Source organism: Carettochelys insculpta, chromosome 27 (genome assembly GCF_033958435.1).
Source record: "Carettochelys insculpta isolate YL-2023 chromosome 27, ASM3395843v1, whole genome shotgun sequence".
Taxonomy (NCBI): Eukaryota; Metazoa; Chordata; order Testudines; family Carettochelyidae; genus Carettochelys; species Carettochelys insculpta.
In genome coordinates, this window is record NC_134163.1 from 17,287,710 (window position 1) to 17,339,539 (window position 51,830).

General features: G+C 45.0%; 1 protein-coding gene across 1 annotated transcript; it reads right to left on the reverse strand.

The window, feature by feature from the left end:
- Window positions 1–752: 752 nt before the first annotated feature.
- TPM4 (tropomyosin 4) lies at window positions 753–27,409 on the reverse strand. The gene is made up of 9 exons (XM_074978015.1): window positions 27,099–27,409; window positions 20,196–20,321; window positions 13,635–13,768; window positions 9,732–9,849; window positions 9,191–9,261; window positions 5,766–5,841; window positions 4,207–4,269; window positions 4,048–4,117; window positions 753–1,130 (listed from the first exon to the last, which is right to left on the reverse strand). Exons 1-9 carry the CDS (start codon window positions 27,210–27,212, stop codon window positions 1,048–1,050), a joined length of 855 nt encoding a protein of 284 aa, XP_074834116.1. The 5' UTR covers window positions 27,213–27,409; the 3' UTR covers window positions 753–1,047.
- Between the last annotated feature and the right edge of the window lie 24,421 nt (window positions 27,410–51,830).

Genomic DNA, 51,830 nt, shown 5'->3' on the forward strand with positions numbered 1-51,830 from the left:
ACCCATGTCTGTTTTGAAAGGACACTTTGCTATTTAGTGATCCTCTAGATAGTTTACAGTCCAAGTCACCTTGTTGATCAATGTGCAAGTGTCAATAAAATACCTATAAATGACTAGACACTAGTAAATGAATACCACCCGGTGGGTGTATATTCACATTGTAATTAAGATTTTGATTCAATGTGTCTCAAAGCTGTACTCAGATTCAGATCTGCCTGGACAGAAACAAACTAGCTAAAATCCTACTTTTCAAGGAGTAGCAGATTGATTTAAGATAGTATTTACAATAGCTTTCATCAGTTTGCGTCCCAACTATGGGTGGTTTTATTTTGATGCAGTGCACAAACAGGCATCAACAATACAACAAGTTTATAAATGTAGACTAATAATACAACATGAGGAATTGTAGATCACTATAGAGCAGCCTAACAAGTAGCACGGGTTTGGCCTCACCAATAAAGACAGAAACAGTTGATCTGACAGTAAACATATGAATTTGATTCTTCTGCTTCAAGTTGGGTCTTTGCACATTTCCTGTTTGCTTGCTCATTACAGTCACTGTTGTTCAGGAAATAAGTAATCAAATATCACCTTCCTACCTTCTAAAATAATCTAAAGTGCTACAGTGGGATTTAGATTTTTGTCCTATATGCCACTTTATTTGACCTTTCTTCCAAAATATGTGACCCTTCAGTTATATTTTAACTAACAGCTGATGAGGTTTTTTGACTTTTAACAAAGCAGTCGGTGTGAAATGAAACTAATACTCTTAAAAGTATCCTAGTGACAATTACAGGGATATGCTAAAATCTGACCAAAGATGTTATAAAAGAACAAATTAAAAGAATAACATTAGTTATGTCATTAATTGTGGAAAATGGGGGCGGGGGGGAAGCAGAGCATGTACAGGTATCAAGGTAGCTTGTTTTTATTTGTCAGTTTTACACAAAAAAGACTAAAGGACTGATACTAGGAATTATACAGAAGAGGCTGGTATTGAAGGCAGAATCTTAGTACACCAACACAAAGCCAAAAGTGGAAGTACATTCACAAAGAGGTCATATCATTGAGAGCATGGTCAAGCTCCTCGCTGATAGCTTTGTATTTCAGCTTCTGAGCATACAGCTCATCTACAGGTTGCAGAGCCCAAGGCAAGGAGTTCAACAAGAAATGCAGTAGAACAGTCCACAGCAAGCGATGCATGGTAGAGAATATGGAGAACAGTTGGAGTGCAGCAAATGAGGATTCACAGTGGAAAATAAAGATAAGAACTTGTAAACAAGAGAATATTAAAATATAAGGCAGAAGCTATACATATGTACTAACTGCCCACATTTCCCAAGTTTCAATTTCTTATTAATTTTTTTTTTTTCAGTCAAGCTTTAGAAAAGACTGAGAAGCCAGCTCTTCCTGGTGGTCACAAATGAGTCAGATAGCAAATTGTAAAATAAATTTGAAATTAAACACCCTGGCCCCTTGATTAGATGTATTTGGTATACAAGGATGCAAATAGTCAGCTAAAAGTAGCTTTTAGTTTTCATCACCCTCTTTTTCAGAAGAGGGGCAAGCAGAACTTTGGTAACTAAATGTTAAGCCATCATCCCTCATTTTCTGGACAGCCTTCACTTTTTTTTTTTTTGTGCTGCTTCTGTCCTGCTTCACTGCAGTGTTAATTTTCACCACTCCCAGATGTGGTATGAAGAGTACCAAAGGTGAGGGGAATAGGAAATATGAGCAGTCTTCCTTTCAAATGGGGTTAATATTACAAGTCACATCCTCTCTTAATTCAATGTGACTTTTAAATGTAAATATAGAATTAAACTGAGAACTTTGCTTTCATACTATTCTGCTATGAAATTCTTTGTCATCCACACACAATTACCAGTCAAGGATTTTATTTCTTCTTTCTGAGTTTGATAACTAAATTAGGGTTGCCGATTCTCAGGATCTGATGGACTGGAGCCATTTGCAGCAGTGGTATTCAGTCTGGGCAAGCTGGCATCCGTAAATTACATAATGATATAGACTGACTGAATAACATTAGGAGAATGTGTTTGGTTAAATGAACTGAGAAATGACAAGGATCAAAGCTACTTACCGGGTATACGTGGGTAGGGAAAATGGGTAACTAGATTAGTAATTAAATGATCCTGTTCAGAAATGAGATTCTGTTTTGATATATTTTCACCTATAGTCATGGTTTCCTCTGTTTACAGTGCTTTGCATATGATCCCTGGGAAGAAGTGGTAGCTGTTCCTTTCAGAAAAAGATACTAACTTGCACAGCTTCAAGGACTGATACCCTGTCTTTTTATTTTTAACACCTTCTCTACCATTCTGAAATTTGGGATTTGGTTTGGGACCCAGGCATACGTCTGCAGCCCACCATGTGGCCCTCACACCTCGTATCATAATGATCACCTGTCGTTATTTTCCTACAGAGAACTAAGTCTTGAGGAATGTAGTCAAGCAACTTACAGTAACCAAACACATTCAGGAACAATCTGTCTGCCCATATAATCTCACATGGCTAGCTTTCTGTTTCTGAGACAACCGTTTTAGAACTCCTCTGACAGAATGGATTTAGCCTTATGATAGTGAGTGCCACTAACTTGTTTAATCAGGGCAAAATGCACTTAAGTTCAGCAGGAGACATATTTGCTCCATGTCAAGTGTTTTATGGTATTTAACAAGAGTAGAATGCTGTAATAGTGTTGTATTTTTTTAAATGTTCAGTATAGCATTTCTCCTATTAGGAGTTCTGGCATATTTTTAAGGGTTCATTCCTTAATCAGGACAAGTGGCTATTCACAAATTCAGATGATTCTACACAAAACAGATGGTTGGTTGTTTGTTTTTTTTTTGTTTTTTGAGACAATACTGAGAAAAAAGGAAATACTATAGCAGAACTCTGTTTAATGATCTAGCTACAGGTTATTATAGTACAGGTTTAACCTCTTTAATCCGGCACCCTTCAGACCTGACTGGTGCCAGACGCAGAAATTTGCCAGGCTACCAGAAGTCAATATTGTCTAGCAGTATTACCAACACTTCCGCTGTTTCTGGTCTCCTAGAAAACATTTATGAATAAATTACAGCTAAATAACAGCACAGAACACCAAGAACCAGGACTGGTGGCTATACACACACTTTCTGGGACCACAGGAAGCTTGGTCACACCCATAACAAGTGGTCATCTGGCTAACTATCATACTTCCCCTATATAAAACTATGGTACGTCCACATCTTGAGTGCTGCGTGCAGATGTGGTCTCCTCACCTCAAAAAAGATATATTGGTGTTCGAAAAGGTTCAGAAAAGGGCAACTAAAATGATTAAGGGTTTGGAAGGGGTCCCATATGAGGAGAGGCTAGAGAGACTGGGACTTTTCAGTCTAGAAAAGAGGAGACTGAGGGGCGATATGATAGAGGTATATAAAATCATGAGTGGTGTGGAGAAAGTGAATACAGAAGTTATTTACTTGTTCCCATAATATAAGAACTAGAGGACACCAGATGAAATTAATGGGTAGCAGGTTCAAAACTAATAGTTTTTCTTCACACGGCGCACAGTCAACCTCTGGAACTCCTTACCAGAGGATGCTGCGAAGGCCAGGACTCTAACAGAGTTTAAAAAAGAGCTCGATAAATATTTGGTGGTTAGGTCCATAGATGGCTATTAGCAAGGGGGTGGGTAAGGTATGGTGCCTAGCCTTTTGTCGAAGGCGGGAGATGGATGGCAGGAGACAAATTGCTTGATCATTGTCTTCGGTTCACCACCTCTGGGGCACCTGGCATTGGCTACTGTCGGCAGACAGGATACTGGGCTAGATGGACCTTTGGTCTGACCCAGTATGGCTGTTCTTAACTAAAATTGTGCCTGATTATGGATGTTGCCAGATGGGAGTTCTGGATTAGAGAGGTTCAACCTATTGTATAAAGATTTTCTTCATAAGCTGCAAAATATGTAGTATTATAATGAACTGTTTCTCAGTTTGAACCTGATGGAACTTTGTAAAAACAGAAAAAAATTGAAAAGTAATTTCATACCTTCCAGATCATCAATAGTCTTTTCTAGTTTAGCAACTGTTCTTTCTGCAAATTCAGCGCGAGTTTCAGCCTGGTAAAATATGTACAGAAAATGTCTTAGATACAGGATAAGAAACAATCTCTGCTAAAATGCAAATTCACTGGAATAGATTGTCTCACCTCCTTCAGTTTATCAGTGAGAAGCTTAATTTCTTCTTCATATTTATCCTCTTTTTCAGAGTACTGTGAAAACATGGGTGAACAACCTATTATGGGAACTGGTAGAAAAACTATTGTATCAGGCAAGTTAAATTTTTGTTAAGCTACTGTTAACAGGTGTAGTAATGAGATGGTTAGGTAGTAGCCTCCAGACCTTCTAAAATGCTTTTCCTTAACTGTCATCATCATCCTGTTTCCCGGATGCAATCATGTTATAGCTTTTCTGTGGGTTTCTGGTTTGCCCGCTATTTGAATAAAATTCAGACTGCTTTATCTTCTGCTTGGAGGCTATGCTCTCTGCCCTGGACTATGACTCCACATGATAATAGTAAAAAAGTGGAGCCATATATTTCCTGTCCCCAAGTAACTCCTGCCCTTGCATTAATTCACTTGATTCCATTCCCTGGGAACTGGTTATTCTTTAACTTATTTTCAAGTCTATCCTCAAATGTCAATTATTTGAACTACAAGTCAATCTTTGGTCTCAGTATCTGCACACATTCTGGTACGCACATTCCTGAATTAAGTTGTCCTAAAATACAAGAAATGGATGTGAGGTTGGTTACTACTCCTCAATTTTGTTCTTGTAAAACACCTTGCCAGCTGTATTCTCTGCTTTTCCTCCACATTTCATCCATCGTCTGAGTTCTTAAGGGCAGGGCATGCGAATTTCAAGAAAGCTCTGCTTATAACTACCCTGCTATATAAGGAACCTTCTAAAGGACTCAGTAATGAGCAAGATTCCTACCTTATTAGTTTTTTCTGTGCCAGAGAAATTTTGAAAGTCATTCCAGGAAACAGATCCAAAAGCAAAAAGTGTAGATAACGTGGAATTAAATGTGTAGTTGCACAAGAGCGTTCAATACATTTGTGCCTTCCCTGAACTCTCTTCATTCCCCAAAACTCGAGTATTGAAAAATCCAGAAATACAAAGTTCATTCCAAAAGCCCTTACAAGGGTGTTAACAGTTAATAAATAAATACATCTCCCCTCGCACCTAAAGACACAACCTCTCCACCTCCTGAAAAAAAGAACCTTTTTCCACCTACAAGCAGTAGAAAATGGGCAATAAATAGGAATGTTGGAACTTTCTATTCAACACCATGCTTTATTTCCTCTTCAGCTGCTTGACTCCTGCTTCCCAAGACTGAATGATTTCACGGTCTGTTGACACAGCCTCACAATGGCCGTTTCTACACATGCTACTTTCTCTGAAAGTGGCATGCTAATAGGCGGCCCAAAATAGGCTAATGAGGTGTGGATGTAAATTCCCGGAGCCTCAGTAGCATAAGGTCACATGATTTGGAGTCCAGAAGAAGCTCTTCCGGACTCCAAAACAGTGTGTCATCAAATTCACCTTACCAACATTCTTCCAATAATTCACTGGTTCTTCAATACAAAAAGCATTGCAAACTTTCAAATTCCTCTTTTTTTGTGATTGCTGTAAACTTTATCAGGGAGAACTTCATTCTTCTTGCTGACCCTTAAGCATACTGTGTTCTTAACCAGACAGAACCAACCTTCTCAGATTGAGCCTCTAGGGACTTCAAGTTGTTAGTGACGTTTTTTAGTTCCTCTTCAAGATCACTGCATTTTCTGCACAGAGACAAAGGTGATCAGATCACTTCTTCTCCACATATTATGCTGTTTGGCTTCCAAATAAGCTAAACAAGTAAAATGTGAAGCCAACTTGACAGATATATACAGCTGCTAAGTGCCCTGAGTCTGGCATTTGTACTTTTCCAAAATATACTATGCAGACTATATTTAATAGCTTTTGTAGCAAAATATAACTTGTTAGGAATTCACGACAGCACAAATAAGCCTTTATGAATCTTAGAGTTCCATACTTTCCTCAGTGAACAGGTATCCTCAGTTAATTCTAGCAGGAATTTAATTAGAGTTTTAAGAATGGCCATACTGGATCAAAACAATAGTCCACCTAGCCCCAGTCCTGTCTTTCAGCTGTGCCCAGTGCCAGATCTTTAAAGGGAGTGAATGGAACAGAGCACTCTATCCAGTGATTTGTTCCCTGTCATCCAATCTCATTTGGCAGTCAGGAGCTTAAAGACACCCAGAGCATGGGGTAGCATCCTAGAGCATCTTGACCATGGGTGGGGAAAAATACAGCCTGTGAGTCGGATTTGGCCTGCCAAACATTTGAATCCAGTCCCCCACAGACCAGCGGAACCCGCAGGCAGGCTCCCTGTCTGCCATGGCCCCACATGCTACTCATAGCCGCCAGCTGCTGCAGCCAGTGTGTGTGTCTCTGTGCAGCATGGGGTGGAGACAGTGCATAGAAACCACCCTATCATGATCCTCACTGCTCACTTTGGTTGTGAACTGGACAAATGGAATTGCAGAGGCAGTGCTTATAGGCATGTGTAATACATGGAGACTGCTGTGCCCCTCCCTTCACACAGAGACACACACTAGTCCCAGCAGCTAGCTGTTTGGAGCAGCATGTGGGGCTGCAGCGGCCAGGGAGTATCCCTGAGGGTCTTGATGGGCCACCGGCCAGGACCCACCTATAATAAACACTTCCCAGCAAGAACCTGCACCTGGTACCCCATCGTAACTTCCTGCCTGCCCCTGCTCACAGTCCCAAACTGTTCTCAAACCCTCTGTATCCCTTCCTGCAGCTAAACTTCTTCCCAGACTCTATACCCCCTTCTACATTTTTGCTCCAGGTCAGAATCCTTTCCAGTACCTCCTCACCCCCAGACCATGCGCCCTCTCTTGGACCCCAGTCACTTGTTCTGTTGTTGGATTTTAAGTTGAACATGTTGCAACCACTGTCCTAGGTTTGCACCAAATTGTGTTAAGTGGACTAAGTGAGGTGTCTATTGAAAGCTGGTGATTTGCTGAATCTGTTTATACTGCTCATATGTCTATATAACTTTTATAAGTGGAGTTAAAGGTATTGGATCTGTTCTTGTATTTGAAACTTTAGTTTCTGGGAGACCACAATAGGAGGTATGGCAACTTATTGTGAAAGGGCTCCTAGTCAAGTAAAGCAGTACTTGAAGAGAGAGGGCCATATTGGATTCCAATCAACGTTTTAGGAATTTGTTCAGTTACATGGTCACAGCCAGAGAAGCAATGGCCGATTACTTAAAAAGGACATGAACAGGTGACCTGCTCATGTGACAGGCTCCATCTCGTATGTGCTTTTACACAGGGAGGGACAGTTGAATTCTCACCACCTGGGGCAAGGGCCCTGAAGTTCCCCCATCTTTGTCTTCAATCCAGCTCATCGCTTCAGGAGTAACACTGCTATGAACTGAGCCCGGAAGGATTGCTGACCCACCCTAACAAAGGAGGTACTCCAGAAATACTCAAGATAGCAGCCTATCACATCTCTGTTGGAAGTCTGCATCAAGAATTTTGTGATTGGTGTATGTAACTTGATTACTTTAACAATTTTACTCTCAACTTATTTGTTCTTTTTATTAAGCTTTAGATTCTTGCTCTGCGGGTAAGATCTGAGGTATATATTGACCTAGGAATGTGTTTGGTTCTTTGGGACTGGAAGAACCTGTGTGAAGGTTTGGTTTTCATAGCCTCTTATCTGGTGTAAGGAGAGATACTGGTTTTGGCACAAGGGAAGCTGGAGTGTGCAAGGGGTTTGCTTGTGTGACTTCTTGCTGACCAATTTGGCAATGGAAGTGCTCTTTGTGAATGGTTTGGTGTGCCTTATAGTCGAGGACCTGCAGTCTTAGGCAGCAAGTAGCTCTGGTTTAAGCAATTTGCCCTGGTTTGGTCTCCTCAGCTGTGCCCGGAAAAATCTCCAATATTTCATCTGTTCCAAGTCACCTTGCTTTCTTTACCCACCCTCCCATCCAGATCCCACTCCCTCTTCTACACCCCAAATCTCTCCCCGGATCTTTCTTCTGTGCACAACCTCCATCCTAGATCCCACCTCCATTCCATTAGTGTCATAACAAATATTGTCCCAGGACCGCCTACCAAATTCTTGGAATGGTACCCCTCAAAAATTACTGCCTATCCCTGATCTTGACTAATAGCCACTGGTACTTATCCTCCACAAACTGATCTAATTTTTTTGAACTATTTATAATGTTGGGCTTCAAAACATCTGTGACAATGAGTCCATAGGTTGACTGTGCATTGTGTAAAGAAGTATTTCCTCATATTTTAAACCTGCTGTCTATTCATTTTATAGGGTAATCCCTGGTTCTTGTATTACTGGAATGGATAAATTATGCTTTCTTATTCACTTTCTCCATACCATTTGTGAGTGTGTCAGGTCTCTGGCCTAACAGGCTTCCCATCAGGTATTTTTTGAAATATGTTTTTTTGCTGAGATTCCTGAATGACAAGGGACTAAAGCTTTTTAAAAATATTCTGTAGAAAATTCCATCTCTGACCTGCTCTAAATATTGGCAGCCTTTATGTTAATGAGATACAATGTGTGGATCCTGCAGTGACATAACTATGAAAACTGTGGGATAGAGCTCTGTATACTGTGCAGGCGCAGACTACAGATGTGATCCTGTGGAGATCCCTTCCCCTTACACCCAGCATTCAAGGAACAAATAGGGCCTAAAGGGGAGCCTGACAGACTTGCTGGGCTGCTTGATAAGGTGTGTGGATCCCTGTTCAATGCTCTTGGAAGGGGTGGGGATTTGGGTTGAATGGGGGGTGGAGGGGAGGGGGTGTGCTAGCTCCCGCCATGAGCCCTTCAGTGCTGTCTGGCACTCTGGCAACAATTTAAAGGGCCCAGGGCTCCAGCCATTGCTGCTGTCACAGTAGTGGCAGCCACGAACCCTAGGGCCTTTTGAGTCATTGGGCCCCGGGTAAACTGTCCCCTCAGTCCTCTACCTTTGTCGGTGGGCCTGTGGATGTAATAAAGTCTTTCCATTTCTAGTTTGATATTTCAAAATTATTTATGTGTGTAGAACCATTTTGAATAGCCACTCACAGTTCTGACACCTCAGCACGTTCCTCAGCTCTTTCCAGTTCCCCCTCCAAAATGACCAGTTTACGAGCAACCTGGAGAATGAGAGAGAGAGAGAGAGAGAGAGAGAGAATTATTTTTCCCCCGTTTGTTTTCCACAAAGCCCCACAACCCTGCAGGTTTCCTTCTCAGAGAAATGCTGGAAGCAGTACCCTCTGGAGCTATGCAGCATATTGATTACAGTGATGTGGCCTATGCTCTCTTGACAGTAATCAGCTGCTAGGGAGTGGTGAGCTTAATTGAGGATCCCTTCCCTAGAAGCAGAGGCTTTCCAATGTTCCTAGCATTAGTATACAGATGTGTAAATCTCATTTCATGGTAAGTCTCAATCTGTTTGGAATTGCATATTTGTGGCCTGGCTGTGCCCAAAAATATATTCCAAACTTGAACTACCGCTTGATGGGAAGTGTACAAACAAATAGTACTGAAGTTCTTCTAGGTGCTGTTTTGGTGAGAGCATGTGTAAAGAAACAGCATCTCCTACTTCCTTTTAGCTCTCTTTTACCTCTTCATATTTACGGTCGGCCTCCTCAGCAATATGCTTAGCCTCTTTCAGCTGCATCTCTTGAATTTCCATTTTTTCTTCATCCTTCATTGCTCTGTTTTCAATAACCTTCATACCTCTACATAAGGAAACAAAGTGGATTGTTTCAGACAAAACAGGGTTACTACAAGCTAGTGAGCACATTTAGCCTAACAGGTCTTGAGGTGAACTTCTTAACATCTGACTACTGTGAATTGAACCCAAACCAATCTATCGTGGTTTTTAATGGTTAACAAAGTTGCCATTAAAACTAAAGGACATGAATCTCTACTTGTTGGACTGACAAGTTTAACAGTTCTTGTACCTATTGAATGACACCAATGGGAATTTTTCTTTTAAAACCTTTTTCAATTTTATAGTCCTTAGAACAGTGATTCTTAACCTGGGGTAAACTCATCCCCTGCGGGTGTGTGATACCCTTTCTGGGAGTGTGAGACGTTTCAGATTTTTTAGAAGGTAAATCATTGAAAGTGCAAATTAAGCACAGGCACCTAAGTACAGCTGCTTTGTTTTATCAAACCTATGTATGAATTCAGTTAGCCACTAAGTGTTAGCATGTTGGTTACAGTTTACTTCCACAGCAAAACTTTGCAACATCTCTGGGTAGTACTTGCATATTTTGCATGCCTGTTGTACTACTTGTGGTGAGTAATAACATAAAACTATTTTACATATATTTAATGTTCCTTTAAAAGTGTACAGGCCCCTCCATATACATTTTTGATAAGGGGTATGAGAACGTGTGATTTTCTTATAAGGGGTACAAGAACATACTTTGAGAACCAAAGGGGTGCAGGCTGCAGTAAAGGTTAAGGACCACTGCCTTAGAATAATTAGGTAAAGAGGAAAGAGCTAGAAACAAAATAGCTAAATACTTTTCTCTGTGGCTTTACTCAAATCTGTTGGAGCCAACATTTCCCCTCCCAACTCACAGCAACTAATTAAGTTTCTGGAGTCTTGCCTGCTGTGCTGTGGAGACAGGACGCAGGGATGCTGGAATTATAGGTGCTGAGGGTTATGACAGTGCCACCTAGCTTGAAGTGATTTCCACCATCTAAAGGATTTAGTTTTGTTCAGTGTCTTTCAGCAGCCCCACCATAAAAATGGCTAGCTACCATCAAGACTCGTAAGCACATAGAATCCAGAGCACAATCCTTGGTCCTAGAAACTGCGTTACAGATAGCAGATCCATCAGGAGGCACCAGGTTGAAGTACGCCTTTTTTCTACAATAAATGCTCTGGTCTCAAACTCCTGTATTCACTGTTTGAGATATTTGGGTAAAGGATCAACCTCTGCCATAAATTAACCATCCAGGCCCTTAGAGATTAGACATTTCTTCTATGGCCTATTGATAGGAGAGGGCTTTAGCATCAAGGATACATGTGGATTCACAACACGATAGGTCCTTCTTCACAGCCCAGATGTTGTAATGTCCACACTACATACAGCTACGAGAGGGGCATATGTAACATTCTCTGCCAAGGATATATGCAACTAAGTGCTAGACAGCAGCATATTCTTATATTCTATTTCTATAGGAGAAAAATAATGGTTTGTCAGTTAGAACGAGGGACAGAGGACTCTTATAAGGTGGTATTCCACTTGAGTGGATAGGCAAAAGTATGTTACAAGTATTTGTTCAAAGAACATAGTCAAACTCTTGGATCCTGCAAATTCACTATAAAGTGCATTATGGCTAAGTGCATGAAAATTGGGTTCTCCTAGTAAAGCTGCCAGTAGTGACCTGGTATAACATCACATATCTTTGGTTACCCCTTCTGCAAAAGAGGGTGGTCAGTATGTATCTAGTTCAAAAGGTAGGTGTATGAGGAGTTGCCTATTAATAAATGGCTGTAAGTACATGGAAGCATTATTGATCAATGAAAAGGTGAGACTATAATGTGGTCTCTTGCTGCACAATTCAGTGCCCTTCTGCTTAGATCAACCTGTGGGTTGCAGGAGGCCCACCGAGGTTCTATGTGTGGCCCACAAGATATTTTCTTTACCATAGACTACACACACAGTTGCCAAATAACACTGTTTTCCATCTGTGCAGTTTTTTTTTTCCAACCAGTATTACTCAAGGGCATGTGAAGCAAGTTGCAGCTGTTTGCACACAAAATTGATTGAGAGCTGTATGCGCATTCTGTGTCCTGCTACGTTTTAATCTGCATGCACTGTGAATTCTAGGTATGCAAGCACAGTGAGCTAAATTACACTATCCCAGGAGACTGCCTCGGTTATGGCCAACTGAGATGGAGGAGAGCCACTCGTAGCCCACTCACTAGCCTAGATTGCCCATCACTGAGTTAGATCAAAGAGTATTTTAAGGGGTGAAGCAGAGCTCCAAACAGAAGCCATCTTTATTGCTGTGCATGTTGTATACCTATTATACAGAAAGTTCAGTGAGCTTTGGGAGCCTGTGAAGTGCAGTTGTATTGTTCAGAATATTAAGAGCAAGCCTTTAACAAATTATATTATATATATGCAAATTATGATTTTTTTCTGTATTTGTAACTGCCAACAGCTTGACTGTGTTGCCGTGGACACAACAAAACTGCCTTCTCTATTTCAGGACTATTCTGCTGCCAATTTAAAGGCTCTACCCCAAATTTTAGAGACATGACTGGTAAAATTATCCAAGATGTTATTTAATATGACTAGTTCTCACTGTCCTCCTTCTTTGAACAAAAATGACTCAATGGCTGTGTCTGCACGTGCCGCTTCTTCTGAAAGCAACATGGTAATGAGCTATCTGGAAGATGCTAATGAGGCATGGATGCAAATTTTCCGCACCTCATTAGTATATTAGCATGTGGCTTGAATTCTGGAAGAATGTGTCCAGCTTTCAATGTAAGGCAAGGACCAACCTGAAAGCTTTCTGTTCAAATCATAAGCAATTGTCCAAGTTATAGAAAACTGAAAACAGTTCTAATAGAAAGTTTTATGCAGTTTAGACGTTGAATAAGCATATATTATAGGTCAAGTAGTAACAAAGAGTATTAAAGAGGAAAAGGGCTCATTCTCCCACTGAAGTCAGTCATTGATTTCAATGGAAGGTGGATCCAGCTATAAAATAAATTGGGGCTGACAACTGAGAGTTCTGTGTTTTTAATTATTTGACTGCATGAAGTGAATGTTAAAAGCTGCACCAGTAGTCTTATAACAGCTTTAACTTTATTTCCTTAGAGGGGTAGCCGTTTTAGTCTTTAGTTTCACAAAATACAAGCGGTCCTGTAGCACCTTTAAAGACTAACAAATTTATTTATTACGTAATGAGCTTTTGTGGGTAAGACCCACTTCACATGTCCTTGTGACTTGTGATGTGTTCAGTGGTATATATTCTCTTGAACTGCATTCAGCAAACTTTGCTGTAAATTCATGCACTTTTATGTTTAATGGTTATTATAATGGGAGTTCATGGTGCACAAGAGATAAATAAAGATATAGTTTTGCAAAGTGGAGATAACAACAGATTTGATTAAAGCAAAATAGGACACACATTGCAACAGATCATGGTGGCAAAGAAGCAGGATAGGTAGCTGTAGAGGAACAGGATAAAGGAGAATACAGCCTTTGGGAAGTCTGCCTTCCCCAGACTGGGCAGTTGGGATGTATATGATATATTGCAAGTTTTCTGATGGGAAACATCTAGACAATGGGAACAACTTAGTAACTAGTTAGTTAGTATGGTTGTGGCCCTTCATTTCTCACAGTACTAAGAGCAACATCTGAAAATGTGAGTGGGAAATGGAACTAAAGCATACCAAGTCTTTAAAGCCTACAAAGACAGTTAACATAGCCTACTGGTGGGATCTTCTGATGGAAATCACTTATCTGCATTGTTCTTTTTGGATGCATACCTCTCACTTTCATCTGCTGCCTTCTCTGCCTCCTCCAGTTTCTGCAGGGCTGTGGCAAGACGCTCTTGGGCACGATCCAGTTCTTCTTCCACCAGCTGGATACGCCGATTCAGAGCTGCCACTTCACCTTCGGCCTGTGTAAAATAATCATATAACACTGGTTACATAAAACCCAACTAGTTAGCAGTAGTCCAAAATAATCACCTCTAATTACTTCACTTTCCTTGTTTATATGCATGAAACTCTAGGAAGACATGCTTTTTAAGTTTTTAGCTATATAACTATAAGAATTTCATAATACAGAATGTTTTGATTAGAAATATACCACAGCTTTTCAACCTCATCACACAGAATTACCCATTAAAAGTCTAACAAGAAAATCTTTTTCAGCTAAGTATACTGTTGATGTGGAAGATTGTACATGTAGAAATCTATGTGGAACTCTTTTGTTAATCTTCTAACTCCCAGATGCCTCTGTCGAGAAATTCCACATTTTGTTTATTTTGTTGGTCTTGTCAAAGATCCTAATTCTAACTTTGGAGGGCTTGCTAATGGAATTTCGTTCAAGCAGCTTCTGTGTACAATTGGGGCTCCCCTGGCTGTACATCTCACATAGCTCATAAATGGGGATTGGCCAGAGATGGTCTGGGAGCCACTGGGGGGGAAGTTATCAGTTCGTGTTGAGTGCATGTGGCATAGCAAGGAACTTTCCAGTAATAATTCCACTTTGTTTTTTGTCACTTCCATGTAGCCCTCCGACACTGGGTGGAGTGGGGAGTTGGGGGAACAGGAGGCAGGGAAACAATATGAGACCCATGGTGGAAAGCATGGAATTTGGTCTGATGAGCTCCTCATGTTGTCAGGATTCCTGTCATTATGCAGTTCGTCCATTTAAAAAAACAAAATGGAATTCCCATCACAATGAACAAGCGTAGTAGGTATCCTGAAGTAATGACTTAGTTATATTACTATCTAAGAGAACCCATTCCTGCAAGAATGTGCAAAGGGACATATTACTAATCTAGAGCACTCATATCTCCCAGATACCTCTTGTGACTTTCCAGAATCTGTTGGAAAGTTTTTCCAATGTGTTTTGAAAGTAAATTGAGAGACTGTGGTGCTTTTGGAAGCGCTCATCCAATCCCTCTTTTGGGGGAGGAAAAAAAAGTGTGTAGATGTTCCGTGGGCTGCTCTTTTAAAAGAGAAGACCTTCCTGGCACCAGCCAGCTGGCACTCGGAGACATACGGGCCAGCATGAGCAGAGCTCTATGCGCTGCCTGTCCAGTTGCATTTAAAGATGCAGGGACCCAGAAACCCTGTGGCAGGAAGCTGGGAGCATGCTGGCAGCAAAGGCACAAGCCTCCTGTTGCAGGCCCTCATGGCAGCCCTCCTGCACCCAAGACAATCACCATGGCCGCCAGCCAGCCCCCCCATGAGTCCCATGGCACGCCCCAAGCCTTCACAGGGTTTGCTGGAACCTGCCCGGCTGCCCAAAAGTGGACCTCGTTATGGGCAGAGCCAGAGTTCTGGGAACTTCTTGGCTGGTGGAGGGATGACGAGGCCCTCTTGAAGGTGGCTGGGAAGTGGTGGAATGCAGCTGCCTTTGCCTGTGTTGCCACAGCCTGGCTGCGTGGGGACACCCAGCCCACACGTAAGACTAAGTGCAGTCAAAAGTAAAGGAGCTCCAGGAGGGGTATGCCTGGGCGTGGGACACAGCCAGCTGGTTGGGGCAGGACCCGCCACCTGCCCTTATTATGGGGAGCTCCCAAAGCCTCGTTGGGCCCTGGGACACCTCCCCACCAGCTGCAATCCTGGACGCTGCAGGGGACAAGTTACACCCTGAGGCAGAGGTGGTGGCGGCAGAGCTGGGACCATACAGCCGCAGAACCTTGCTGGGCACAAAGTGGGAGCCACCTTCTGAGGAGTCCAGAGACAATGGGGACCTTGTCTTCGATGTGCTATCATGGTCATCCAGCTGGGTGACAGCCAGCAGGGCATCACCAGACCTCAGCAAGGGATCCTCCATTAAGCATCTGGCAGGGTGCACACCCCAGGTTGTGGGGAGATAGTGCCAGCCCCTGCTACAGCTGCCAGTGATCCACCCACGCAGCCAGTGCCCCCAGCCTGGATACAACTGCGATGGCTGTGGCACCTGGCATGCCATAATGACCACTAGTGTGACACTCAGCCCCCTCTCCCATGGACAGCGCTGCAAGCAGCATGTGCAGGGTGGGGGTAGGCAGGGCTGGACCGTGCCAGGGCCTGCCCCACATGGGTGGGGACCCCATCAGTTTTCGTGATTCCCTATGGCTGCCACGCTGTTGGATGGGAGTGGGGGGCCTCTGTCCACAAGGGTTTGGGGGCATGGCCCTCGGGACAGTAACACAGGACTGACATGCTATCTGTCTTTTCCCTGCCATTCATACAGCTGTGCCGTCAGAGGGCTGAGCGAGCCTTGTCCCATCCCTCGTGTTTGTACACCTCACTGGAGGTGGAGGAGAGGGCCGGGGCACCCCTCCCCCTGCCAGCACCAGGGCAGGCCTGTGTCTGGAAGACCCAGAGGTGTATGGCAGATGATGCTGTCTACACTGCTGCCAGATGGAGGTGAGCGAGTGGAGGCTCTGGCTCAAGGAGGCAGACCTGGTCCAGTGGTGGGAGGCCTAGGTGGAACTCATGGGGAATCTGTAGGACATTATGGCTGTTCTACAGGAGCTCCTGGCCCAGCTTCTGCCTCCTTCCACCCCTCTGCTGCCCCTTCTCCTCTTCCCACTCCAAAGTCCTCTCATGACCCTACCTCCCTGTGCTTCCTCCCCCATCCCAGTCCTGCCAGGGACCCCAAACCTGGTGTGGGAGAGGATCCCAGGGTCAACTGAGCTCATCACCCTCCACTCCTACCCTGGACTAATGCCCCCTTTACCCGACCAGGTTGAAGTAACCTCTCTTCCCCAGCCCGCAATGTATATAGTTAGCCCCTGTACCCCAATGTACATAGTTTCTTAGAAATATTGTATTCCAAAAATCATTGTGTTAAACAGTTTATTCCTCCATCATCCCCAAGTCCGTGGTGGGGGGACAATGAGGGGCATATGTGCAGGGAGGCCTGGGGGGGTGCCTGGCGGGAGGGTCACTGGGGCCTGCGAACAAAGCTGTTGCCGAGGGCCTTCCTAATGTGTATCCCATCCCAGCGGGCCTGGTGACTTGGGGCAGTGGCCAATGGCTCATAGCCAACGCTGGACTCAGCAACCCACCCCTGGATGAACACCTTGCCCTTGCTCCACAACATTGCAGAGGGCTCAGTGGGCACTTACCATCTGGGGGACGTTTATTAGGCCAACCTCCAGGCATGTTAGGAGGCACCTAAAATGACCCTTCAGGTGCCCAAATGGGTGCTCCACAACATTCTGGGCCTGATTTGAGCCTTGTCTTAAACAGCTCCTGGGTGGGATCTGGGTGGCTGGGGTAAAGCCACATTAGCCAGGGCTGTAGGGGATAGGCGGCATCCACCACCATGCACAGAGGTGTGGTGATGTCACTGCCTGGGAGCTCCCACTGGGAGATGTAGGTCCCCGCCTCCATATGCCGGCAGAAGCTGGAGTTCCGCAACATGTGCATTGTGTGTCTGTCCTGACCAGCCCATGCATATGTCCATGAACTGTCTTTTGGCATCCACCAGTGCCTGGAGCACTACCAGGAGGTAGCCTTTTCAGTTTTAGTGGCCTGTGCTGTGTTCTGGCATTTGGATGGGAATATGGGTCCCGTCCAGGGTGCTGAAGCAGTTCGGGAATTCGACTGCGGGGAATCCTGCAACAGCTGTGTCCAGATCCCCCGTCCAGCTGACCCTCTGGAGAAGCATGGCATTGATGGCCTGGATGACCTGCATGGGATGGAGGGCATGTGCACACGTGAGGGTGTGACTGGCTGCACCCAGCCCCCTCCCCCCCCATGCCTCTTCTCCCCCACCCCATGTCCCCAGCTGCTGAAGGTCCCCCTTGCCTGGAAGCCCCCTCCCTGTGGTGAGTGTCTGACACAAGCATGAATTACCTTCACGAGGACAGCCTTGATGATGGCCTTGCCCATCCCGAACTGGTGTCCTAGGGAGTGGTAGCTGTCCAGGGTGTTCCACTTCCAGACTGTGATGGCGACCCACTTCTTGAGGAGGAGAGTGGGCCACATCCTGATGTCTGAGGGCAGGGACAAGCCAGTTGCAGAGCCCCAGGAAGGTCTGCTTGCTCATCTTAAAGTTCTGCAGCCATCTGGTGTTGTCCCACTCCCACATCACAAGCTGATCCCACAAGTAGGAGCTGCTGGAATGATGGCTTCAGAGGTGCCAGGGCACCCAGGGGCGGGAGTGCCGGTGGGGGTCCCAGAGAGAAGGGCTTCACAGCCCCGGTGGGGGAGTCTTGCCCACCGGAAGATGTGGAGGGCATCTACGACACCATAGCCAGCAGACTGACCTTGGCATTCACAATGTCCGCTCTCGGTGCTGCTGGAGATCCATGTGGCTGTGGAATGGCCATCTCGTCCCTGCACTGGCTCAGCTCTGCTGTGAACAGCTCAGCAGGCCTCAGCAACCTGTTCAGGGAAGGGGTGTTTTGGAGGGGACCCTGTAAGGGAGGGGCTGGCCAGGCCTCTGGAACGACTTGGCAGCCATGCGACCCCATCCGTGGCATTTCCTGCTCTGCTCTTTTGAACGAGCAGCTGGGGCTGCGTGCTCACTCTCTTTCGAAAGAGCAGATCAAAAGATGATCATCTGGAAGATCATCTTTCAAAAGAGCTCTGTAGTGTGTCTGGCTATAGAGTTTCACTGGTGAAATTCAAGGTAGATTAGCATGTTTTAGCTTTGAATAAGTTGGGATGTGGAAAATATAATTTACCTCGTTTGGCCATTTAATTAATTATTAATTCAAAACTGACATATTGAAATTCCACTTTGTCTATGAATGACAATGCAAATGTTTATTTTAAATGTGACAACAGTTTGAATTACTGTTCTTTAGTCCATGTTCTGCTTTTGTTTTCAGCATACAGATCTTGAAGAAAAACATTGGACAATATAGTGGCCTTGGTGGGGGAAGGGGAAGTTAGCAAAGCTGTTCTATGAAATGAGCTAATTTTTTTGCCATAGTTTAACAGAGCTTTACCAAAAAGTGCATATGCTTCCTGCTGTATGAACAGCTTTTTCTAAAGCAGGTAACTTTAATAATCTAGACAGAGAATAATACTATATTTAATGAAATGTGTGTGGCTTGTTGGTCTAGGACGTTGATCCCCAAGCTTCTTATCTTGCACCTGCCTTTACCACATTTGTGCCATTCCTCTTGGCTGGGATTAGGGCTGTGGATGTGGGAGAGGCAGCACAAATGGGATAAGGTGGTTAATACTGAGGCTGGCAGTGTGGACAGCAGGTAGAGCCAGGAGCAGAGCTGGATGCTGCTCCCAACCTTTGCCCCCCCCAGGGGGCTGGTCCAGGTTCCAGCTGTACCTCCCCCAAACATTTGTGTCCCCCGACCTGGGCACTTTTGGTCTTGCAGATATATCAATAATGTAGCCATCAAAGAGCAGCAGTTCTAGATTTCAGATTTCCCTTTTCTTAGGATGGCAACTGGTCCTGTACTGGAGGCACCTCATAATGTAAAATGGTGTCATAGAAAGATTAATTTAAGTCTGCCAGGAGGTCTCTAGGGGTTCCATGCCAGTCCCAAGCCTATATAAAGGAGGAAGGTTAGTCAGATGAGTGTCAACGCGCTGATCGCAAAACAATACGAATGATTATGAACATCGATAAAACTGAGAATGGTATTTAGAGATGGGGAAATAGGAAGGAAGGTCAGTGTAAAGGGGATCAAACTAGAGAACGTAGAGAAGTTCACGTATTTGGGGAGCAACATGATGTACTGTCTAGATTGTAGGAAGGAAATAGTGATGAATAGTGAAAGCGAGAGTGAGTTTGAAGGTGATGGATAAGATCTGGAAAAGCAAAGCAATTTAGCTTAGGAAAGAAGCTGAGTGTTTTGAAAATGAGTGTATTCAGCAGCATGTACGTATGTGAGATATGGGTAATAATGGAAGATTCAAAGAGAAGGATATTGGTGTTCAAGGGGAGTTGTTCCAGAAATATCCTGAGAATAGGATGGACGCAGAAGGTCACCAATCAGGAATTATACTGGAAGATACAGCTGAAAGAGACCCTACTGCAGAAGGTTATACAACAGAAGCTACAGCTATTTGGGCATATCTCCAGAATGAACGATGAGCGAAAATTCAAGACCCTGATATTTGGCATAGTGGACAGCTTGAGTAAGAGAGGCAGGCCCTACGGAGAACGGGTGGATGATATAATAGATTGGTGTGGTGCTAATCTATAGAAATTAAGCCATTCTGCACTGGACAGGGAAAGATGGAAGGAAATAGTGAGGGAGGCATTGGACACCCACAGGCGCTGAGCCCATGGTTGTAGATGATGATGGAAACTACTGCAATAAATTAACTCTAAATCAATATATGCTAAGAAATATGTTATTCCTGGTTAGTTATACATCTGCATGCTATGCAGATACATACATCTGTTGCTTTCTTCTCAGTCTGTTCCAGTTTTTCCTGAGCATCTTTGAGAGCTTCTGAGTATTTATCCAGTTCATCTTCAGTTCCTTTCAACTTCTTTTGCAGGGCCACCAGCTCATCCTCTACCTTCAAAGAAAGAAAAGTAAGTTGTGAACAGTCTGATACATAAGGATATCCAAAGATATCTCCCTACTGTTTGTTTTTTGTTTTTTTTTTAAATCATATTAAGATATTGTTGAAATGATGCTATGGAGAGAGATCTAATTGTGGATTTTTAACCTCAGTTGTTTAGATGCCAAGTACCACATGCAGTTTTACACTGTTAAGAAGCCTAACATGGCAGCTGAGTGGGTTGTTTGGTGTTCACGTAGGGAATTCTGAAACTGTGCAATATCCATGTTTCTAAATCAATTTAGAAAACTTGACCTATGAGGAAATAAATTTAACATATCCATTTTCAGTCCTGAGAAAAGACTGAATAGTGACCTGATAAGTCTTCAAATGTGTTGAGGGCTGCTCTGAAGCATATGGTAATCTGCTGTTCTATATCCACAAAAAACAAGCAGTCCTGTAACATCTTAAAGACTAACAATTTTATTCATTAGGTAATGAGCTTTCATGGCTAAGACACACTTAATCAGATTTGGGCATATCTGCACCAAATCTGACGAAGTCACTCTTACCACAACAGCTCATTACCTAATAAATAATATTGTTAATTTTTTAAAGGTGCTATAGGACTGTTTGTTTTTTGTGAAGCTACAGACTAACATGGCTACCCTGCTGAGACTGTCCACTAAAAGTAGCACAAGAAATTATGGGCTTAAACTGCAGGAAGGGAAATTTAGGTCATAGTCGTGGACATACTTTCTAATTGTAAGGACAGTGAAGCACTGGAATCAGCGTTCAAGGAAGGTTGTGGAATCCCTGTCACTAGATGCTTTTAAGAAGAGGTAAACAAACATCTGTTGTGGATGGTTTAGGGGTACTAGGGCCTGTTTCAGCACTATTGATTGAACTACATCACTTTTTGAGGTCCTTGTCAGTGCTATGTCTTGTGATTCTCTACCTCAGCTGTTGTAAGTAGTCATAACTTCATTTAAACTAGGCCAATGCACACAAACTAAGAATCTGACCTTGTGTGTCCAGGGATACAGTAAGCTTTTATGCTGCCCTGGCCTAAAATTAAAAAATTATTCTGGCACAGTGTATTCCTTGATGGTTGTAACGTTATTTTCCTAAAGATTCAGAGCTTTAAACCACACATGATTCTCCACTGGCAGGAGGGACACATGGGTCAGCCAAGGTATGTTCTATTTTATCTCATTGTTGCTTGACCATGCCATATAAATCCATACTGTATTCTAAAAAGGTGCTATTTATAACCTGTTAGGTGACAGATGACAAGTTGCCCCCTGCTCCATGGTGAATTTCTATTTTCAGGAGACTTCTTGTTGATAACATAACTGGTGTGCCTGCAGCCTATCTGATCTGTCATTTGAACACATAGTACTACCTTTTTCTGTTCTATCCTGGGAATAGTTGATTCACTGGGGAGAATGATGATTTAACTCAACCCTTGTATAAGTTTAGTCTATTAAAACAGCTAATTTAAAACTACCGTTATGTGTGTATTAATTTTAGTGCAGTTCTTTTACTTAGTTAATTGTAGCCTGTAGGATATTTTCATGATTTTGAATAGCATGTTGTGAATTTGCATTGTTATACATTTCTGTATTTGTGCTCAAAGTAGCCTGATGCTGTGACAAGGAGGGCTAATATGATACTAGGATATATTAATGGGAACAGTGAGCAGGAATATGGTGTAACTACATCTGTATATGGCAATGGTGTGACTACAACTGGAATACTGTCTCAACACTTTTTAAACAGACAGTTGCAAAATTTGAGAGTATTTCAAAGAAGAGCACCAACAAGGATTTGCAATCTGGGGTGCGTCTACACTAGCCGGCTACTTCAAAGTAGCTAGCACAGTGTTGAAATAGCATGTGTCGCGTCTACATGCGCCGTGTGCTATTTCGACGTTGAAATTGACGTTAGGCGGCAAGACATTGAAATCGCTATTCCTATCCAAAGATGGGAGTAGCGCCCTACTTCGACGTTCAATGTCGAAGTAGGGCACGTGTAGACGATCTGTGTCCCACTACATTGAAATAGCGGGGTCCTCCATGGTGGCCGTCAGCTGAGGGGTTGAGAGATGCTCTGCCCAGCCCCTGCGGGGCTCTCTGGTCGCCATGTGCAGCAGCCCTTAGCCCAGGGCTTCTGGCTGCTGCCGCAGCTGGGGGTCCATGCTGCGTGCATGGGGTCTACAACTGGTTGTCAGCTCTGTGGACCTCGTGCTGTGCAGGCCGAGTGTGTCTGGGGGGGCCCTTTAATGGAGCGGCTTGCTGTTGCTCCAGAAGGGCTAGTTCAGCCTATGACCCCATCTGCAGGCTTTGCTGGCCCCTTATTTCAACAGGGAGTGCTTGTGTGTGTGGATGCTCTGCATTTGCTTCCGGGGCGGCTCCTTTTGATGTTCCCCGTTGCTACTTCGATGATGAACATCGACGGCACCAGCCCTGGAGGATGCGTAGATGATACGTGTCAAAGTAGCCTATTAGGATGTTCTTACTTGGAAATAGGCTACTTCGATGTAGTGTGCTAGTGTAGACATAGCCCCGGAAAATAAGCCTTACAATGATAGACTAAGGGCTGTTGTAGCTAGCATGTTTTTTTTTAACTTTTACTGTAAGTGACTCATGACAGTTAATGCCTTTATAAAGACTACTCTGGGGAGTTCACAAATTCTTGTGGCTTACAGTAAGTTGATCGCTAAGGAAGCACAGATAATGAGTTTATTGAAGAACAAGTTTGATGATGATATGATGATGGTGTATAAGCACCGACATAAGTAGAAGACATTTACTACTCTAGGGCTCTTGACTGCTGCAGAAGAAGGTATAGCAAAGTCCAACAGCTGTAAATTGAAGTCAGCAAAGTTCAAGCTATAAATAAGATGCAAATTTTTAGCAGTGAAAGCAATTAACCATTGAAACAGATTGGGGGTAGTAAACTCTCCAGCTATGTCTTATTCCTATAACCAAATAGGAATAAAGGCATTTCGAAGTGTGCAGGGTCCTTTCAAAAAGGACCCTGTGCAGACGAGCCACACACGATCAAAAATGGCACTTTCAAAGTGCTGTGGCCATTATGCTAATGAGGCATTACATATTCATTGCAATACCTCATTAGCATCTTTCAGTTAGGTTCATTATCATTCCCCTTTCAAAGTTCTGGGGCTAGTGTGGACATGGCCTGATAGTCTCTAAGGTACCCATGTTAGTCTGTATCTCTGCAAAACAAAGCAAGCAGTGGGTGCTGCAGGACTGCTTGCTTTGTTATGTGAACATACAGACTAAAACAACTATACGTCTGAGACTATTTACCCAAGCGAAGCATTTAGGCATTTGGAGTAAAAAAATTGCTAGCCTTTAAGGTGCTAGAGGAGTGCTTGCTTTGCTCTCCATGACTGGTAACTTTAAAATTAAACCTGGATGACTTTTTTAAAAGATAGACTGGTTGACTTGAATTGATTTGCAATTGTGAGACTGCTTATTAGCATGGAGCTGCTGGGAGAGCACCTCTGTGTAGACGTGGCCTTCTACTCTATTTTGTACTCTAAATGTTCTTAGGAAATAGTAAAAACTCCATTTTTAACAAAATTCAAACCCCACAGTTTTATCAAACACTCTAATGAAAATAACAAGGCGAAGCAAATAAAAATTCCTTCCACAAACACCATAGTTGCCACCAATGGCATAGTCAGGACAGGGTCTTGACTTTGGGTGGTTGAAAACTGATGGGGGCAGAGGTGGAGGGGCAGAACAGTCAGGGGCTTTCTCTTTCAACACCCTCCAGTATGTCTTGTGGGGCACAATGGGCACTCTGGCCAGGTGACCTACCTGAACCCCAGGTGCACACCAAGGGAGTAAAGTCAGGGAACAGGGGCAACTCCACTTGCCCACCTGGCACTCCAGCTGGGGAGTGAAATTGATGGCTTGCCCTGCTCTGCCTGCCCATGTACACAGAGCTCCAGGAGGGAGTGGGTTTGGGACACTGGGTCCAAGCCACCACACACCTAAACCACCTCCCTGATTGGAATGGCAGGTAGAGTAGGGTAAGCCATCAACCCTGTTCCTGGGATGGAGTGATGGGCAAAGCTGGGGAAGTGCTAGTGCTGATGGAGAGCTGGGGCTGTACTAAGATGCTAAGTGGGTGGGATGTGACCCACCCATGGCTACATCTCTGGTTCCCACATTTAACGTCATTGAAGCTTTTTGTGCCTCATTTCCCCATATGCTGAAGACCACTTAATTAGGCACTCAATATTGTAGTGGTTGGAGGCATATAAATATCCCTAAAAATCATACACAGATTAATACTGCATATAAATGTTTTCCTTTGAAGGTTTCTTCCATTCAGCTATTAGTTTCCTCCCCTTTCAGATCTCCTATGTACTACAAAGGCCCACAACATGGCATCTTTTTTTCTAGCGGGGGCGGGGGGGGAATGGATAGTATTTAATTAGAAGCTTGTCACTGTTGGTCTTTGAGTCTGTTTGATAAGTCACTTTAGAGTGACACAATAGTGATTTGTGTGTGTGTGCTGGGAATACATTTTGCTCTATTAGACTCGCCCATTGTAATTCAAGAGGACCTGCAGCAGTAGAGGGAGTTATTCTGGATTGATATTGGTGTAATTGAGAAGAGATTTTTTTGCTTGTTGCTGGATCATGCATATTCTGGCTACTATAAGAAGAGCACCACAAAAATGCTCATGAGGAAGTTAATAATTTCGTCTTCACTGCAGGATTTGGGTACACTTAATGGTGAAGATAAAATAATGAATAAATTAGCCATTCACCAAGCATGTACATTTTGGGCACTGAATGAAATAGGATTGTGTGGGGGAAAAAATAGTACATGATACAGTCTGATTACTCAATAGTAATGTACATGCATAAGTTTGCCATACAGTATTTAAATATTTTGAGCACTCCTGTTATATCACTAATACTACAAATAATTGGGTTTTTTCTCTCACCTCCTTAAAGTCAGACATCATACCGTTTTTTTTATATTTTAAATTCTGTTCCCACCAAGTCGCTACATACAGTGTACTGTATTGGTTTTAGGTTGGTGAAACATGGACTGAGTGGGTTATTTTTAAAGCAAATAATGTACAGTGAAATATAACTTCAATTAAAATTCAGTTAATTTTTTCCACTTAAATACAGATCTTTTCCTTTTCAAATCAGTTTTTACTTTTTCATTTAGCTGTGTTGTTTCATAAACTATTGAGCCAAGAAAAGGTTCAGAAATGTGAAGGTTTCAGTATCCATTATGTCTGCTTCTTTCCCATATCTCTGATTTTGAGCAACCTTATATGGACAACTGGGTTCTGCAGTCTCTCTTATCATCTTCAGATAAAGTGATTTCCCTCTCATCCATCAGAACTAGTGCAAAACCACTGACTTTGTGCAGAATTTCAGCCACAGTGTTCAACTTTCTGTGTTTATTCAGAATTGTATTGTTTTATGTCTGGTCTTTGGGGTGAAACATGTGGGCCTTTAGTACTACTAACCAGCTGGATTTATCTGTTGTAGAATTTGTCTGCGTTCTGCAGAACATGCTGTATTTAACCTTAATGTAAAGATGAATATAAAAACCTCATTAGTACTAGTGTGGTCCCTGCACTCCAACACCAGTCATTGGTGCATTGGGATACAAATAAAGGTAATGTAATGTAATCCTCCTCCAGGTACATTTAGAAATGATGGTATATTTGTGGAAAATACTTTAGTGTCTAAACCTCTTAGTTTTTGCTGTAAACCACATTTTGCTTAGAGTGTGTTTTGTGTCATGATGATCTCTTTTTGTTTTGAGATACTTAAATCTGTAGATAGGACAGATTTGTAACAAAGGACACCCAAGAGACTCAAAATGTTTTGTGTTAGGTCTAAATCTTGGTGTATAAGACAGTTGTTGTGGTTTGATCTGTGTGCTCTATCAATTTAAAAATCCTAGCTAGAGCTTTAGCAATGCATTTCTGGAGTCCTACATCAGATCAATATACACAAATTACCTCAGTTGCAAGATTCAGTAATTCTGATTATTACCAGTAACAAGCAATCCTACTGTTCTATCTGGAACAAGTGGTCAAGGTCACTTGGTTTTCAAATGAGGGATATCTCATGCTAAGGAATAGTTAGGTCAGGGGTTGGCAGCCAAAATACCAAGAAGAGCCTTTTTTTTTTTTTTTGATTCTGTAAACAACTCAATAATTCAAGAGCCGCAGTGCATGTGACTATGAGTTGGTTCTTAATAAATAACATCAAACCATACTTTTTGTATCCCCTATTTGCAGAACAGCGTGCACACAAGGAGTTGTAATGTGATACACATTTACTGCAGGACATTCACCATTTATTGAGAATATTAATGAGGGTGTTTTTTTTTTTTTAACTTTACAGTTATAGCATCAGGAGCCACAAAGAAGTCCTAGACAAGCCACATGTGGCTCCAGAGCTGCAGGTTGCTGACTCTTGAGTTAGGTGATCGGCATTAATTTTCCCTCAAGCTTGGGTTTAATTCATGATCAGGCATTGCCTAGGAAAAATATCTTAACTGGTCTACCACTGTAAAGTTAACAGATTATTCCATCTGCATGCATGAAATATATTATCAAAATGTGAAATACTTCAAGAAGGTAAACAGAAAACTAGAGGAGACCTAACAATATTATTTTGTTTTTTCATCATCACAAAAATATGCTATTTGCATTCTTAATATACTACAGTTTTCTCCTCAATGTCAATATACAACTGTGCTTATTTCTTCTTACCTGTTTGCACTTATCCTCAGCTGCTTTCTTGTCTGCTTCAGCCTGTTCAGCTCTATCAATTGCATTCTCCTTATCTAGCTTCAGCATCTGCATCTTTTTCTTGATGGCTTCCATTTTTGCTGGAGGGTGGGATTGTCTCTCTCACAGACCAGGGAAGAAAAGCTTTGCATAAACAAACTTTTGGGAAACAGTCTTAAAAGTAGGTGTGGAAAGTAGTAAAGCACTGCTCTAGGTGTACTAGACAGTGAGCCCCTGAGTGGTTGTAGTTAGCTTTAAAGTCTCAAAGACCCTTACTCAATATTTTGGATGCAGCCCAAATCCTTGCCCCACCTCTCCTCTACACCCACTTCCAAAATTTTCTGTAGAGCCTTTCTAAGGAACAAGGTGGAAGCAATTCACTAGGGGAATCTTCAGCACTCAGTCATCTCCTTATTTGGGTCTCTGTTTTCTTAAAGAAAAAACAGCTTCCATTTTTAACTTTCTGACATAAGCAAAAGTGTTGACATATGAACACACAAGCTTGAAACAAAGCTTATCATCAGCTCTGGGTGTTTCTAGGGCAGTTAAGCAGTCCACAAGATTATGGAAAATGGTTTGGCTTCCCATACATAGCAAGCAAACAGAATAACATCTGGAGGAAATTGAAGGATCCTCATGGATTTAGAAACTGAAAAAAAGTTCATGCATAGAAAACTTCAGACAATGACTACACATGCAACAGAAGCTTGTACAAACGTGTATCTTATGAGAAGCAGATATCTTGTGTATGATATGTTGTGAAATGCATAACAAAATGATATAAAAATAAGAAATCCTTGGAGTACCAAATTTTGCTTTGTAAGCCTGATATAGTTCCTATAAACAATCTTGCAATGGAAATGTTATGTTCATAACAGAGGGCAGACTTGGTGCACAAGAGGGAGATGTTCATAGGTTTTCATTTTGAGCTTGGCACCTTTTACTGTCATTTCAGTCTTTGAGAAATCTCCTCCTAAATATTTGGGGGAATAACACATATTTTCTAATTTAATTTGGGAGATGGATATTATACAAGTGAAATTTCACTAGTATTTTGTCAATTAATTTGATTCCTTTAATAAGATATTATCTTTGAATATGATTGAGGGAAAGTTTCCTCTCATTTTTCCATTTGATTTATAGTAATAAAGTGTGCTTTACAGAGGTGCCTTTTTGCTCAGTGGCAACTCTTGTGGCACCATTTAATGTTCAGGAGTTAAAAGCATGTTTGGGTCCTGACAGTAAGGGGTTCTCGGACTCTCTCCCAGGCAGGGATTGCGTCTAAGTAAGTTATCTCATGCATAGTTCTCTTTGCTTTCATAACCACCTGGACGATCACAGAAATGAAGGGCTGGAAGGTCATCAGGTCAAACCCTCTGCCAACTCTGTACCCAGCTACACCAGAACCATCCTGACTGGTATTTGTCCAGCGCAGGGTATTCCATAACCTCCCTTGGAAGCTTGTTCCAGAGCTTAACTACCCTTAAGTTAGAAAGTTTTTTTCCTAATAGCTGACCTATATCTATCTTCTTTCCTGCAAATTTAGCCCATTGCTACTTGTCCTGCTTTTTATAGAATCCTAGGGCTGGAAGGGACCTCAGGAGGTCACTGAATCCAGCCCTCTGCTTAAAGCGGAAGCAACCCTAACTAAATCATGCTGACTTTGTCAAGCTGGAACTTAAAAATGTCTAAGGGTGGAGATTCCACCACTTCTTTAGGTAATGCATTCCAGTGCTTCACCACCCTCCTGGTGAAATAGTTTTTTTCCTAATATCCAACATGCACTTCCCCCTTTGTAACTTAAGACCAGTGCTCCTTGTTCCACCATCTGTATCTACTACTTCTAGTGGACATGGAGAGCAGCAGATCATTTGATAACTGTTAAGATCTGTTAAGGGCAGTTATCAGGTCCCCTCTCAGTCACCTTCTCTCGAAATTAAAAATACCCACTTTTTAAACCTTTCATCATTTTTCATGAACCCCTCTGGACTCTTTCCAATTTGTACACCTCTTTATTAAAGCGCAGCACCTAAAATTGTAAACAGTGCCCCAGCTAAGGCCTCCCAAGGCTGAGTAGAGTGGGACAATTACCTCCCATGCTATAAATAGTCCATTTCCGTTAATATACTCTAGAACAGTATTTCTTAAACTTTTTGAGACCATGGAACACCAAATAATTCTATTCTTTATGCAGAACACCTATGAAAATTCGTTAAAAAAAGACGAAAAAAAAGCAACATGAAGTAATTTAATTAGGTATCATAGCAATGAAGACTCAGAATGATAGCCATGCGCAACTGAAGAAGCGGGTCTTTGCCCACAAAAGCTTATCCTCCAAAAAATCTGTTAGTTTATATGACACTTCTCATTGTTATAGCAATGAAGATGTGATATTTTATCTGGTTTTAATAACAGAAAATATATACCGTTAGTGTATTTTTTCCAAATGCTTGTGGCACACCCACGAGTTGTTTACAGGACATCAGTGTTCTGCGGAACATAGTTTAAGAAACACTGCCCTAGAATACCAGCATTTTTACCAGCAACGAAGGGTCCTGTGGCACCTTATAGACTATTCCAGTGATTTCCAAGACCAGCATTTGATGAAGTGAGTCTGTGCTCACAAAAGCTCATGCTCAAAACTTTTCTGTTCGTCTATAAGGTGCCACAGGACCCTTAGTTGCTGTTTACAGATCCAGACTAACACAGCTACCCCTCCGATACTTGAGCATTTTTACCACTGTATCACATTGTAGATTCATATTCAATTTGTGATCCATCATGACACCCAGACCTTTTTTAGAGGTGCTGCTGCTTAATGAATCTTTAATGTTACATGGCAGCCAGAAACAAGGTGCCTTTATTATGTCGCCAGCCAACGATCACAGGCAGATCTTTTGTGACCAGTTTGGGAATCTTTGTTTAAACCATTTGAGTCACAAAAGTTTGTCCCCTCTACAGTGAGCTCATGTACTTTAAAAATAATTTTCTACTAATTTAGACCAGGGGTCAGCAATCTTCTGGTGGTAGGCTGCGAGACAGTTTGTTTATACTGGGTGTCCACAGGCACTGATTTCCAGTGGCTGGGAATGACTTAGACCTTTCACTGAAATAAATCAACTTTTTATTTTATTTAACTGAATTAAACTGTAATTTGGTAGAGAAATAATCCTCACTAAATAGACAGTTCAATGTTCTGTAGAAAAATTGCTTCTAATTTGATCTTGTGCACTTAGAGAATCATACACTGTACACACACAACATTTTCAAATAATAGTAATATGTTAACCATGATTCATCAGTGTTCCAGAGTGTGGTAAGCTCTGGGTAGGGACTTTGTGACAGACTTACCTGAGTAAAGCACATACTGGATGTATGCAGCGGGTGAGATATGTGAGAAAACTGCCTCCTTTGTGCCACATATTTTCTTAAACAAAGACTGAATTAGTGACAGAGAACTGTATTAGTCTGTATTCTATCAAAACAAAAAAGCAGTCATGTAGCACTTCAAAGACCAACAAAATAATTTATTAGGTGGGGAGTTTTCATGGGACAGATCCACTTCTTCAGATCATATTCTTACCAGAACAGACTCAATATATAAAGCACAGAGGTCCAAAAATTGTTATCAATGTTGACAAATCAGAAGAATTGTTATCAAGGTTGGCAAATCAGCAGAGCAGAGAGTTGGCTGGCTGCCTCCTGTTCATGGTCTGATTTATTCATGATGACAACAGCCTGCCCTTTGTCAGCTCATTTGATTATAAAGTCTGGGTTATTTTTGAGACTCTTGGCAGCATAGTTGAGATTGTGTCATAGTGAGACTGAGGCAGCCAGACAACTCTCCAACACCATATTTTACAGACCTCTCTCCTCTGATCCCACTTTGTAATTCCAGAAGAAACTACACCATCTGCTTAAGGAGCTACCTGCTTCTACTTGGGACCTTATTCATTTGGACACACCATCTGAACCCCGCCCTGGCGTATTCTATTTTTTTCCCCAAAATCCACAAACCTGGAAACTCTGGACACCCTATCATTTCGGGTATTGGCACCCTTACTACTGGACTATCCAGTTATGTAGACTCCCTCCTCAAACCCTATGCCACCAACACTCCCAGCTATCTCCAAGATACCACTGACTTCCTGAGGCAATTACAAAACATCCAAAAACTTCCTGACAACACCATCCTTGCCACCATGCTCTCTACACTAATATTCCACATGAAGCTAGACTACATGCAATCAGGAATATCATCCCTGACATTACCACAGCTCATCTGGTGTCTGACTTCAGTAACTTTGTTCTCACCTGCAATTATTTCTGATTTGGGGACAACTTACGCCTCCAGATTAGTGGCACTACTATGGACACCCACATGGCCCCACAATATGCTAATATATTTATGGCGGACTTGGAACATTGATTCCTCAGCTCTCATCCCCTATTACCCCTCCTTTACTTACTATGCATCGATGACATCTTTATCATTTGGACCCCTGGTAAAGAGACTCTAGAAGAATTCCATAGAGACTTTAACTATCTGCACCCCACCATCAGCTTATGCCTTGACCATGCCACATGAGAGCTACATTTCCTGGACACTATAGTATAAATCACTGATGGCCTGGTCAATACCACTCTCTACTGGAAACCCTCTGACTGTTACACTTACCTACATGCTTCTAGTTTCCATCTTGCATGCGTGACGTGATCCGTCGTTTACAGTCAAGCCCTGAGATACAGTTGCATCTGCTCTGGTCCTATTGACAGAGACTGAAAACTACAAGATCTCTGCCAAACATTCATGAATTACTCACTGGGAGAAGTAAAAAAAACAAATCAACAGGGCCAGACCGATACCCAGAAGCCAGCTGCTCCAAGATAAGCCCAAAAACGCCAATAACAGAGCACTACTTGTTACCTACAGCCCCCAACTCAAACCACTGCAGCGCATCATTAAAGACCTGCAACGTATCCTAAGTCATGATGCCACACTCCAGAAAGCCCTAGGTGACAGGCCTGTTTTTTCCTATAGACAATCTCCCAACCTTATGAGGATTCTCACTAGCAACCACAGGCTATACCACAATAATACTAATCCTGGAACTTTCCCTTACAACAAATCCTGTTGCCAACTTTGTCCACCTATCTATTCTAGAGATACCATCACTGGGCCTAACCACATTAATTACAGAATCACGGGCACATTCTCCTGTTCCTCAACTAACATCATATATGCCATCCTGCCCGCAATGCCCACATACTTGATATATAGGACAGACTGCAAACACACTTTGACAAATATGACTGGACATAGAACAGACATCAAAAAAACTCCAAATACACAAACCCGTCAGCCAGCCCTTTAATGGAATGGGCCATTCTGTTTAAAGATCTGAAAGTTTGTGCTCTACTGAAAAGGGACTTTAACAGCCATCTACAGAGGGAATTCTCAGAACTAACATTTCATGTTCCAATTCGACACATTAACATGTGGTTTGAACAGGAACAGCAATTACCTGACCCATTATAAGGACACTTTTACATACTTTGATGTTTTATCTAACTCTGACTTCCCCACCCAACAATCCTCCACCGTCCCTCTGCTCATCTGATTTGTCAACCTTGATAACAATTTTTGGACCTCTGTACTTTATATATAGAGTCTGTTCTGGTAAGGCTATGATCTGAAGACGTGGGTCTGTCCCATGAAAGGTCATCAACTAGTAAATTATATTGTTAGTCTTTAAAGTGCTACGTGACTGCTTTTTTGTTTTGAAAGACTGAATTAATATAAATAAAAAACGTTTACTGATAACAGTCAAGGGCTATGTATTATGAGTGTTGAACAAGATTGGTAGAAAGTCAGAAATTAGGGAACCAGAACTGGTGTGTGAACAAAATAATGGGAGCTTGGGCTTCTTAGCTCAGTGCTGCCTTTGGCAGTTCTTAAAGAGGCTGGGTGAAAACACCGTGAAATGGTTTCAACCATCACCACAGCTGTGGTGGAAAGATCGTTATCCTGATACCAGACCTTGGTACTTAGGTGGAAAGCTTGATCATCATTGCTGCACCAGGGAGAACCCCAGCCTGATACTTTGTCTTCCCCGCCATTGTACATTTCTCTCTGTATCCCCCATCCTCCTCCTGACCTCCTGTCTTTCAGCTTTTCACTGGATCCTGAAATCAACTATATAGCATAGCACCAGTACAGTGAGATGAGATAGCCCACTGAGTTCTGTCCATCCTGAGAAGGATGAATGAAGGAGAGGGACCTGACTAGATGAGGGGTGAGCCAACTTTTTACATTAGGACTCACATTGCATCCCTTCAATAAGCAGCACGACCTCCAACCTGACTTACGTAATCCAAACTGATAGAAATTTTGGTTACGTTCATATGGAAAAAAACCCCCACCCATTCAGCATTTGTGAGAAAATAAGTATGTTGAATGTGAAAACTTTATTAATATATAAATGTAAATACACATACATAAAAACTAACACATTTCAACATTTTTAATTAGATGGATGAGCCTGAGACCCAGCTGCTGATCATGCTGTGTCCCCCTTTACAAAATTTCACACCCTCCACTTTGACTCTTCTCCCGAGACAGGGACATTATTTGGCTGTCTAGCCCAGAGATACACAATGTCCAGAACAATAGCTTTCATGACCCACCTCTAAAGACCAAAGCATTTGTCCTATGACTGATTAGCAATCCTGTATCCTGAGCAGTATTTTCGCCATCTTTATTATTCTAGCTTGTCTCTTTCCCCATGTCTGTTTTGTTTAATGCGGGAAAGTGAGTATCATTCTAAATTCAGCATTAAATAATAGAAGCAAAGGGCAGTTTGATGGAATAAGGGTATGTCTGCACAGCGTAGTTATTTTGAAATAATTGCTGTTAATTTGAAATAACTATCCTTGTGTGTTCATGACGCGACTGCTATTTGGAAATCATTTTGAAATTGAGGTTGAGTTATTTTGAAATTGGTAACCCTCACTCTATGAGGAATAGCACCTATTTTGAAATAGCTGTTTCGAAATAAGCAGTGTTAGGAAAAGGAATAGCGCCCATTTCAGAATAGGCACTATGCGTGCAGACAAATATTTTGAAATAGCTAAGTGCTATTTTGAAATCCATTTTTGTGTGTAGCAGGGTTGCACTGGAATAGCTATTCTGGAATAGCTTATTTTGGAATAAGGGTGCTGTGTAAGCATACCACAAGAGACATTAACCAATATTCATATCGCTAGAAAGGACTGATTTAGGTTTTCATTATTTGTTTCCTGTAAACAATCAGTTTCAGTTTGAATGTTCTTTATCCCATTTCTCTTCTTTCCTTCTGTATATTTCAAGTGTTTTCTATATTTTTTTTCTAATTTTCTAGGTTTTTGGTCTAGTTTTTATTTGCCAAAGCGTTAAGAAGTCTGATGTCTCTATATCAAACCTAGAGCTTTTTAACATTGTTTAATGTTGCACTGTAACTGGGTTGTGTTGAAACTTTTAGTCCATATGTAACAGAGTGATGAAGGTACACTAAAGAGTAAGCAGTATGTCTTGGTGAAAAAATATATTCACTAGAGGGAGAATGTGGACACATCTGATAGAAAATTGAGCTAATATTATTACAAAATAAACTCCAAAAAGTTCTTGAAGACTCATTGGACACAGCTTTTCTTTTGGGACTGGTTGCATAACTAATTACAAAAATTGATTTTTTTTAATATCTCTGAAGAGACTGTTATAATGTTTGTTATAATTAAAATATCTATTCTGTGCACATTGCATTATATTCTGTTCCTTATACCAGATGCTGACTTGCTGTTACACAGCTCTAATAATTTCAGAGGATGGTGGCTAATTGGATGACATGAAACAGACACAGAGAAACAGCATGAGGCTCAGAGTCAGTTCTTTTCTCTCAGATTGGAAATTAGATCTATCCCACAGGAGCAGGTCAGGCAATATCCTGATCCAAAGCCTTGTAGGGTAAAAACTGGCTGTATGCAGTACCAATATCAAGGGAATTATGTCAGACAGAACTGGATCCCAAATCAAGGACCCTAAAATATAACCATAGGAGCTGGAAGTGCTGATTAACAGCACTTACACTGCATTAAAAAGTAAACCAAGAACAATATGTATTACAGAATCCCTCAATGTTTACAAGTATTGGAGGTAGCCGTGTTAGTCTGTAGCTTCGAGAACACCTCAGTAGTACATCTGGCCATGAATGTCAAGGTTGCAGACCAGCTCCAGCATGGAGCACGTAGGAGATCCACAGCCTTATTTCTGTATGTTGGGGAGTGGGCGGGGGGGAAGGCAGGTGGGGGGAGGGGTGTGAGATGAAGCTGTACTGACAGAACTGCAAAGCAGCAAAAGAGACACAAACACCTATGCCAAGATCTCACAGGGCATGGCGAATCCATGTTGACTACTCTTGATTATTTTCATGTCTTCCAAGTGCTTCAAAATGGACTCCTTGAGGATCACCTTCATAATTTTTCTGGGGACCGGGGTAAGGCTAACTGGCCTGTAGTTCTCTGGACTGTCCTTCTTTCCTTTTTTTTAAAGTGAGCACTACACTTGCCTTTTTCCAATCATTCAATCAGTAGATGACTCCTGGTAGTGTTTTGCTTGTCTTCCTCTCATGTCTTTCAATTTCTCACACACTGCGGCAACTTCTCCCTCACAAACATAGCGTAGCGCCCCCCCCCCCGTGGTATCATGGGAGTTGTAGTGTTTGCCCTCCTCAGTCTCCCAGCAGCCCCTACAGCCCCCTGGCACCATGGGATCTGTAGTGCCCTAGCCTCCATCTCCCAGCAGCCCCTGCAGCCATCTGGTATCATGGTAGCGGGAGCAGAAGTGCCCCCCTGACCTTTCCCAGCTTGGGGAGCCAGGGGACAGACAGCCATGCTGCCACAGTTTCTCCTGGCTTCCCCCAGCTGGTGGAGCCTTGGGACAGACAGCCACAGTGGCATGGCTTCTCCCCAGCTCCCTGATATTGTGGGAGCCAGAAAACTCATCAGCGCACCAGCACTGGTCAGTTTCCAAGCTTCTGCCAGTGGGGGGGTAGCTAGGCTGCAAACTGGTTCCTGGCTCATCACCACTTTGGGAGGCAGGAAACTGACCAGCCCTGGTACACTGGTCAATTTCATGGCTCCCGCAAGTCCTGGTTCCCAGCTTCCCTTGACTGGCACAAAACTTGCACAAAATATGCACTTGCATAACCTCAGGGCCTACTGTATGCCGCCATGTTCCAGCAATGTCCCGCTGCTGTGTATATTGGACAAACTGGACGCTTACTTTGTCAAAGAATGAATGGACACAAGGCAGACGTTAGGAATCTGAACACACACAAACCTTTCAGTGAGCATTTCAATGGACTGTGCCATACTGTTAAAGACCTGAAACTACATGTCTTGCAACAAACAGATTTTAACAGCAGATTACAAAGGGAAATGTGTAAACTGCAGTTTATGGTCAAATTCAGTATGTTGAGGCTTGGCCTTAACAGAGATAGCAATTACCTTGCACATTACAGGGACAGCTTTCCTGCTCTTTGATATTCGTCATGATCTCAGGCAGGACACTTAGTATTTTGCTCCTCTTTTCTCCCCCCCCACCACCTTCAGCTCCCCCCTTCAGTGCTATATAGCTGATTTGACATCTTTTATTTCAAAAATTTTTTAGGATCTCTGTGTTAGTAAATCATCAATGCTCTACTGGAAATGGCGTATCTCCAGATCTGACAAAGTGGGTCTGTCCCATGAAAGCTCATCACCTAATAAATTATTTTGTTAGGCTTTAAGGTGCTACATGACTGCTTGTTCATTTTGTTAGAATACAAACTAACAGGGCTACCTCTCGGTTACTAGCTAATATATCTATTAGTTTATAATGTGGCACGGGTCGTTTTTTTTTTCTTTTCTGTGGATACAGGCTAACATGGCTACTCTTCTGATAGTTTTCACGGTCTAGTGGCTGTTTTCATATGATAGGTGAAAGAGAATTTGGGGTGTGTTTTTCCATCACCTTTATAGTGCAGAGAGGTAGCTGTGCTGGTTTGAAGTGCTTGGCTGCCTCTATCTGCAATCAGCCACCGCATGCCCTGGGGCACCATGGGAAGTGGAATGCAGACTGTCTCCATCTCCCACCAGCCATTGCAAGTACTGGGGTGCCTTAGCCTTCATATCCCATCAGCCATTATGGGCCCCCAGGCACCACGTGAGATGGAGTGCTGTCTGCTTTCATCTGCCAGCAGCCACTGTGAATACCAGGGCACCAAGGGAGATTGTGTGCTGAGTGCCTGCATCTCCCATCAGACACTGCGGGCCATGGTGCTGCAGCCTACATCTGCCGTCAGTTGTTCCATTTGCAGGGCGAGGGCCCCGAGGATCCGGAACCAGCAGTTGTCTTGAAGCAGTGCTGGTGGCTGGAGCCCACTTGTAGGCCGGCTTTCTGTGCTCTGCTGATTGGACATAGAGTGATGCCATAACTGGTGGGGATGCATGCTTGGTGTCAGTAACGCTCTGTTTTGTGACCGGCGTGACTTTTGGGTAGGGTGTGTGAAATTAAGTGACTTATTGTTGCTGACATCTTTAGTTCTAGGGCCGCGATTTAGAGCTGGTGGCTCTTACGACCCTGGGCGCCCACCCACAGCCACGTGTTGCTCCAGCATTGCCATGCGCCCACTCCTCCAGGTAACTCAGCGGGGCGCCGGGTGGGTGGCGAGCTCACAAGTGTTGAGAGGCATGGTGTTGTGGCTTGTGCCCTGCTCTACATCTCCCATCAGGCACTGTGGGGCTAGCTCTGCTAGTGGCTGGTCTGATGCCCAGTGCTCACTGATTGTACGGGGGTGCTTTTAACCTTACAGCTTCCGATTTGCAGAGTGGTCCAGCAATGATAATTGTTGGAGAAAGAAGTGATATCAGTGCTAAGGAGCCAAATCTGGCGCACCAGGGGATTGGTCCAGTTCTGTGCAGGTCCCGCCCCTCCCAAACAACACCACCTGGGAGCTGCAGTTTATATAGCACTGCCTGCTCAGGTGTGTTTTTGGCAGCAGCACATGTCTGGCAATGGCTTGGCACTGCACAGCGCAGCCCAGTCCTGAGGTCCCTCAGCTCCCCCCGCTCCTGTTTTCTCCCCTCCGTAGCTAGCCCCTAACCTGCACTCCCTGTACTCCACATCCAGCTAACTGTGGGATCTCTCTCAACCCCCCTCTTTTCTACCTTCCTTGCTGACCCCCAACCTGCATTCCTTGCCCGTGTGCCTATCCTACGAGCTGTGGGATCCCTCAGCCCCCTTTCTTCCCTTCCCCAACTAGCCCCTAACCTGCACTCCTTCCCCCACCCCCCTTCTGCCCGTGGTGGGATCCCTGAGCTCCACCTTTCCTCCCTTCTCCAACCAGCCCCCAACTTGTACTTCCTGCCCCTCGCCTCTATTAGGCAAGCTGTGGGATCCCTCAGCCCCATCTTTGCTCCCTTCTACAACCAGTTCCCAACCTGCACTCTACCCCTACCTCTATCCAGCTGTAACCCTTCTGCTGGAAGGAGTTGGCAGCAACCAGGGCCGGGTTCAACACCTAGGGGTTCCTTTTCATTCATCTCACACAGAACTAGCTCAAGCCCCCACCCAGTAGCCTGGGTAATTCACACAACCTTGGGCGTCTTGGAGAGGCAATGCTTCTCCACTCGCAAGTACAGAGTCTGAGTGTAGAAAAGAACATTTAATAAAAGAGGCAGAAAGGTCAATTAGTGTAAGCTTGAGAAAACACCACACCCAGAGTTCATAACCAATCCTCAGGTAACTGTCCCAGCTCAAATGCATTGAGCAATGTCCTTGGCCTCTCAGGCTCACCAGTTCAACACTGTAAACAGCCAATGCGCACACCCAACTTTCTCCATACCCCCAATTCAAATGCCCCACTTACACCTTGGTCCAGTCTGTGTGGGCCCTGACATCTCGCGCTGATGCATTCCCTCATGGAACCTGAGACAATACCACCTTTGAACTGGTCCGGCGTTCTGCTTGCTCCTTGCCAGTTGCCACACCGGTTGTCTGTCGATCGTGCCGTCCATCTGCTGCTCCTCCTACCGGCCGACTGCCAGTCATGCTGGCTGGCCGGCCGCTGCTCCTACCGTCCGTCTGCCACTCCTACCGGCCAGTCTCCAATTGCACTGTCCATCCGCTGCTCCTATTAGCCTTCCGCTGGTTGCTCCATCCATCTGCCACAGGTTTGGCCTGAGGCAAAACCCTGTGATTTCAGCTCTTAGTGGCCTTAGTTGCCCCCCTGTGATTTCAGCTCACAGCATCTACCAAAGTGGAATCTCATACAAGATACAAACACTAGTATCTAGCTCTATCTTTTAACAGGTGGGGAGGGCTAGTCAAACCAGGCTTATAGTTATATGGCCAAGGCTTAGGCAGGGTCAAGGCACTCAGCTAGCTGGTTCAACCCATATCCCTCCCCTTGTGCTTTACAGTGCTTTAAACCAGGGGAGCCCTGTGTAATCCATGTCTTATGCAGTAATGATGACTGCCCTGTCCCCCACAATGACTTGGAGCATTGGTGAGATTTCAAAATTCTTATACTGACTGTTAGCATAAATTGTGATTTTACAACAATGTGTTTCCAATAGATAAAACCTCATTGCTTCCTTGCTACCCATCAGTCCTTGTTTGCAAAGTATCACATATGCAGGAGTGTATGGGGTGTCCAGGGAGGGGTAGCACCTCTAGTATGGGGACTTGTTGTGTCTCCTCGGGGGCAGCTCGTGCACCTTTGGTCACCACCTGACACCCAGCTCTCACCTGGGGCTCCAAGAAGCTGTAGCATGCAGCAGTCACACCCTGATAAACAGCTTCGACAGGTGGGCTAAACCAGGTGAGGGTAGCGGGCAGGTCTGGAATCTGCAGTGAAATCAGGAATTGCCTATCCCAGTATGCAAAGTCAGCCCTGGTGGATTGGATGGATGAGATCAACAACAAGATCCAACGACCAGGAAGGCGGTTCTGCAATGCTCTGTGGAGAGCAGAGGGCATGACAAGGCACCAAAGACAGCATGGCCATCCACTGCAGCCTCGGAAGTCCCAGCTATGACAACTTTTTGTACCACTGGAATCAGGCTTCTGAGGTCAAGAGCGTGGAACTGCCCCTATGCAATGGCTTTTCCACTTTAAACAGTCTCCTGCACAGGCTCTTTGCATATTCTCATCACTTCTGTCTACCTCAAAGTCCTGTGGTGATGGTGGAGGGGTGAAGTGACAGGTGGAGGTGACCACTGGGAGTCATAGCTCCAAACCTGCATGTAGGTGGCCTCTGGTCTTTGGTCTCTTGACTCTGACCCTGGGATGACAGAGGAGTTCGGCAGCATCCCAGGTGACTGAGCAGGCCTTTTTAGGAACAGCAGTGCTCACCCTCAAAATGAGGGAGGGGACTAGAAAAGGTGTCCCAAAAATTGCTTGTCCCAACCAAAATGGCCAGCATGCCTGCAGCTGGCAGTTTTACCCTCACAGCAGTCGAAAAACAGTGAAAAGAAAGATAATATTTGCAGCATGGAACATTTGCACCCTCTTGGACAGGGAGAATGCTATGACAGTAACTAATTATTACCATCACAAGATTTCCACTCCCTTAATTGAAATACTTTCTACACCCTTATTGGCTATTTAATACCTTCAAAAGATCCATTCCGCTAACCAGCCCCCAGGTCACCTCCTTCCCAAACATCCACATTTTGTCTAAAACATGATTGCAAAAAGTTGGTGGGCGGCCTTGAGGGGACATGAGATTTCCTAAGGGAGGGCACAGATTGATCACCTGCTGGGTCTCAGTCTCATCCACCTAATTTAAAATGTTGAAATATGCTACAGTTGTTATATATGGCCATGTCTACACTAGCCCAAAACTTCGAAATGGCCATGCAATGGCCATTTTGAAGTTTACTAATGAAGCACTGAAATATGTATTCAGCACCTCATTAGCATGCCGGCAGCTGGGGCACTTCAAAATTGAGGTGGCTTGCAGCCGCATGGCTCGTCTAGACGGGGCTCCTTTTGGAAAGGATGAGCTGAGCGGCGGCGAGCCATGTCAATTTCAAAGTGCTGCAGCTGCCAGCATCCTAATAAGGCGCTGAAAATGTATTTTGGCGCTTCATTAGTAAACTTGGAAATGGCCATTTGCATGGCCATTTCAAAGTTTTGGGCTAGTGTAGACATTGCTGCTGTATATTCACAGGCGTGTATCAATTAATAAAGTTTTTACATTCTACAGACTTATCTTCTTACACATCCCAAAAGACTCCTTTTCACATGAACATACCTGAAACTTACAGTGGTTTGGATTACATGAGTCAGGTTGTGGGGGCCCAGCTAATTGCTGGGTTGAAAAGTGGGGCCAGACCTGAAAAGTTTGCTCACTCCGGTCTACCTCACTAATGTCAGATCATGCCTTGTTTGTAAGGAACCAATTATTTGACAGACACACCTGTACCTGCACAACTGAGACTCCCCAAATATATCCCCAGGGCACAGGTCTGCAGGGGCCATGGAGTGACTGAGGGTAGCAGCCAAGGGATTGAGCCTTGCAATGACCCCTGGCAGGGGAGTCACACTTTCATCAGTGGGAGCTCCCTTCTGCCTCTGCCCCAGGTCACAGCTGGGGGGACAGCCCCCACTAGGGAGAAGGGGCTGGGGTCCCCACATCCTTCTCTGAGGGTCTGGCTAGAGCCCCAGGCAGCCACATCCAGCCCTGCCCCAGAGATGGGCGCATCTCAGCTGCACCTCCCCCTTTGTCTGCAGTACAGTGGTGTCACCTTGCTTCTCTCCCATCCATATCGACCCCACTCATTGACCATAGACTGAGTCAATATCAGAGCTCTGCTCTCATGTCGCCTGCCCCACACAATTTGTGTTCTTTCCTTATTTCCCACAGCTCCCTAGAACTTGCCTGTGGGGAAGCTCATCTACAACTGCCAGCCCAAGTTCTGTAGGACACAGCATGAGCAAAGGTAACAAAAGAGAAAGATTGGTTGGCCAACACACTAGAGAAGACAGAGGGAAAGAAACCTCTGAGAAGAACCTGGAAGTGGTGACCTGGTCTCCCTTGTTTCTACTAGTCAGGAAGCCCTGCTTACAAACCCAGCCCTCGTTAACAAGACATCCCTACCTGAAGCCAGGTGGGCCACGAGCACAGCCCTCTCCAAACCAGACACTTATCTCAGTCAAGCTGAGGGGCTGCTCAGGTCCCAGTTGGATATCTCATGTACTTTTTTCCATTTTGTGTGATGGGAGTAGACTGACTGTTCACTTCTTTTACCTTGGTACTCAACCCAGCACAAGGGGGTACAACAAACCAGTTAGTATTTCAGTTGACAACACTGCATAACCTCTTTCTCTCACATCTAACACATTGCAGGGCTCCTACCACCAGCCATTCTCCTCCCACTACCACTGTAGGAACACGACAAGCAAGGAGCTCGTTGCACCTTCATCCAAAATAATCACTTTGCATAGCACACTATTGCTTATTTCCCAGACTCAATTCCACAGGGGGTCCTTACCCAAATGGGAAGCTGACAGCCTGTAAAGAAACCTACAGTGAGTACAGATGAATATTTCAAAAAGCTGACCACTCACACAGCCAGTTATGAGGACAGCAGAAAGCTAAGGATTGTTCACTTCTCCTTAAAACATCCAGGCTGCTTAGATTCACTTCTGCCAGCTTCTCATCTCAGGGGGAATCCTGAAAGAGTCTCCTGCAAGCAGAGCAGAAAAAGCCAAGCACGAACTATCAGTACACTAAGTTCTACTGTTGTGTGAAATCTTGCCTTCATCCCTCTCCCATCTTTATCAGTTCTACTCGATGAATAGAGCTCTGCTGTCACGGCCCTCCCTGGCATGACTTATGTCCCTTCCAATTTCCCCATCTCTCCCAAGCCCATGACTGTGGCAATGAACACCTAGAATGCTTACCTGCACCTTGTAGAAGGAGACAGCACAAGCAGAGGCAAAGACAGAACAAAGAAAGTGTTGGCCAACACACTAGAGAAAAGAGAACAAGAGTGAGAAACATATGGGAGGAATGCAAGCAACTCACCACCTGCAGTCACCGTCCTACCTCCATCTATCGGATGAGGAGTACACAGCCCCTGAAAATGGGGACCTTATTTGACATGGAAACCAATGTCACTCTACACAGCAGAGTGATGCTCCTTCCCCAGCCTTAATCCCACAGGGCTTTCTACTGTACAAGGAAGCACTCTACAGCCATGTCTACACGAGCACACATCTTCAAAATGGTCATGCAAATGGCCATTTCGAAGATTACTAATCAAGCGCTGAAATGCATATTCAGTGCCTCATGAGCATGCCACTGAAAGAAAACCAAGCAAGCGTCATCACTACACAGAGCTTTAATCAGTGAATTGAATCTTGCCCAAGTCTGCGAATGGCGAGCTAGTTGTAGGATGTGGAATGGGTGCTGGTCGGGGGCAGGCTGCTATGTCCTAAAGGGAATGATGGTGGGCCCAGAGTTGAAGGAGAAGGTTGAAGGGTTCCCACAGCTGGCTGGATAAGGGTGGGTGAACAGGGAGTGCAGGTGGGGGTTGGCTGAAGAAGGGAGCAACAAGGGGGCTGAGGTCGTCTCACAGCTAAATTGGATAGAGGTGGGGCAATAAGTGCAGTTGGAGGGTCAGCTAGGAAAGGGAGGGGCCCACTGATGGCTGGATGGGGTGGGGGGAGTGCAGGTGGGGAGCTGAGGGGTTCCAGGGATAGCTGGATAGAGATGAGTGGCAGAGAGTGCATTTTGGGGTTGGGTGGGGACAGAAGGAAAGAAGAGGCTGAAGGGTCCCACAACTGATTGGATAGAGGTGGAGGGAAGCAGTACAAGTTGTGGTCAGCTAGGGAAGAGGAAAGAGGGGGCTGAGAGGTCCCACAGATAGCTGTGTAAGGAATGTGCCAGCAGGCACTGAATGCTGCTGAAGGCTGGGAGGAATGTGTCTCCCAGAAATCATTTGCATGAGAATGCAAAGGTGTGCCTAGGTGATAGTAGGTAGTCCGTCGTGTCTAATGATGACATCTTGAGCTTGCACAGGCTCATTGGTTGTGGACTCGCATGTGGCTGAGGAGTCCAAGCTTTGAATGGCATGGGTGTTCACAATGGGGGCAAGGGAATTGTCCTGGCTCTGTTAGTGCAGCTGCTGCTGCTGCTTTCTTCCTCTCATGAGCATCAATGAGGCATACACACTGCTGCTTTTCAAAGTTGTCATACGCGTGTCGTATGAGAGCATGCCAGCCTGTTTGGTCTGTAACAGTATGGCTACGTCTACATGTGCCCCAAACTTTGAAATGGCCACGCAAATGGCCATTTCAAAGTTTACTAATGAAGTGCTGAAATGCATATTCAGTGCTTCATTAGCATGTGGGCGGCCACGGCACTTCGAAATTGAGGCACCGTGTGTCTCGTCCAGACAGGGCTCCTTTTCGAAAGGATGCCGCTTACTTCGAAGTCCCCTTATTCCCATGAGCTGTCTTTGCATTCAGAATCCATGGAATGAGACTTGCCATCAAGACATCACTTCTGCATATGTTAGTAGATACTGTGTGCTTAGTGTGTATTAAACTCCCACCTAGACCAAAAACTACAGGAGCTTTACCAAATATTCATAAACCTGAATTACCCACCAGGAGAAGTAAAAAAACAAATCGACAGGGCCAGATGAATACCCAGAGACCAGCTACTCCAAGATCGGCCCAAAAAAGCCAAGAACAGAACACCACTGGTCATCACCTACAGCCCCCAACTCAGACCACTGCAACGAATTATTAAAGACCTACAACCTATCCTTAATCAGGATGCCACACTCCAGAAGGCCCTGGGTGGCATGCCTGTTCTCTCCTACAGACAACCTCCCAACCTCATGAGGATCCTCACTAACAGCCACAGTCTATCCCCAGGAATACCAGTCCTGGAACCTTTCCCTGCAGCAAAGCCCGCTGCCAGCTTTGTCCACATATCTTCTCTGGAAATACCATCACTGGACCTAACCAGGTTACAGAATCACGGGCACTTTCTCATGCTCCTCTACTAACATCATATATGCCATCATGTGCCAACAATGCCCAGATGCTTTGTATATTGGACAGACTTCTAACTCCCTTAGACAAAGGGTCAATGGGCACAAAACAGACATGAAAACACTCCAGATCCACAAACCAGTTAGTCAACACTTTAATGGAATGGGGCATTCTGTCAATGACCTAAAGGTATGTGTGTTACTGAAAAGGAATTTTTGCACCTTTTTCGAAAGAGAATCATCTGAGCTGGCTTTTATATTCAAATTTGGCACATTAACACATGGTTTAAATCGTGATGGGAACTTTCTGAGTCACTATAGGGGCTCGTCTGCATACTTGGCTCAATCTAATTCTTGACCTTCCCCCCAACCCCTCCACTCTCTGATTTGCTCACCTTGATTATCTTTTTCTGATTTGTCCTCCTTGCTTACTGTTTTTGGTTCTCTGTGACTTAAATATTGAGTCTGTTCTGGTTTGGCTATGGTCTGAAGAAGTGGGTCTGTCCCACAAAAGCTCACCTAATAAACCATTTTGCTAGTCTTTAAAGTGCTACTTGACTGCTTTTTGTTTTGATAGTGTATAGACTAGCATGGCTTCCTCTTTGTTACTATTATACTTGACAACTTGCATGTAAACATTCTCTCAAGAAAGTGTCAATCTGGTCACTTATCAAAATTAAACTCTAATACTCTGGCAGGTCATGTGTATAATATAGTTAGCAGGTAAACAAGGCCTAGCCCTGTGTTTCTAAGGCTTTTTTCCACTTTGGTCAAAGTACAGAGGTTGATCCTCCCCCCTGCCCCAGAGGCCTGCCAAGGTCCGCCTTTGGCGCTAGCAGAGGGGGTAGGATCCACTCCCCTCTCTGAGGTTCACTGTACGCCAAGTGCTACGATGAGGGCACAGGGCAGATTCGGGTACCACTCAGCTATTAGCAGAGCATCCCCAGTTGGCAGCATGTATTTCTATGAGTGGTGCATATCTGCACAAGCCTCTCTGCACAGAACAAAGTTTACTCCACACACACATACAAAAAACTGGAGGGAACATTGATGCTTCCTGGACAAGCACACAGGTCCCCAAAAGTTCTCATCCAGCCCATGGCACTCAATCCCACTATAGCGACCACACCCCTCCTTGGGCAACCACCTTCAGAGCGATCACCTATGGAGCGACAGTGCCACCCCAAGGCCACGCACAGTCCTGCACACCCTGTCTCCCACGGAGCAGCAGCGCCGCCCCGCGGCCAGGTGCAGTGATGCACAGCCTGTCTCCCACGGAGCGGCAGCGCCGCCCCGCGGCCAGGTGCAGTGATGCACAGCCTGTCTCCCACGGAGCGGCAGCGTCACCCTGTGGCCAAGCACAGTAACGCACAGTGTGTTTCCCAGAGAGCGGCAGCGCCACTCCGCGGTCAATGAGGTGAGCAGCGGAGTGTGTTTCACTCGATGCAGCGGTAACACTTGGTGACCAGGTGGTGTAACGCCTCCTAATGCAGAGTTACCCATGGACAACCTGGACGCCCCGTGGCAGTCAGGTAACGCACCGCCTACAGCTCCGTCGGAGCAGTGAGTGGAAACTTTACGAATCTGCTGAACTCTACCCGGCAGTGTTGGTACGGTTAATATTCAAGAGTCGCTCCCATCGCCCAGGGGCTGTTGTCATGTCAGGTGACAGAGCGAGGCTGGCAGAGACCCGGGAGTGCTTTTCTTTCCCACGGTGTAGGTCAGAGAAGTTGCCGTCTTCTCTTACAGCGCTCGCTGCCTCCATTTCCGGTCAGGCACTGCGGCCCCGATGCACCATGGGAGATGGAGTGCTCGCTGCCTCTATCTCCCAACAGCCACTGCGGGACCCAGGGCACCATGGGAGGTGTGGGAGAAGATTGGCTAGGCGGTGCTGCGCGAGTCTGGACCCTGGGGAGCGGCTCCTCTTGGGAGTTGCATTTTGCAAAGCGCTGCCGGCTGGGGTGCGTTTGGGAGCGGCACGTGTCAGGTGCAGCGCGGCCTGGCGTCAGCTCAGCGTCTCTCGTTCTTCTCTTCCTCAGTCAGGCGCTTCCCCGCGCCCGCCACACCACGTCTACCGAGCGGTGGGACTCCTCAGCCCCCTACTTTCCTCCCTTTCGCAGCCAGCCTCCCCCACCGACCTGCACTCCCTGCCCCCTACATCCGTCCAGCGCTGGGACCCCTCAGCCCCCCACTTTCCGCCCTTCCCCAGCCAGCCACCCCACCTGCACTCCCCCCAACATCTATCTAGCGCTGGGACCCCCTCAGCCCCCGGTTTGCTCCCTTCCACAGCCAGCCCCCCACACGCACTCCCTGCCCACTACATGTAGCCAGCACTGGGACCCCTCAGCCTCCCCTTTTGTCCCTTTCTGAGCCAGCCAGCCTCCCAAATCCAGCCAGCTCTGGGATGCCTCAGCTCCCTCCTTTCCTCCCCTCTCCAGCTAACCCCCCCCCCACTCCGTGACCCCCACATCCAGCCAGCAGTGTGATCCCTCAGTCCCCGCTTCCTTCCTCAGCCAGTTCTCCACCTGCACTCCCTGACCCTCACATCCAGCCAGCAGTGGGATCCCTCAGCCCCGTTTTTCCTCCCTTCCCCAGCTAGCCCCCCGCCTACACTCCCTGCCCCCCCACGTTCAGACAGCAGTGGGATCCCTCAGCCCCTTCACCCTTTCCTCCCTTCCTCAGCCAGTCCCCCACATCCAGCCAGCAGTGGGACCCCTCAACCCCCCCTTCCCCAGCTAGCCTGTGACCTGCAGTCCCTGACCCCCACATCCAGTCAGTGTTAGGAGCTCTCAGCCTCCCCCTTTCCTCCCTTCCCCAGTCAGCCCCCACACCTACATTCCCTGCCCCCCAGATCCAGCCAGCAGTGGGATCCCTCAGTCCCCGCTTTCCTCCCTTCCTCAGTCAGCGCCCCCCAACCTGCGCTTGCTGCTGACCACCTCTATCTTGTCAACTGTGTGCTCTATCAGCCCTTTTATCTTAGCCAACTACCAACCTGTATCCCCTTCACCACCCATGGCCAGCCAACTGTGGGACCCCTGAGACCCGCCCTTTTCTCCCTTCCCCAGCCCCTGCAGTCCCTGTTCTTTCCCACCACTATCAAGCCACATGTGGGCCTCTCTCTTCTATAGACAGCCTCCAACCTGCAGTCCATACCTCACCCACCTCTATGCAATTATCTGAGGAACCAGTCGTTTTTCCCTCTCTCTCTCCAACACCCGCTATCCTGCCACTTGCTACCCTGACACTGCCCAAGTTCATGTCTCTGTTCATGGGCCCCTTTGCCCCCAACTCAGTACCTCAGCTCACCCCATCCTGTACCCCAAGTGCTACTTTTCCCCCATCCATGTGTGCACAGGAAAGGACCCTTCAGCCACCATCTTCCACCTCAACAGTCTCCAGCCCATTGCAACCTGGCTCTCCCAGTCCAACCACCCCAGCTATTGGGTTACTCAGCCCTCACTTCAATTCCTTTCAGCACACAGCAACTTCCACCCCTAACCCTACCCTTCCAGCCTTCAGTCACAGGGCCCTTCTGCCTCCCTATCCCACCACAACCTGCTCCATTCCTGTCCCCACAGCCCAACCCAAATTGTACCCCTGTCATTCCCTTCATCTGTGGGGTCCACAGTGCCTGTTTCTCCTTCAACACTCCCCAACCTGCCTCCCTATCCCCACCCTCCCGCAGATCCATCCCTCCACCTATGGGGCCCCTCCTTCCCCTTGTCTCCTTCATCGCCAACCCCCCCCCACATTCCTTGTGTACTTCAACCTTCTCTGTCGACTTTGGGCCCACCATTGTTCTCTTCAGAACATTGCAACCTGTCCCCCACCAGCACCCATTCAACATCCTTCAACTTGGTCCTGTGTTCCCTGACTTGGGAAAGATTAAAATCACCAATAGAGCTCTGTATAGTGATAACTCATGCTTGCTTGTTTGGTGTTTTTTTTTTTGTTTTTTTTTTAACTGAGGCAACTATCCCTCCCGTCAGCCTCCAAGGGCCTGTCCAAGATAGGACAACCTTCCCTGGGTCTTGAGTGAGATGGGGGGCAGCAAGGAGTATCTCTGCTCATTCTCACTGGGTCTACCCCAGACTTTAGGAACTGAATGGGGGGTCTTTAGCACAAACCATGGCTTGCCTCAGGAATTTTCACCCTACAATGATAACCTCTTCTGGGTGGAGGCAGGAGGTGCTTGGGCTAGGTTTAGTATTCAGGGGGTTCCTTTCCATCAGTACAACACAACATGCTGAACCCCCACTACTGTAACCTGGGAAATGTACCCACTACCCTGCACATCTGAGAGGCAAGCCTTCCTCACAAGTGAAGAGTCTGAGTCTAGAAAACAAAGTTTTAATAACAGCTGGGAAGTCAGTTGATGCTGGGAGAACATCTAGTGGCTTCATAGACTTAAATGTTCCACTCATAGTTGCTGCCTTTGTAGACTTCAAATTGATGAGTGCATCTGAACAGTTTACTTCTTATCTTGGGTGAGGAGAGATAAAGAGGTATGTCAGTCACCCTGAAGGCTGCTCACCATGCACTTGTCTACTTCCAGTCTGCTGGCCATAGGGTACCATGTACTGTCTTCCACCTTTTGGCTGTGATCGCTGCGTATCAGTTTGTTACTCTTCATATTTGTGCAGGCTGGGCAGAAACATTATGCCATCTCAAATGATTTCGGGTCCCTGTGCTTTTATCTATTAGGAAAGGGTAGAAAAAACCACAGCTGCTATTTCAAATAACAAACTGGTTCAGGCTCCATCGTATATTGACTGGAAACTCTGCCTCATCCTTTAAGGTTCACAAGGCTATAACAGTCTCATATATTATTACCAATGCTTAGGTAAATGGAAACCCTGATAGGATAAGTCCTGATAGCTGTCAGTGAAGCATTCACTCAGACCCTGCCTATGTATGTCTTGGAAATAAATTAGTTTCCCTCTATGATACTTGAAGTCACAATAGAGTCAAATGTTACAGCATCATATACATCAGGAGTGTGCAAACTGGGGGGGTGTCCCCTGTCCTGGGTGACATTTCAAAAGGAGGGGGCACAGCCAGCAGCTCTCCTTTACTGTCTCTCGCAAACTTTCTCCCATCATCTGCCCTGTGCAGCACTCGCCACCTGGGCTCTCCTGGTAGAGGGCTGGCTTCATTTCCCATTACTCTCCTCACCCTGTGGGGGCCCTCTTTTGCCTCCCTGAAGCATTTCTTCGCTCAGTTGCCCTGTGAGTGCCCTACCCCCTGTGGCTGGGCCTATCAGAATGCACAGAGGCCCTGAGACAAGTGGAGTGGGCAATTGGCAAGTTCCTGGCTTGATAAGGTACTCTCCTGGGCCCCAACCCTGCTACCTTCAGGCATCCTCCCTCCAAATAGCCTTACCCCTTTGGGGCACCCCCCCCAGAGTCTGCTGGCATCCTCTTCCTGAGTTTTCTACCCCCTTTCTGAGTGCCCCCCCCCACATCTCTTCCCATGGCTCTCCCACAGGTTGGGGCAGGGTAGCTAACTGCAGAACAGAAAGGGTGAAGCAGGTGACCTAAAGGTTTGCTCAGCCCGGACATACATGAGTGTGTTGTAAACATAATTACAGAAATAAATGGCTCATGTTAATAAAAGGGAAAACAAAACCTTGTTTATTTTAGGCAATGGGCTGGCACTCCACTACAAATGGATTTCCTTAATTATGACTCAATAGTGGCAGTAACAGTGTGGCTATACACAATCTTTAGCACAGATAAGCACTGGTTGAAATGTGCTTAATTATGTGATTCCCTCTCTCCTGTCAGCAACTTCCTAGGTGGGGCTTTGAGCAGCGTGGAAGGGGGTGGGGCAGGAAACCTGCCTTAGTCCTTTTGAGCAGCTGGCTGTGGCTGGGACCTATGGGTCATATTTATTTGCCTGGCCCCCCCAGGCAATTGGCCACTTTTTGGCATGACTGACGCTCTCCTTACGTTAATACCGCTGGGGTGTGGGGGTGTTGATTAGACAGTGCCTAATCTGTGGTAGAATTGAGCTCTGAGACTGCTGCCTGTACTGGGGTAGATAGTGGGGGTGCGGGGGGGAGAGAGATGATGGGAGGAGGGACTCTGGAAGCAAGTGGGAACCAGTGATATTTGGGGGTTAAGGCATAAGTTTTTCAACAGGTAGCCCTTTTCCCTAAAGCTGGCCCTGGGGATGGTCTGCATCTGTGGCCCATGCCGACTGCCCCTGCACTGCAATAGGGTGTGACACTGTCCTCTATCTTGAATGTGAGGCTGAAGGTATCTGCTTTGGCCCCAGCTTTCCAGCATTTAGCAAATATTCTCAGGCAGTATAGACAATGGCAGCACTCGTGAATTACTTGATTCAGCACCCACACAGCTGCACTCATTGTAATACCCCCTCCTCCATTAACAGGATTTTCCTGTTATGATCCCAAAATATGGTAACTGTATTCTCACCCAGTCACAGAATTTGAGATCTCTAAAGATTATTAGTGAAAGACAAACATGAAGCGGAACAGCACTTGCTGCTGCTAACAGGCCTTACCTAAAAGGCTTTGAGTTCCAGGAAGCTGTTCTTATAGCTTCCTGTGGCCTGCAAATCATGCTGGGAAATTGAGGTGGGGCGGGGGTGGAGCTTAGG

Excerpts from the sequence above, each read along its gene's own strand:
- TPM4 (XM_074978015.1), bottom strand. The coding sequence starts at position 27,212 with ATGGAAGCCATCAAGAAAAAGATGCAGATGCTGAAGCTAGATAAGGAG. Across the intron at positions 13,769-20,195 it reads CTGAGAAGAAAGCAACAGAT|GCCGAAGGTGAAGTGGCAGC; the intron begins GTATGTATCTGC and ends TATTTTACACAG. Across the intron at positions 5,842-9,190 it reads CGTGCTGAGGTGTCAGAACT|AAAATGCAGTGATCTTGAAG; the intron begins GTGAGTGGCTAT and ends GTCTCTGTGCAG.